The sequence below is a fragment of the Corythoichthys intestinalis genome, chromosome 7, assembly GCF_030265065.1.
Source record: "Corythoichthys intestinalis isolate RoL2023-P3 chromosome 7, ASM3026506v1, whole genome shotgun sequence".
NCBI classification, from domain to species: Eukaryota; Metazoa; Chordata; class Actinopteri; order Syngnathiformes; family Syngnathidae; genus Corythoichthys; species Corythoichthys intestinalis.
The window spans coordinates 35,553,552-35,614,499 of NC_080401.1; the positions used below are offsets into that span (position 1 = coordinate 35,553,552).

Genomic DNA, 60,948 nt, shown 5'->3' on the forward strand with positions numbered 1-60,948 from the left:
TTAAAAATAGAAATCTCCTCAAGAATGATAAGAAACAAAAAACGCTCATTGGCAACTTATTAATTTTATTGCTGACACTACGTTTCGGGTTCATCGACATGCTGTGCCCCCCCCTGCCCCAAAAGTCAAACTCCGCCTATGAGGTCAAAATGACTTGAAAGAGAAGTTCACACCAACAATATCTTCAATTTGAGTCTGGTGGGTGTGAAAAAGACCACACGGGGGCAGCAGGTGACTCCTCACTGACAGGCTAAGGCAGTGGTTCTTTAACCTGGGTTAACTTGGGTTCGATCGAAACCCAGGGGTTCGGTAAGTCTAAGGGGTTCAGCAAAGGTAAAGAAATGCAGAGTTCTATATTGTATGCTGATTAAATCTAGGCAAAGTCGCTTTTCAGGCCCCGTTTTTGGACTGATTTGCTCCCAATTCACAGGCATAATCCATTTTTTTACTGCTAGTCCTCGAGCTGATGGAAGGAGGAACTGGTTTGCTCAGTGGAAGGTTGACTCGCACCTGGTATGAGGGAATACAACAGACCAATGGGCAGCACAGTCTCAAATTTTGACCTTTTTTAAAAACATGCTGTCAAAATGAGAAGAATTTTGAGCAGGAACTTGCCAAATTAGTGGCTCGCTAGCTTAGACAGAGGCGTCGCGTCCCATTAGGCAAACCGGGCAATTGCCTAGGGCCCCCAGCCAGCAGGGGCCCACAGAGGGCCAACAGATTTAGCACACACAACTTTACTGCACTGTCGCAGCGACATGTGTAGGGAGTGTTTCAATACCATAGAATCACTTGGCAGATTATCTAACGATTCTGTTATCAATCCCAATCAGCACTAACCACATCACGCAGATTATACATGTTTATAAAGTCCAATCAGCTATTAATACCACATGATTCTTTAAAGAGTGACTCACCAAGTACTCTCTGGAAAGTCCTTGCCAAGTTGTTATATGTCAATTTTCACAGGCCACCTCATTATTTATGTGACTACTTAAAGAAATTGTGATTTTTCCCAAAAAGTCTATTTATGGGTCTATCGTATTCCTCTTCGAATGCTCTATAAGAAAAATATAACATATGCATCTAAAATAATCCTAAACGACTTTATTAGCAATTTTAATACTCCTTTTAGCAAGGTTCCTTGGGTATGCGTACGTTCCCATAGCAACCAGTCCTGTTATTGTCCTACGTCACAAGTGCTGCGTATTTTTGGAGTGAGAATAGGCGTGAGGTGCCCATTTCGAGCAGAGGACGGCCACCTGTTAAAATGTGTGCGTCCATGAACGAATGTAAGTACATCCTTATGAGTCAGTGTAAAGTGCTTAGTTTTCATCACTTTTATGGCCAAGATGACCGCACGTGCACGCAGCGCGCACTCACCCCCCCCCCCACCTTTGTGTTCATTATACCTCGCGAGTATGGACTGTATGTGTGTCACGTGACTCAGAGTGAGAGTGTGCGGTGATCTGGCCTTTTTTTAATTGGCAAAATGAAGAGAAGTTATTCTTCTGGAAGCGAAAAAAGAAAGGAAAAAAAAAGAGAAAAGGAAGCAAGACAGCGGTGAGTGTTCTATGTTACTGTAGTTTTATGTCCTAATGTAGTAGAAGAACTGCAGACTTGTAGTAGTAGTAGTAGTAGTAGTAGTAGTATTTTATGTCCTAAACCAATTAACTGCGTTGAGTTGTTGTAACTAGCTTGTTAGCGTTTGCTAACAGCATTGCAGCATGCTAGCGTTTCTTCATACATAAAGATGTTACCTACAACATAAAATCAGTGTTTAGAATCAACATACACACACATTTGCTTGTTGCCTAGGGCCCCCGGGGACCCTTGCTACGCCTCTGAGCTTAGCTATATTGGTTTTGAATTAGAAAAAAACAATTGCTTGATTTTCAAATTCCGTAGGTTTCGATGAATCCACGTGTGAAACTTGTGGGGTTCGGTACCTTTAGCAAGGTTAAGAACCACTGGGCTAATGTCTCGGTCTATGTGATTTCAAGGTTGAATGATCAGGTTTCACTGCCATTGGCGGACATAGACGTCCAATCCAATGGCGTACCGCAAGCAACTGATCACTTTTGCTCATTAATATTCATGACGTTAGCAATTGTGGCCAGGCGGATCAACTCCCGTTTGTCCCCAATAGTAAATGAATGGAAATGGTGTACGAACGAGATGTTTACTGAGCTAAACCTACCAATTCTGTCCGAAAATGGTGTCCCTGGTGCCAAATTCACTGCTAAAGATGTGGAAGAACATACAAATGTTCAGTTAATGAGAAGGCTTGAGTGTCGAGGGCTGAATAAGACGGGGAAAAAGCCAACCTGATCAAGTGGTAGCTTTTTTATCGACACCTTTTTCTTTTGTGCATTGCCTTACGCCACTGACAATGACATTCTCCTGTTTCAACAAGCTATCCTTTACCACCATATGCCCTGTCTTTCTTATACATTATATCCTCTGGTTGTCTTACGTCTCTGACTGTCCTAGGGGGTAATTTACATTGCCATTTTTGTGTAGCGATCGCTCATGCTACTGAGTGACAGCCAACGAACACAATTTTTTTCATTATTAACAAATCTTCCAGGAGTCTATCAAATCTACCAGGTACTATTTGGTATTTTTCTAGTCATTTTCTTTTGTTTTTCAGTTACCATAAAACAGCATTCTGAGAAATGAACTTTGAGTTCAGATGATGAATCCAACTGTGATTGCACAATTTAAAGACAATTCTTTGCTTGTGATAAAGCAATAGGCACACACACACACACACACACACACACACACACACACACACACACACACACACACACACACACACACACACACACACACACACACACACAAAGAAACTTCAAAAATTTGGTTCTACAGTATAATCCGATTTACTTGAAGCTGCCATATCTGATGTTGTGAAAAGTGAGGAAATCTATGTTAAATTGTTTTTTTTTCACAAGGCATTCAACAGGCTCATTGTAAGCAACATGTACATTACAAATACAACACAGGAACATACATTCATGTTAAGGCAAAAGACAGATATACAAGTCTTTGTAATAAAACTACAAAATGACCTTAGTTGCAAAGTGGACTATCTGCAATTAAAATTCACTTCCAAAATTATGCATATGACAGAATTCTTCACATTTGAATGTAAAGGCAGTTTACTTTTGATATTGCCGTGCAATAACAAAACTGAACAACATGCAATAACAACTGTGCAATCACAGTACATATACAGTATACAGAATATTATATTAATAAATAATGAACAACAACAACTGCAAACAACTGCAGTCCCCATAAACCCACAGATGTCCTGTATTGTAAAACTTTATTTGAAAAATAAATAAATAAATAGAACAACATAAAAAGCAGCAAATTGATGGCTTTAGTCTTTAAATTAGGCTCTCTATTCTATTCTCATCTGAGCCACTAAAGTGGCATCCAAGTTAGTCTAGACTAGAGGCAGAACTATGTGTGTGTTTGTGTGTTGGCTCATCTAGAAGGGTGTGTCCATCATGCTGCCCTTTGCCGCAGGGGAAACCATCCCACAGCTCCTCTCCTGCCACCTCAGCCACTGCAAGTGTATTTCTTTCTGCACCTGGAGCACACACACAGACATGCATGCGAGTATACAAGATGTTGTAATTGTTACGTGATTTGTGGATCGTGTGCACTCACCTCTTGATTGAGGAAGCAGTAGAGGATTGAGACTAGCAGTCCCTGGAAGAGAAGAAATAGAACGGTCGATCGTTGCAGATGTAAACACCCTGCAGTCTTCTTCAAAAGCAATCTATGGCGCCACAAACAAATAAATTCAAACACTATTCATGTTCCTCCAGGAAGAGGAAGCTTACACAGAAATGATTCCCTGAATTTAAATCTTCTGATGAACATTGCATTGACATCACTAACCAAATGGATCCGCATGGTTTATTTCATGTTTATTTTCTCCTCAAATGTCTATTTACATCAATAAAGGGACAGATAACACCTTCATAATTTGCATCCCAGAAGAAAGAAACTTATTTAATAAATTGAAGAAAAAAAAACACTGAATTTTCAGTGCATTTCCAGTAGCATTTATTTTACCCTAAACCAGGGGTCCCCAAACTTTTTCCTGTGAGGGCCACATAACTTTTCCCTTCTCTGATGAGGGGCCGGGGTCAGTTTGTAACAGAAAAAGTGTGACGATTGTAGGAATGCCTAAATGTAAAAATTTATTGTTTTTAGAAAGCCACAATCAAATAACCCTTTCTGGATTTTTTTTCACGGAACAAAAATAATGTAATGTAATGTAACGTAATGTATTGTATTGTATTAGATTGTATTGTATTGTATTATTATATTGTACAGTGCTTCCTTGTTGTTCTTTTTTTGTTTTTTGTTTTTTTCTTTCAAGTCACTTTATTATTATGTCTCCCTATGTACGGTATTCTTTTTTTTTTTCTTCTTCTCTTTGTTGGTGTGTGTGTGCTATGGACCCACTGTGAGATTCCGGAATAAAGATCATATATGTATATATATTATTATATTATAATAAGAAGTTTTTGAGTCCGTGCTGCTCGCGAGTAGAGCCCGCAGAGACTAAAAAAAAAAAAAAAAAATCATGTTTATGAGACAGACGGCAATAAGGGAAAAGTTTAACTGGCTGTCGCGCCCAGGACAGCGCCATCTTTGAGTTAGTGTCAATAAATTGTTACTTTGCTATCAAAAGCTCTATTTGTCTTGTTGTTTATCTTATTTTGTAAAAGGAAAACATTATTCAGATGTTTGGGATGTAACTAAAGCAAAAAAAATAGCTGTGTATATGTCAAAGTTATGTTTGAAATGTATACTTCCACAAAAAGCTCAATTTCTCCGTTTTTTCATCAGAAATTGGAAAATTGCTCAAACTAAGCTATTTTCTAATGCTGATTTGTAAAGAATTTCTGCCGAAAGAAGAGTCTAATCTTTCTTTTGGTGGGTTCCATGTTTATATAGCAATTGAACAGAATTTTCCGTGGGCTTTGCAAAATCAGTCAAAATCCAGTAAAACTGCCGGGAGCCAAGGGCCTTGCTCCGGTGAAAATGGCTGGGAGTGAATGAGTTAATGATGGAGATACACTGCCCTCTGGTGGCAGTGTTGAGTTTGACTGGACTCTTGCCTTGGCTTCTATGACTGAGTAGGACACTCGTCTGACATGGATATAGGACAGCTGCCCTCTCATTTGGCCCATATTAGGCTGTAAGTTTTTTCAGATAATATATGTATGTTTTTGTATGTATTTGTAATTAAGTTTAGAGCTACAGTTTATGGAGTTAGGTGTGAGCGATTTGCTATAAAATTGTAAATACGGTAGCATTCATAGCATTTCAGCTAGCGGACTTTTGCAAGGCAAATTAGGCTAATTTAATCTATTAAATTTACATTTTGATCAGACGAGATGGACGTTTGAACACCAATTGTTTTGTGTCAGGTGTTTCATTGTTAAAATGTGTGTCATTTTAAACAAAAATTGTCAACAGTGAAGGAAGGAAAAAGCTTAAAAAAACACAATTGCCTTGTTTGCTAACTGTCAAGCTGAACAACTTCAATGTTTAGTGAGGAGAGAACACGTCAAGTTAATAAAGTTAAAATAAGATACTGTGTGGTACAATAAGGTACTGTTTACGCAAACAAAAAAACAACTGACTGGAGACAATGGCGGACGAGACTCCGGTGTCATAAAGTCGAAATCGCGTAAACCGAGACCGTCGTAACCCGTAACCTGTCATGATATCGCCCAGCACTAGGTTCCATTGTATTGAGAGCTGGCACTAGTTTTCGAAAATCTATTCATGAAAACAAATAAGAACAAAAATCTTTCATTATTGCTGAACGGGGCAAAAGGTTGCAGTTACCTGGAAAGATCCGATGCAGAGCTCCAGACAGAGGCGCAGGTTAACATTAAAGTAGTCAGGCAGGAAATTGAAGAACATGTAGTGGGTGCCAAACAGAGGGATAAGCAGCAGGGTTGACTTGGTCAGTCGTCTGGCGATAAGAGAGTAATTTAACACTTGGCTCACAGGAACTGTGATTGCAATTTCTGACAACAAACATTGCAGTGTAATCCCAAATAGTTGAAATAGTCATAGTTATAACTATTAAGGTCATAACAGTCAAATGTCGTTATGTAGTTGACTGGGCTAGTTTTGAGCGATTCATGCCACTTTAATTGAATAGGGCTTAACTCCTTGATGCCTGAATTTACATTGAAGAAATACTATATGAATATTGAAGAAATACATAAGTATATAAAAACAGTAGTGCTGCAACGATTACCGTATTGGCCCGAATATAAGACGGCCCTGATTATAAGACGACACCCTCTTTTTCAAGACTCAAGTTTGAAAAAAGACTTTTTGAACATCAAATTAATTTTTATACAGAAAATAATTACAGTACATCCGAAACAAATAATTATAACAATATATTTGAGAGAAAAAGCATGTTATTTTGCCTCATTCAAATGTTAATATCTGAACATTTAAATATGTAAACTAAAGTGCAATCACATTCGTAAATTAAGGGATTCTGGTTTTTGAAACTTAAATAAACCAATCTATTTTAATAAAACAACAAAAATGCAATAACTGCATTAACCATCAAAGTGAAGTCTAACTGTAACTGTAGTGTTGAAACAAATCTGAATAAGGAAAAACATTGCAATAAAATAATGCAAACTGGTCAAACTAAAAAGAGTAGCTGAGATCTGTCAAGACAGAACATCACTTCAATGATATCTGGCGCCATCTAGCGTCGTCAATGGTGAGAGTAGCTGAGATCTATCATGACAGAACATCGCTTCAATGATATCTGGCGCCATCTAGCGTCGTGACTGGGTATAATGTTTAGACTGCGAATATAAGACGACCCCCTCTTTTTCAGTGTTATTTCAATGCAAAAAACACTGTCTTATATTCGGCCCAATACGGTAATTGATTAATTCAATTAATTCGATTTAAAAAAGCTTTGAATCAAATTTTGCTGCTTCGAGTATTTGTTTAATTAAGGTGGCATTGTAATGGTTTGTTTTGAAAGTGTTTGCATTTAGTTTTATTAATTTGGGTGGATACACTGCCCTGTAGTGGCAACAGTGAATATGACAGAATTCATTTAACATGGCTGAATACAGCTGCTCCCTGTTAAGGCAGACATAAGGTTTTGTTTAAGCTAATATGTTTTTTAATGCGTTTGTAATTTAGTTTAGGGGTCTATTTAGCTGCTTTTTGTGGGGATATGTGTTTGAATGATTTGTTAAAAGCATTGTAAAAAAGAAACGTTTGCATTTTATAGCATTTAACCTAGCGGACTTTTGTTTCGCAAGCTAGCTAATTGTTCTTTTGTTGTACCTCGATCCTCATTTATTAATTTTTTTATATCATTTGAGACTAAGCTCAGGAATTTTATTCCTAAATGAAAGTGCAATTCTGCATAATTTAAAGAAACCCTTGGGAATTTCATTTTGTATTTGCATTTAATGCTCTTTTGAAAGTGCAATCTTAACAACACTTTGTTTTACATTTCCTAAAATTTATTCTGCAACACATTAAATGTTCCTAGTCCGACGACTCGATTACTCAAACTAACTAGTTGATTTATCGACTACTAAAATAATCGATAGCTGCAGCCCTAAAAACAGTTATGATTAAAAGAAAATATAGAAAATTAAACCGTAAAATACAGAAAAAAATTTCAAATCAAAATGATTTTAAGTATTAAATGTAAGTATAGATAATATGGTTCTACATTTTGCTAAATTGTGTGGTATGCTTAAAAAATTAAGTAACCATACAGTACGTAACTAAAATACAGTGTAATCTCGATACAATGTTTTTTTTTTTTTTTTGTTTGTTTTTTTGTTCTTTGAATTTATGTATATCAGTGTCTGATATGCATTTATACAACCATCAAAATGACAACAAAAGCAGCATGTCAAAGACAAACAAGGGGAGGAATCACCTGTACTGTGAGGAGTTGTTGAACTGGATCAGGCGAGGGCTCAGCTTCTGGATCAGGATTCGGACGATGTTGACAAAGAGCATAAAATTGACCTATGGAAAGATGATGAAATAACAATAAAGGGAGGTGGTAGAGAATTGTGCCATTATTCCACACAACAGCAACAATTTGTGCACCAGCGCATTCAACTGAATGAAATGGACGTGTCAGGCACAAAAGACATTCATTGAAATTTTTGGCTGTTTATCAGCAGACGGAAAGCATCTCAACAAAGATGACGGTAAACAAGTCATCTGCATGACAATTCGGAAGATGTGTTGTGCAGCAAAATGGGCGTCATTTACCACAATAGACACCACAATCGGGCCCTTTATGATCCACCAATAGAGCGAATCCTCATTGATGTCCCAGCATCTGCACGTAGGAACAGGAGACATTTACTGACATAACCTTTAGATAGTATGTTTTAAACCAGAGGAGTAATCTTGTTTGAGATGAGGATGCACTTATTTGAAAGGTCAATTAAATTTCTATATAGCACTTAACATTTAGATTTCTTGTTAATCAGATTGTAAGGAACATGCTCGACATGTGCAAAAGGGAAAAAATACAAACGCAGTGTCTTCAAAATACACCCTGGACCCGATCCACAATACAATGAAGAACACAGGAACACCTGTGGAGTAAATATAAATGTGGTGAGGCATAAAATAGAGCAGTGGGTCTCCAACTTTTACACCAACTACCACAACCTAAATACCTAAAGTCTAAAAAATCTAAACTCTTTCACAGTACACATACATATACAGTGGGGCAAATAAGTATTTAGTCAACCACCAATTGTGCAAGTTCTCCTACTTGAAAAGATTAGAGAGGCCTGTAATTATCAACATGGGTAAACCTTAACCATGAGAGACAGAATGTGGAGAAAAAAAACAGAAAATCACATTGTTTGATTTTTGAAGAATTTATTTCCAAATTAGAGTGGAAAATAGGTATTTGGTCACCTACAAACAAGCAAGATTTCTGGCTGTCAAAGAGGTCTAACTTCTTCTAACAAAGTCTAACGAGGTTCCACTCGTTACCCGTATTAATGGCACCTGTTGTAACTCATTATCGGTAGAAAAGACACCTGTCCATAACCTCAGTCAGTCACACTCCAAACTCCACTATGGCCAAGACGAAAGAGCTGTCGAAGGACACCAGAGACAAAATTGTAGACCTGCAGCAGGCTGGGAAGACTGAATCTGCAAAAGGTAAAACGCTTGGTGTAAAGAAATCAACTGTGGGAGCAATTATTAGAAAATGGAAGACATACAAGACCTCTGATAATCTCCCTCGATCTGGGGCTCCGTGCAAGATCTCACCCCATGGCGTCAAAATGACAACAAGAACGGTGAGTAAAAATCCCAGAACCACACGGGGGGACCTAGTGAATGACCTATAGAGAGCTGGGAACACAGTAACAAAGGCTACTATCAGTAACACAATGCGCCACCAGGGACTCAAATCCTGCACTGCCAGACATGTACCCCTGCTGAAGCCAGTACACATCTAGGCCTGTCTGCGGTTCGCTAGAGAGCATTTGGATGATCCAGAAAAGGACTGGGAGAATGTGTTATGGTCAGATGAAACCAAAATAGAACTTTTTGGTAGAAACACAGGTTCTCGTGTTTGGAGGAGAAAGAATACTGAATTGCATCCGAAGAACACCATATCCACTGTGAAGCATGGGGGTGGAAACATCATGCTTTGGGGCCGTTTTTCTGCAAAGGGACCAGGACGACTGATCTGTGTAAAGGAAAGAATGAATGGGGCCATGTTTCGAGAGAGCTTTCAGCATGACAATGATCCCAGACACACAGCCAGGGCAACAAAGGAGTGGCTTCGTAAGAAGCATTTCAAGGTCCTGGAGTGGCCTAGCTAGTCTCCAGATCTCAACCCCCACAGAAAATGTTTCCCAACGACAGCCCCAAAACATCACTGCTCTAGAGGAGATCTGCATGGAAGAATGGGCCAAAATACCAGCAACAGTGTGTGAAAAGCTTGTGAAGAGTTACAAAAAACGTTTGGCCTCCATTATTGCCAACAAAGGGCACATAACAAAGTATTGAGATGAACTTTTGCTATTGAACAAATACTTATTTTCCACCATAATTTGCAAATAAATTCTTTAAATATTAAACAATGTGATTTTCAGTTTTTTTCCCCCACTGTCTCTCATGGTTGAGGTTAACCCATGTTGACAATTACAGGCCTCTCTAATATTTTCAAGTGGGAGAACTTGCACAATTACTGGTTGACTAAATACTTATTTGCCCCACTGTATAACAGACATAAAATACATTAGCATGCTAGGCCCAAATTTCCATCAAAAATGAGAAATAATATTACATCTACAGCAATACAATAGGAAAAAAGTAGTCATTTTGGAAAACTAATGAAAAAAACAAAAAAAGCCTATACATGACATAGCCTATACTAGGGGTGTGACAATATATCGAAAAGGTGATGTATAGCGATAGTTTGTAGCCCAAAAGGTTATCGATATGCTCCCACCAAGAATCAATATGTCGTTTTAAAAAGGTGTCACTGTTTAAAAAGAAATTAATAAATAAATGAAACCAACACATTGCCAAAAAAAAAAAAAATCTTCCATTAGAATAGTGTCCCTGTTAACTCAATGGCACGGAAAACCGAGCATTAACAGTCAGTTTTGTATGCATTTACAGGTCACTTCCTATTCATTGTTTCCCTGTTGACTTTAACCCCTTTCACATATACATGAACACCGTTAAAATCCCGGGATTTAAACGGGTAGCCCTTGCATGTGAAAGCAATTTCCCGGGTCGACTGACACGGAGATTACGCGGACATTTAACGGGTCGCGTTTTAGTATTATGTCCGGGATTTTCCCGGGACGAGGCGTGTTTGAAAGCACGCTTTTGATTCCCGGGTCACAGCACAATGGCTGATGTCGTTTAAGGGTTTATCAAATGCCAACAAAAATATACGCGATCGCGGAAAAGGTGGAATAACACAATGGGTCCTTGACAGTAGCTCGACAGGGATCAATAACACTAACCTAAGCAGTAGGCAGCGAGCCGATAAGACAACAAAACAAATACACTCAAATACTAGCACAACATAGGGGATTTCAACACAAGGGCGGCAGACGAACAAGCTAGCAAATGTATGAAATTCAAGAGTACAAGGTGTCGAATGGCATCCAGTTAGTTAAAATCCTGGCACCCTTCTCTTGGATTGCCTGGGCTTAAATATTTGATGAGCTTGAATTGGCTGCAGGTACGACGCTGGGTACGCTTCCACAACCGGCTCTTTAACAAAACACGATCTGACCAACAGCGTTTGACAGCAGATGCTTACCAAATATGACGTAATGTGCGGGTTATAAAATCGTGAGAGAGCGCGAGTCTAAAACACGGGACAAGTCTGTGAAAGTGTCCAACCTGCGTCATTCCCTGGATATCTCTCCATGTGTGAAATCAATGACGTGGGTAAATCCCGTGTCACCTTACACAGGAATTTCCCGGGATATGTGTGTGAAAGGGGCTTTAGAGTCACTTCCTATTCATTTGGGGAAATTCTTGAGTCACTTCTTTTTCAGTGAAGGAATTCGGCTTCCCAGCCAAGCCGTCGGAACAGCGACAGCCGAACCAGTAGGTGTCCCGCTGGCGCAGCCCCAGCAAGTCGGCCGGAAAGCCAAACTCCGCGCGTTCACTCCAGCGTTAACCTTTTGTACTGACTCCATTTTAAACTGTTTAAAGAAGGCTCACCGAAAACAGGTTGACAATTTATTTGTGGACAGTGATCAAAAAGCAAGGCAAAACAGACGACTGAGAGGCAATGCTGGATCCAGGGTCCGCAAACCAACGGATACATTGGAATGTTCCCGAGAAGCGACAGTTGTTAGCTAAATGTTCAATCTTTTGAAAGTTGCGTTGGAGTGGGCCGGGCGGAAGGCGTGCCTGGGTGTTGTATTGGGATAATCCTTCTGTGGCAGGTTTAACCCTTTGATGCCTGCAATATGAAGCAATTGTCACAAAATTTGAAAAGTAAGGTCTTAATGAAACCTTTTTTTTCAAATTTGTAAAAATGAAAACATTAATATGTGTAATAAGCGCTCTAATATCTATAAGCCTTGCTAAATCCTGTTTTTTTTTTTCTCATGGAACCTACAGATGCATGAGTTGACGTGCATCCATTAGTTTTTTTTTTTTGAGGAAAGATATTTCAAAATTCTGAATTTGTCTCAAAATCATGAAATTCTAAGTGTATCAAATGTGATACATTTGGCAAGAAGGGGTTAAGCAGTCAAGTTCGAGTGTCATCTTTCGTGGCTGGGTCGTGGTTGCCACGGCAACTGAGGTGGGGGTTCGGCATGCCTCGACGTCTAAGGCGCCGAGCTATCAACTTGTTGCCTTGGTAGGGCGGGGGTGCCCTGACCCCACCGAAGAGATGCTGACGTCTTTTCCTTTGCTTATCAGGCGAGGGCTGATAAACTGCTCCAGTTTAATGTGTCAAAGGGCATGGAGCTTGTTTCTTTAAACTATGGTTAAATGCTTTACTATAATGAATGTGTTAGACTGATGTTATACGGTGTCTGCGAGAAAAGTAACTATCCCCTTCATCAGTAATCCAAAATCAACAGGAAGTGACCTGTAAATGCCTCAAAATCAACAGGAAATGGCATGAACTGTCCCAAAATGAACTCCTTGCCTGGGATTGACTGCCACTGACGGCCATAGACGTCCAATCCGTTTGAAGTGGGAGGGACCCTCCTAGTTCAAGCGGATTGGACGTTTACTAGTGATAAACTCAGCAAAAGGATGAAAATAGCTTGTTTTCTGTTTATTAGTCGTATTGTAGAATATCCTGATTTCCGGATCCATGTATCGATAATTGTTGTATCACCTTATCGTGAGATAATTATCGTGAGCCTGGTATTGCAAATCATATCGTATCGTTAGCTATTCAGAGGGGCCAACCCCTACCCTAAACGTGTAAGGTTTTATTCCAAAAATAAAGAAAAAAATAAAATAAAGATATATAAAATATAAGGAAATTGTAAGAATAAAGTCAAAGTTCATGTTTAAGTTCAAAATAGTATAAGCAATAAAAATGACATAAATTCCATCAAAATGTTTCGAACGTTAAAGTTGACTAAAAATTCGACCTAAAATATTAAATTGAGCATAAAAGTTAAAACTGTACTTGGGCGTGATTCATTCTAATAAAACAAACGAAAGCCCGAGCACCTTGAGTTCTAACACCACACTTTGAAAATCACTTATCTACAAGAACAAATATTGACAATAAATTAGTTAATATTATGAAATATGATTTCTAAGCGCATTAATGTTGCAATTGACCCTTGTGTCCAGGAAAAAAAAAAAAAAGACATTTAACTCGTTTGCTCCCAAAAACGTATAGATAGGTTCTATTTTTAATTGTTTCAGTGTCCCAAAGACGTATTTACACGTCTTTTACGTTGTTTTTTTTTCACAAGAGACATCTGTAGTTTCTGATTCAACTTAGCTCCAAAGCACAATGCTGAAAATTAATTTTAAAGCAATAAAACTGGCCACTGGAGGGCAGTAGCGCATTTGGTAAGACCCGCAACCCGATTCAACGGAACAAATGGACGGGGCGCCAGCGGAAGACGACTGAATGCACGTCCAGGATACCAGGCAGTGGACGACCGAGCAGAACAACCGGGAGGATGCCCGGGATGCCAGGCGCTGGACGACTGAGCAGAACGTCCGGGACCACCAGTGCAGCGGACGATGCCGTTGAGTCCGTGCTGCTCGCCGAGCAGAGCCCGCGCCGCCGTGCTCGGCCGCTTGCGTCCCCCGCACCTTCCAGTGTCCCGTGACTCAGCCGGAAACGCACACAGCCAAACCAGTTCCCCCCCAGGAACACAAGTTCCCCAGGCAAACTCCACCAGGGGCAGAGGCAGTGGTCACCACAAAAGAAAAAAAAAAGAAGACTAAAAAAAATCCATCTTTATGAGACAGGCGGCGATCAGGGAAAAGTTTACCCCGGCTGTCGCAGCCACAACGGCGTCATTTCTCAGTTAATTATGTGTAAATAAATTGTTACTTTGCGATCAAAAGCTCTATTTGTCTTGTTGTTTATGTTACTTTGTAAAAGGAAAACATTATTCAGATGTTTGGGATGTAACTAAAGTTATGTTTGAAATGTATGCGTTTACAAAAAGCTCAATTTCTCTGTTTTTTCATCAGAAATTGGAAAATTGCTCAAACTAAGCTTCTAAAGAATGGAAAAAGATATGAACTAACTTTTTTATCTGCTGAAAGAAGAGAGTCTAATCTTTCTTTTGGCGGGTTCCATGTACAGTGCTGCTCAAAAGTTTGTGAACCCCCTCAACATTTTGGAATTTTCTATTATTTCAACCTGATTTCCTAATCAATCAATTCAGTAGTTTTTTTGTTTGTTTTTTTAACAGTTGTGTTGTCGAGACTAAATTAAAAAGAGTTTTCATCAACTGATGTAGGTGCAAAGTTGAACTGTTTGGTCACAACCAAAACCGCCATGTCTGGCGAAAAGTCAACACTGCATACCACCAAAAGAACCTTCTCCCAACAGTGAAGCATGGAGGTGGGAATGTCAAGATCTGGGCTTGCTTTTCATCCTCAGGACCTGGACAACTCCACATAGTCCAGGGAATCATGAATTCTGAGGAATATTGTCAAATCCTAGAACATAACCTGACGCCATCTGTTTTGAAGTTAAAGCTTGGCAGAAGGTGGATCATGCAACATGATAATGATCCAAAGCATTCCAGCAATACAACCAAGGAATGGCTGAAAAAGAAGAAGATTCGTGTTCTGGACTGGCCCAGTCAAAGTCCTGACCTAAATCCCATTGAAATGCTGTGGCGGGACCTGAAGCGAGCAGTTCATGCCAGACGCCCATCAAACCTCTCTCAACTGACTGCGTTCTGCAAGGAAGAATGGGCAAAAATACCCCAAAGTAGATGTGAGAGGCTGATTAGTCACTACAGAAACCGTTTGGTTGAGGTAATCTCTGCAAAAGGAGGCGCAATATCCTATTAACTGAAGGGGTTCACATACTTTTGCACACATGTTATCTGAGTTTTTCTTAAATCAACCACTTTTGTTAAATAAAGAATGACAATATAACTATTTCTTTTGTTTCAGTCCATTATTTGGAATGTCAGTATTGTGGATTTGGGTATAACTTAACATTTAATAAGGTTATTTTAGTTTTTTTTACAAAAAATCTGACCATCGCTGTGGGGTTCACAAACTTTCGAGCAGCACTGTATATATAGCAATAGAACAGAATTTTCTGTGGGCCTTGCAAAATCAGTCAAAATCCAGTAAAACAGTCGGGGGCGAAGGGGGTTGCACCAGTTAAAACGGCTGGGAGTCAATGAGTTAAAATGTCAAAGACTTGGCAAGAACTGACAATGGAAATATCGCTTTTGTCCATCCTAACTGGGCTCATTTCAACACCAATATGAGATTTTTACCATCTTTTATGCCATTTAAATTCACACAGAGAAATCCTTCACATTTTATCCCAGCCTAATCCTAATTAAATCATCAACTGCTTCCTTTGCCCTGCTCTGGTTCCCACTGGAGGTATCGTAATCTCCTCTCTTGATCACATTGAGATAAAGTTACTAAAGTGAATATGAAGCAACCAAAACTTTACAAGAAGTGATCCATGAAAGAGCAACATATCCCCATCCAAATTGCATTTTCTAGTTATAAGTGACGTTTGTTTTTCTTGAAAATGATGATTGTCTCACCCCATCCGAGCAGACTAAACCCCCACAAGCACCGGCGGCTACGGTAGAAGGAGGAGAGCAGCAGGGAAGTGAGGTACAGTGCCTCTACCAAGAGCCAGAAGAAATTGGCCATGACGCAATAGTGGCAAAAGACCACGGCGGCCTTACAGGCAAACTAGGAAGAGCACAAGATGAGGAATTAATAGGAGCTCTGTTTAATGATTATTATTGTGGATGACCCCTTCTTGCCTTACGGTGGAAAGAGTGCAGTGGTTAGTGTCATCGCTGGAGAACAGAGTGGCGTCCTTGATAAACACTGCCGCAGCTTTCAAGATGAACGTCATGAAGAGTTGGATGTGGATGAAGTTCCTTGCGCAACGGAGTCTCCTAATGAATAAGTAAGAAAAAATATTTAATATTTTCTTGTGTATTCACTTGCTATGATTATTTATGTTAGGGCTTAAACTAATGATTATTTTAATCATCGATCCATCTGTGGATTTAAAAAAAAAATTTAGCAAGAAGCTGACATTTGGGACATTTTCAAACAAGTACCACCTCAAAGAATACTTGGTTTTCTTACCAAGATTGCCATGGTTACCACCGTCAGGGCTCTCATCCACAGACATGGACAAAATTATTGGAACCCCTGGAATATTTCCCCCAAAAAATCTCACAGAAATTAATGCAATTACAAATGTTTTCAGTATGAATGTGTTTATTTCTTTGATGTGCATTGGAAAAACACAAAAAGTTGAAGAAAGCCAAATTGTACACAATTTTACACAGAATGCAAAAAATGAGCTGGACAAAATTGTTGGCACACTCAACTCAATATGTGGTTGGGCATCCTTTAGAACAGAGGTCCTCAAATACAAATCTTGAAGGTCCACAATTATTATTATTTTTTTTTTCATACAAGCATGGGTCCATTTGTTTAAGTCAGTCAAGTACAAAGCAGGTCGAAGGTGGTAAAGGTGGTTTTCTTTAGACCAAACAAAAATACAATGGACATTCTCATTAAATAAAAATAAATTAACAAAACATTTTTTTGACTTAAAATAAAAATTAAAAAAAATAAAAAATGCAAGAACAATCTTTACACATGTACACTAAATTATGAACTCGATCTGTCATTAAGGTGCAAACATAACAATTATTGACAGTAATTTTAACTGTAAAACATTGCTCAGTGAGAGAAAATGCATTTGGGGGTCACAAAGCCGTTTACCCACATCATCAGCCAGTACTTCAGTGCGTCTTGTGATTGATAAATCTGAGAGTGAGATTTGATTATTGTTGCCATTTCCTCCTTTTCTTTCCCTTTCAACATTGCTGTCATCACTTCATACACTCTTTTATTATTTCTCCATCAGAGAACGGCTTCTTTTGTTTGTCATTCCATTCTTCGTTGAAACGGCAATTTTTGTTGTCCACTTTTCTTCTCTTGGTCAAAAGATTCGTTCTATTGGTGGCACGTGTGGTGTTAGTGAACGTTGCTTAACGTTGTGATCTTCTACTGGTGGCATGTGTGGTGTTAGTGAACATTGCTTAACATTGTGATCTTGAACGTTGCCCGCATGCAGCGAGAGTGCCAGGGTAACACGGGGAAATATATAAATAAATAAATCACGTTTGCTCACAGTATGACTCATGTTCTTGAATGAAAGATAAAGTACACGACAGCATGTACAAACAGATTGCAAAGTGCCGGGTGCGACTCGTGTTTGAGGTTGCTGACGCTGTAGCGGTCCGTCCACACTAACTAGTAGCATGCAGGCTCTCTCAGCCAATCAGCGGATCCATGCACGCTCTCTCAGCCAATCAGCGCATCCACACAGGCTCTCTCAGCAAATCAGCGCACCGTTGTCATAGCGATAACAACAGAAGTCCTATATATATATATATATATATATATAAAGTTGTAAAGCAATAAAACTGCAACAAAGATTGAATGAAATGAACAAACAAATATGTTGTTTTTTTTATAATGGGTCAAAATTATTTTTCAAACAGATTATGTGACTAGCACCTTAGACTAACATTTGCTTTGCATATAATTTTCAAAAAAAAAAAAAAAAAAACTAGGGGAGGGCAGTTTTATTTTTCAAATGATTTTTTTTGTCTTTGAAAATATTTTTGTGTTCAAATGCAAATTTTTCAATCTCAAATATTTTTCGCATTCAAAAACATTTTCTATGATTGAAATTTTTCTTTTTTTTTTGATTAAAGTGATTTTTCTTTTTGAAAATATATAAATATAAATATATACACAAATCAACATTACTTCAATCAAAAAAGTTGCTTAAAAAAAACAACAACAACTTGACTCCAATCAAAAAAAAATCAAAGAAAAATAGCTTTCATATGCATTTTTTTTTTGTTTCAATTTTTGCATTCAAACACATTCTTTTTTAATTGAAGCAACTTTTTTTGATTGAAAATATACTGTATATTTTGATTGAAGCAACTTTTTTTTTGATTGAATAATAAAGGCACAAATCAACCTCCATATGGCTCCGCCCAGGGGATACAATTTTCGACAGGTGTAACTACATTGGCACGACACCAGCGGGCGTACCATATTCAATGGTTGACGATCTTGGCGAAAAGTATTGCCAAAGCAGCCTGATTTAGAATTCCGATCGAGAAGGATGGGAATCAAAAAACGCTTATTTTCAACTTATTATTATAAAAATTCTTGTAATTTTATTGCTGACACTGCATTTTGGGGTCATCATCATGTTGCGCCCCCCTGCCCTAAAAGTCAAACTCCGCCTATGACTAAAAATCAAACAGAATTTAGCGATAGAATAGTAGCGCATAGCGATAGATCGTCAATTCATACAAACGATGTATGTTGAAAAAAAGTTGTTGTTTTTTCGTACGTCCGTGGGTCCGCAGAGAGGTGTGGCATGGTCCGGTCGTGGACCGCGGTCCGCTAATTCAGGACCACGGCTTTAGAAGAAATAAATTAAAGCAATCACTTCACATAACCTTGAACAAGTTTCGTGCACCTCTCAGATGGAATTTTGAACCACTTTTCTTTTGCGAACTGTTCCAGGTCTGTCAAATTTGAAGGGTGCCTTCTTGCAACAACAATTTTGAGATCTCTCCATAGTGTTCAAGATGATTTAGATCCAGACTCATCGGTGGCCACCTTAGAATTCTGCAGCGCTTTGTCTCCAACCATTTCCTGGTGCTTTTTAAGGTATGTTTTGGGTCATTGTCATGTTGGAACACCTCTGACGCAGACCCAGTTTTCTGACACTATATTTCATCACTCCTTTCACACTGTCAAGGCACCCAGTGGCAGCAAAATAACCCCAAAACATCATTGGACCTCCACCATGTTTGACTATAGGCACTGTTTTCTTTTCTTTGTAGGCCTCATTCTTTTTCTGGCACTGGGCACTGGTCTCCAACCATTTGTTGATGCTATTTGATGTAGGTTTTGGGTCAATGTTGGAACACCCATGACCGGCCCAAAACATTTTGATAGTCTCCATATTTCACGAGTCCCTGCACACTGTCAAGGGACACAGTGTTCATTATATTTATTCAGATTTAGCGTTGTTTTACATTCTATTTTTAATTGTTTCAGTGTCCCAAAGAGGTATTTATACGTCTTTTACGTTTTTTTTTCCATCTCTGGGTTCTGATTCAACTGAGCTCCAAAGCACAAAGCTGAAAATCCATTTTAAAGCAATAAAACTGGCCACTGGAGGGCAGTAGCGCATTTGGTAAGACCCGCAACCCGATTCAACAGCAACGAACGGGGCCAGGCCGCACGGTCGGAGCGCCGGCGGAAGGATGCCAGGCGGCGGATGACAGAGCAGAACGACCGGAACCACCAGTGCAGCGGAAGATGCCGTTAAGTCCGTGCTACTTGCCGAGTAGACCCCGCAGAGACTCAAAAAAATCCATCTTTACGAGACAGGCGGGGAAAGGTTTACTCGGCTGTCACAGAGACAACAGCGTCGTCTCAGCGACAACAGCGTCATCTCTCAGTTAGTTATGTGTAAATAAATTGTTACTTTGCAATCAAAAACTTTATTTGTCTTGTTGTTTATGTTATTTTGTAAAAGGAAAACATTATTCAGATGTTTGGGATGTAACTAAAGCAAAAAATAGCTATTAAAGTCAAAGTTGTTTGAAATGTATGCTTTTACAAAAGCTCAATTTCTGTTTTTTCATCTGAAATTGGAAAATTGCTCAAACTAAGCTATTTTCTAATGCTGATTTCTAAAGAATGGAAAAAGATATTAACTTACTTTTTTTCCTGCTGAAAGAAGAGAGTCTAATCTTTCTTTTGGTGGGTTCCATGTTTATATAGCAATAGAACAGAATTTTCTGTGGGCCTTGCAAACTCAGTCAAAATCCAGTAAAACGGCCAGGAATGAAGGGCCTTGCTCCGGTGAAAATGGCTGGGAGAGAATGAGTTAAATGCTTCATTGAGTGCGACCACTCAAATCCGCTCAAGCTGCTCACTTACGCACAATGAGTTCCTACAGCAACAGTTTAAAAAGTTAAGCGATGATTGATGCATGCGGCACTTTGAAGCTTGACTTCCAAGTGATAAGATCAAACATTAAACGTCTGTCAATCATCAATAACTATAATAAGCAACTCCAGGGCACCGCCTGAACAACAAAGCACAGCAGGAGGGAGAGTGAGACTACGTGATTGGCCCGGGATGGCTCATTTGTATTTGTATTTTTTTTTTAATTGGAAAAAAAAAATCCGCGATGGACAGAGGGCGGAAAGTTTGAAGCGCAAAGTCGTGAGGGCAAACCAGTCAAAAACCTGGTCTAAAACATCACTTTGCCTTCATTTAATCAGTTTACAAAATGGGGCTTTGCGTTTCTAAGCATTCACCGAACCCCTGGGGTTCAATCAGAACCACTACACTAGAGGAAGCCTCAGTACAACTGCTAGCACACGTACCACACTCTAAGAACCACTGCTTCAAACAATTAATCAAAATAGATGAGGATTAATCGACTATTTGTTGCATTGTAATTAGAATCTGATTATATCTAGACATGTGCTCAGGTAAATTTACATGATGCACGACGTAAATACAAATCAGGCACCTTTTACAACGAATTAAATGAAAACCACGCTTGGCGTCATCTTAAAATTAATAAACAGGTGGAAGTGAGAAAGTTTTAACATTCCCTGGTGCTTCCCTCAATGTTTACACACACCTCACGCATTTCATTTCCACCTAGCTCAAACTCAACACCTAAGCTGATGTTTTCATCAGTAGTGACAGCGTGTGACTTCTTCCACCTGGGGAGGGTGTACGGACATCCTGGAGAAATGACAAACTAACACATTTTCAAGGTGATTCCTGGGAGGACCATCCCAAACTTCCAAACATATCACCTGCTGCACTTTTGTAGCGCAAACTTCAATTGATCACAGTAACTGCTGTTACTACCAGGGAAACTTTTTGTTGCAGTGCAACGGTCACTTCATGCTTTAGTCATTATTTGGCAAATGCATCCCTTATTAAGTCAACTTTTTCTCAAGGCTTTAGCAAAAATAAAGATGTTTATACACTGGCTTGGACAGAATTTCAATTGAGTACCTTCCAGATGTTTTTGACTTTTTCTCAAGTCCCTCTGGCAAAAAGGGCAACAGCCAGCCTTGCTGTAGCAGATGGTTGTATTGACTGTCTTATCTCCTGTGTCTCAAACAACAATTGACTTCCAAAGTGGGATGCCGGTTTGGATTCATTTACTGTACTTACTTACACAAAAGAGCATTTACCATGCCATGTTTGCCATGGCGTAAGAGGATGAGGGCTAAGGCACAGGGCAAGAAAGAGGTTTTCTTACAAAGTAAGGCTGCAGCTATCGATTATTTTAGTAGTCAATTAAGCTATCAACTAGTCAGCTCGAATAATCGAGTAATCAGATTAGGAACATTTAATGCGTTGCAGAATAAATTTTAGGTGATGTGAAACAAAGGCTTGCAAAGATTGTACAGTGGTACCTCTACATACGATCGCTTTGACACACGAACTTTTCGACATCCGACGTAAAATTTGACTCGCCATTTGTTTCTACATCCGACGACATGCTCGAAATACGACGACAATGGCAGCACCGCAGACGAATGCACGGCGGATTTTCTTGTGTGACAAATCAACACAGGTTTCAGAAAAGGTTGGTACAGGTGGTGAAACAAGGAAAAAGTTGATGCTTACCTTCGAAATGAAGATGCAAATGACAGAAAAATATGAGCGTGGGGTGGGCATCCGTGAAATGGCTCAACAATACATCTCCACGGTCCTCCTCCGACCATCGTTCGCCAGTCTTTATAAATTAAGCTGACAATTCTTATTGTCTCCAAAGAAATCGCCAGCTTCGCCACGTTTTCATCATTTCTTTTACAACTTATTCAACACAAAACGCCTGCTGTCTGCCGCAATTGATGGTGTTCTCAAGAGAACATTCAAAGTGAAAGTGAAACTCAAGCTCACCGGTCTGTCTCTGGCACGTGAGCCCCGCGGTGCGTTCAGGTACACAAAAAAACGTCCGCCTTATTAAAACCGGATTCGTTACACTATTACAGGAATTATTATTATTCTTTTTATTACATTATTCCAATTTTGATTTATAATTTATTTGTTTTGCTACGTGTAATTGCCATTTGTAATAGCACCAGCAGTATTTTTTTAAGGATTTAGTGCAGGTTTTTGGGCTGTGGAACGAATTAATGGAATTATAATGTATTCCTATGGGAAAATCCTGCTCGACATACGACCATTTCGACTTACAAACAAGGTCCTGGAACGGATTAACTTCGTATGTAGAGGTACCACTGTACTTTTAAAAGAGCATTATATGTGAGTACAATATAAAATTTGTGTTTCTTCAACCTATTCAGAATTTCACTTTCATTTAGAAATAAATCAAAATAACTGAGCTTAGCTTTAAACGGTATTTAAAAAAATTTTTTTTTTTAAAAGGGCGGATCTAAGTAAAACAAAAGAACAATTGGCTAACTTGCATTTGTCTGCGGATCTAAGTAAAACAAAAGAACAATTGGCTAACTTGCATTTGTCTGCTAGCTTAAATGCTATAAAATGCTTTTCTTTTTGTACAATACTCTTAACAAATCGTTCAAACACACATTCACACAAAAAAACAGCTAAATATACAGTACCTATAAAATACGAATGCATAAAAAACATTAGCTTATGTTGGTCTTCAGCTTGATTCAGCCATATTAAATGAGTTACAGTATGAATGAAATGTTTATTGTCATCATCATCGGTATCATTGACAGTTGCAAAATGTGATATGATTAGCCCGAAGAAAGAAAGAATCGAAGAAAGACAAGGGCAGATGGGAGAAGCATATGCTTATCAATACCCGTCCCCTTGCAGCCAAGGACGCACAATCAAACATGGTAGAGTTGCATACATCATATTACATGAGCTTTTTTTTTCCACATGAATTTTCTTACCAAAAGTTATTGATTTGTCATAGCACTTAGCGATATTGTCGATTAGGGTGAGTTCATTGATTAGGGTGATTGTTAGATTTGTGTATTGAAGTATAGCCGAGGGAATCATGGAGGCCCACATCTGCTGCATATGGGCCTCCACTTCCCCCAGGCATCCTCCGAATATCCAGACGTCTAACGCTCATGTCCGGGCGTTGGTTTGGTGTAGGTCGCATTGTTGAGAAAATTCTGTCCAGTGAACTCAGCATCCAGTCATGCATCTCCATCGTGTACTGTTGTTACAGTTCAAGCAGCAGGCCCATACACAAGCAGTTAATGATACTGTATGTGTTTGCTACAGGGCATATTTTCAGGGCATGCAATGTTATGGTTATTTACGAACAATTCCCTCGCTTATCGACACTCCTCTCACACTCCCATAACTTTGTCTCGTCCCTGACATTCCATCATCCATTTGTTGTGGGAACATTATGTTATGGCTGTGTGTGTGGCAGTAGTGCTATGTATATTCACTGTTGCTTCTAGAGGGCAGTGTATCCACCCAAACCAATAAAACTAAATGCTAACACTTTCAAAGCAAACCATTACAATGCCGCGCCAATGAAACGAATACTCGAAGAAGCAAAATCCGATTTGAAGCTTTTTTTGTAATCGAATTAATCGATTAATCGTTGCGGTACTATGACAAAGCACTAGAGTTATATTCTTTTTTAATAGAATTAACTGAAAATACATTCAAAACTGTTTGTGAGTAGCAGTAGGAAGGAAGGAGTAGGTAGAAGGTTTCGGACATGTGCAGATGAGCGAGTTATTGCTCGTGTTGCGTTCAAGAACTGCTCGGATTTCTAGCCATCAACCACATTGCTGTCCGCGACAATGTGGACCCCAGCACGTCTACTGTACATCATTTTACTAGACTCGTCAAGTGTCGATATACACAAAAATGTCCTTTACATCTTATCCATATGTGAGGACTGTCAATCCTCCCCGTGTTTTATTCCAAGACATTGTCGAGGACAGCAAGGTGGCCGATGGCAAGAAATCCGAGCAGTTCTTGAAAGCGCTACAAAGGTAAATGAGAAAGCCCTCAAAGCCAGTTACCTTGTTGCTGAACTTGTTGCTAAATCCAAAAAGTCCCACACTGCGACAGAGACATTCATACTACGTTGCTCCACATAAATACTCATTGGCTGCCATTGACAGTCAACATCAAATACCGTATTGGCCAAATATAAAATCGCCCTGATTATAAGACGACACCCTCTTTTTCAAAACTCAAGTTTGAAAAAAAGACTTTTTGAATACCAAATTAATTTTTATACAGAAAATAATTACAGTACATCTGAAACAAATGATTATAACAATGTATTTGAGAGAAAAATCATGTTATTTTGCCTCATTCAAATCTTAATATCTGAACATTTAAATATGTAAACTAAAGTGCAATCACATTCGTAAATGAATGGCTTCTGGTTTTTCAAATGTAAACCGATCTATTGTGATAAAACAACAAAATTGCAATAACTGCATTAACCATCAAAGTGAAGTCTAACTGTAACTGTAGTCTTGAAACAAATCTGAATAAGGAAAAACATTGTAATAGAATCATGCAAACTGGTAAAACTTGAGAGTAGCTCAGATCTGTCATGACAGAACATCGCTTCAATGATATCTGGCGCCATCTAGCGTCGTGAATGGGTATAATGTGTAGACCACGAATATAAGACGACCCCCTCTTTTTCAATCTTATTTCAATGCAAAAAAACACCGTGTTATATTCGGGCCAATATGGTATATTTAAACTAGGGGCACTGGCTGTGAATGTGCATCCTTTAGTGCCATTGACGGCACGATACGTCCAATCAATTTTGACTGGGAGCGGCTGTCAACGGTCAAAATGGATTGGACATCTCGCAGCGTCAACAGCAGCCAGTGAGATAAGCGGTAAGACATGGTGTACAAAATGAACACTGTGTGCACGCTCACCTAAAGAGCAGCAAAATGAGCACAGCAGCAGTCAGCACCAGCAGTGAAACGCTGTAGCCGATGGTGTAGATCAATTTCACTGTGGCAAAGTAGGTCTGCTCTTTCTGCACACATTAGGAAAAGAAGGTTTTTAGTTTCAAGGTCGATTATATCGGACAGCTGTGGCGAGACTAAAAAAAGTCTTGCATATTTTAATTTTAAAGTGATATCGAAAAGGCAGCGTGACAAATTGACTCAGGTGAAACAGCTTCTTAAGTCCTGTGAAATTAGACCTCGCAATCATTCCGATATCAAGTATGTTTTCATTACCTTTTCAAGATGCCGTGTGTGGCACCTAAAGTAGTTTGCTTGTAATTATCGCCCAGTAGCCACTTTTATATCTTTTAATGATTACACCTTATTCCCTGTGAAACAAGATAATTTCAAGTCATACCTAATGGATAAAAAAAGATTCACTGCCTGACTCAAGTATTCGCACATTAGGCCAGTGTTTCCCAACCTTTACCGAACCAACGCATATACCAGTCCCCGCAAAAATATGACCGGTATCAGTTTCACATGATAATTAACATGTTATTACATCGTAATTATCACATATTTAATATTAATAACTTTTTCCATGAGATTTTTATATTAATTATCATATTTTCATGTGATAATTACCTTGTACATGATGATTATCATGTTTTTGCTTGATATTTATCATGTATTACAGTTTTTACTTGATAGTTATAACATTTTTACATAGTACAGTAGTTATGTTTTCACATGAAAATTAATTTTGCACATGATAGTAAGAACTTTTCCACATCATTATGTTTTTACAAGATAATCATCACATTTTTTACAAGATTATTAAAGTTTTTCAAGTTCATTACAGCATTTAAAAACGATAGTTCTAACAATTTTGCATAATTATGTTTTCACATGATTGGTTTTCACGTTTTTAAAATGATTATTATTTACTTATTTATTAGTTCATGTTTATACATGATAGTTATAATGTTTTTACATGATCATTATCACACTTTTACGTGATAGTTACCTTTCTACAAGATAATTATCACGTTTTTGCTCGATATCTATCATGTTTTACATAGTTTAATTACAATTATTACATTTATTATTATTTTAATGTTTATAGTTCATAAATTGCAATTATAAGGTTTTCCCATGATAACTATCAAGTTTTTACATGATAGTTTTTCACATTTTTACATGATACGGTCTTCTTCTTTTCTGCAAAAAAATTGATCCTGGACTCTTCATTACATCGTGACACAAATACAACTTCTCACCTCTGGGATGTCGTCATCCACGCTGCAGGCGATGTGGTATGGCGGAAAGGGTTTGGACCAACCCCCATCAGTGCAATTTCGACTCACTAGCCCTTATGTAAAAGACGAGGAGATTAATTAGATTAGTTCTTACTAAGGGATATGCATAATCATGAAAAAAGGTGACAAAATCAAGATGGAAATGTGGCTTCATGGCCAGTCTACTGATTAACTGCTTTAATTTCAGATGAAATGGGAATGTGTCAAGAATTTGCTAACATAATTTATAGGCATGCAATGGACTAATAGGATGAGAATTATGTAAAAAAAATCAATAAATAAAAAACATTTAAAGCAATAGACAACACCTAGTATAAATGACCATGGGAAAGATGGTTGCTCAAAGTATTTAAGTATGCAAATCGAGCATTTCTCAAGAGTTCTGACAATGTAGAAAATAATGTTTAAACAAAACAAATACAGTAGTATGAAAAAGTATCTGAACCTTTTGGAATTTCTCACATTTCTGCATAAAATCACGATCAAATGTGATCTGATCTTTGTCAAAATCACAAAAACACACAAAAACAGTGTCTGCTTTAACCAAAACCACCCAAACATTTATAGGTTTTCATATTTTAATGAGGATAGCATGCAAACAATGACAGAAGGGGGAAAAATAAGTAAGTGAACCCTCTGCCTAAGGAGACTTAAAGAGCAATTGAAACCAATTTTACCAAATAATTTAAATCATGTGTGTGCCCAATCACTGATGAGTACTTTCAAGCTGCCCTGCCCACTATAAAACACACACCAGGTAAGAATTGTCTTGATGAGAAGCATTGTCTGATATGAATCATGGCTTGGTCAAAAGAGCCATTCTGAAGACCTACGATCAAGGATTTTTTATTTGTATAAAGCTGGGAAAGGATAAAAAACCATCTCTAAAAGTCTGGATATTCATCAGTCGACAGTCAGAGAAGATGTCTACAAATGGAGAGAGTTTGGCACTGTTGCTTCTCTGGCCATCCACCAAAAATGACGTCAAAAGTTCAGCGTAGAATACTCAGAGAGGTAAAAAAACAATCCTAGAGTGTCTGCTAAAGACTTACAGAAATCACTGGCACAGTCCAATATATCTGTGCACACATCAATTATATGTAAAACTATGGCCAAGAATGGTGTTCATGAGAGGACTCCACGGAGGAAGCCACTGCTGCCAAAAAAAAAAAAAAAACGTTGTTACTCGAACTTGAACACTCCACAGACGTTTTGGCAAAATATTTTGTGGACTGATGAAACCAAAGTTGAATTGTTTGGGAGTCACACACAACAGCATGTGTGGAGGAAAAATGGAACAGCTCACCAACATCAACACCTCATCCCCACCATGAAGCACGGTGGAGGGAGCATCATGATTTGGGACTGTTTTGCTACCTCAGGGCCTGGACAACTTGCCATCATTAAAGGAAGATTGAATTCAAAAGTTTTGCAGGAAAAGCCGAGGCCGTCTGTCAGACAGTTGAAGCTAAAAAGAGGATGGATGCTTCGACAAGACAATGATCCAAAACACAGAAGTTAAAATCAGAATGGTTTCAGAAGAACAAAATACACGTTCTGGAGTGGCCAAGTCAAAGTCCAGACCTGAACCCCATTCAGATGCTGTGGCATCACCTAAAGACAACGATTCATGCCAGACATCACAGGAATCTGACTGAACTACAGCAGTTTTGTAGAGATGAATGGGCCAAGATTAGTCCTGATCGATGTGCCTGACTGATTTGCAGCTACAGGAAGCGTCTGGTTGAAGTTATTGCTGCCAAAGGGGGGGCACAGTATAATAAATGTGATGGTTCACTTACTTATTTTTCCCCCTTCTGTCATTGTTTGTATATTCTCATTAAAATATGAAAACCTATAAATATTTGGGTGGTTTTAGTTAAAGCAGACTGTTTTTTCATCAGTGGGATTTTGACAAAGATCAGATGACATCTGATGGTGGCTTTATGCAGAAATGTGAGAAATTCAAAAATGTTCAGATACTTTTTCTTACCACTGTACCTACGAGCACAGCTGTTGTGTGACCAGCGACTGCATGCGCATACAGCACATAAACGCTGAAACACTCGAAACGGGTAAAAAGTGGCTCAGACAATAGGCGCACACTCAGACAAAGCTCAGACAAAGCTTCACTTCCTGTGTCCATTAAAGCGATTATAGCCCATTAACGGCGCATAACCGTGGGTACAGTTTGAGATTCTGTATTTGCATTTGATTGGCTAAATAGAACCGGCATTTAAAACGTCTGACAATGGCTATTTTGCCTACTTCCAGGAATTAGTGGCCCTTATTTACGTTTTTCCACTATAACACATCAGAAAAATGAAAATTAAGTGTCTTTTCATGATTCTTTCTCCTTGAATGAACATGATCAGATTGTTGTCTATACCTTTAACGGGCAAGTGACTGTATTTGGTCTTTTTTTTTTTTTTTTTTAATTGATAAAATGTGTATATTATTTTTGAATAAATAATTACATGTAAACATTTAAAAAATCTAAAATCAAATTTATTAAAAAAAAAAAAAAAAAACTAATAAAATCTTGTTATGGCTACTGTAAAGTAAATTTTATTATTTGTTTTAATTCATTGTAATAAAATGAATGCCCTTTTGATTAATGTCAATAAAAAATATTTTTATCTTATGGACTAGTTAAGTTTTTCATTCATCGCCATCAATGGCATGCAATGAGTTAAATACTAGGGCCGGGTGAGGGTGGTGGTGGAATAAACTGCAACCAGAGTGTATTTCTGTTTTTATTCATTTTAATTTCATTCGCAGTGAGAAAATGGATTGGACGCCTATATTTGCCAATGGCAGTCAATTAGTTAAACAAACATCTGATTTTCTCACTGCTATTCTGATAGAGAATAATCGACAAAGTGACTTTACTAATTATTCAAAAACAAATATATCCTATTCGTTCTCTCTATTTCGCGGGATCATGAATCTGTATGCAAAACGAGTCGAATATGCAGATGATTTTGATATGATTTGTCCTAATGACTCATTCAGGCTTTTTGATTACTGCTCTAACAAGCAAACGGGATGCAAATTGTCATCATCAACATAATTAGCGTCGTACCCGCCGAACATCAGTCGATGATCAGGTGACATAAACGCCCTACTTTGGGTGCCTTGTGTGACACAACATTACATTGTTCAGTCACTGTGATTGGATTTTTTTTTAAGGCAATTTAGATGACTGACTTTTCTACATCTACACTGCTGATAACCCTCCCATTGCGGATAATTAGCTGAGACCCCCGAGCATCCTATCTATATGAGTCATTCATTCTGTATAAAGACCAAATTACATGAATAAATGAATAGATTCTCAGCAACTCTGTGCCGAGCTAAAGACAAACTATTTTTCAAACAAGATATTGCACTCAAAAAGTCACCTGTGCTGTTTCTGAAAAGGGAAAACACAGCAGGGCACGCACTGCCAACCGTTTCCCCAACCGCAGCGTGGGGCCAACACACCACTGCGTCCCAGAATGCATGACAACCTGAGCGGAAAACAATTGCATGTTATTGTGAACATTTTCAACAAACTACAGCAGTGTTTTTCGTACATTTCACAGCAAGTAGCAACTTAAGTACTTGGCTTTTGTGGTACCACGATTATGGCTAACATTAACCCTTTAACACCGAACGTGTCGGCAACGACGCGTTTACGCATATCGTCTTTGAAGCTTCGTCACGCTGTAATTACGTCACCCACGTGCTGCTGGTTGGTCTCGTTTGAAAGTGCGGAAGTTGATGTCCACACCAGTTTTTATTTGAAGTCAATCGGCCCAGAAAAACGGGAGATAATGTCATTTGAGTTTTATAGTTTTATTGCACTCATAAATATGTATTAAAACGCTGCATGGACCATGTATTCATCTCCATATTTCCATCATTTGTTGTCCTTTTTCAAAACCGAAAGCAGCACAAAAGACTACATATCCCAAGAGCCGTTGTGATGTCAAGAAGGACGAACCAAATGTGATCATTTTTAATAAAATTTCCGAGGGAGGCGCCAACTATTGAAAGGGAGGCATGCGAAGCAAGCAACGGCCGATAGGTTTGAGCGAGCGACTTTGAAATGTGCAGAATAAATCTAAAACTACATTTAGCGCAAGCTAATGCATTATTTCATTAACTCAAGGAAGAAGATGAGCCGTATTTGTCGTTGTTTTCTTGGGATGAGTCAGCGTCTCGGCGAGTAGAAGTGACAGCAGCGCATAAACGGCGAAAGAGTAGGCTGTGTGACATTGTGTGTGACGCAGCTCCGTGACCTGTTCAAGAAGAAGCTTTATTGAGTGCGCAAAAAAAAAAAAAAAAACTTTATTGGGTCGCATGCCTGAAAGTATTGAATTGAACTGAACTACTTGTCAATATTTTTTAAAATACTTTTTTTCAATGTTATATATATTTTTTTCTTCACTATAATCTTTTCAATTTTTATGAAGATGTGTGTTCGAGAAGCTTGATTGCATGTATGTATATACTTTTGATAAGGTGATGGGTACAACACCTAACTTCACAAAGAGATATCCTCCAAACCCTTTTTGTGTTAGATGATATATATAACTTTTTTCTCTGACTATTTTGCACAGTATATAACCTGTTTTGACCATAGTATGTGTAAAGGCCAAAAACGCCTATGACCATTCCTACTGTTTGTGTTGAATTGTCAAACATAAAACTATTCAATCTTATTTTTTTCTATTGAATGTTTATCCTAACAAGTTGAATAAATATTATCAAGCTTCAAAACAGTTGGTCGAGCATGTTTGGTTGTCAATGGGACATCAACATTACAAATTTTGAAAAAAGATTTTGGGATTTGTTTTGTCTTTTTGGGTCCAAAATATGGATTATAATTGGTCAGTAAAGAAAACAACAGTTTAGACATGAAGTTCAAGGTGTCCTGAAAAAAGGGACCCAACTTGGCCATTGTAAACATTGTTTTCTTTGAAATATAAAGGCAACATCAAATGCATGCAAATTCGGCCAAAATAGGCTTAGGTGTTAAAGGGTTAAAGTAGTGTTTAGTAGTGTAGTAGACCAAAATGTTCACTAAAAAAGGCATTGGTTTGATTTGTTTTAATTAACAAGTGCTTGAACATTAAAAAACAGTGACAAAACATTAAACGTGAATGTTATGGTTTAAGTTGAATACCATTGAACGTTACTTGATATACACTGCTGGCCAAAAGTATTGGCACTTCTGCAATTCTGTCAGATAATGCTCAATTTCTCCCAGAAAATGATTGAAATTAAAAATGCTTTGGTAGTAATATCTTCATTTATTTTGGTTGCAATGAAAAAAAGACAAAAGACAATGGGAGAAAAAAAAATCTTTATCATTTTACACAAAATTGCCGGACAAAAGCATTGGCACCCTTTGAAAAATCACTTGATGTTTCTCTAATTTGTGCAATTAACAGCACCTGTTACTTACCTGTGACACATAACAGGTGGTGGCAATACTAATAATAATAATAAATAATAATTAATAATAACTAAATCACACTTGCAGCTAGTTAAAATGGATTAAAGTTGACTCAACCTCTGTCCTGTGTCATTGTGTGTACCACATTGAGCATGGAGAAAAGAAAGAAGACCAAAGAACTGTCTGAGGACTTGAGAAGCAAAACTGTGAGGACGCATGAGCATTCTCAAGGCTACAAGTCCATCTCCAAAGACCTGAATGTTCCTGTGACTACTGTGCGCAGTGTCATCGATAAGTGTAAAGCCCACGGCACTGTGGCTAACCTCCCTAGATGTGGAAGGAAAAGAAAAATTGATGAGAAATTTCAGCAAAAGATTTTGCTGATGGTGGATAAAGAACCTCAACTAACAACCAAACAAGTTCAAGCTACCCTGCAGTCCGAGGGTATAACAGTGTCAACCCGTACTATCTGTCGGCGTCTGAATGAAAAGGGACTCTATGGTAGGATACCCAGGAAGACCCCACTTCTGATCCAGAGACATAAAAAAGCCAGGCTGGATTTTGCCAAAACCTACCTGGAAAAAGTCAAAAACATTTTGGAAGAAGGTTCTCTGGTCAGATGAGACAAAAGTAGAGCTTTTTGGGAAAAGGCATCAACATAGAATTTACAGGAAAAAAACGAGGCATTCAAAGAAACGAATACGGCCCCCAGAGTCAAACATTGCGGAGGTTCCCTGATGTTATGGGGTTGCTTTGCTACCTCTGGCACTGGACTGCTTGACCGTGTGCATAGCATTATGAAGTCTGAAGACTACCAACAAATTTTGCAGCATAATGTAGGGCCCAGTGTGAGAAAGCTGGGTCTCCCTCACAGGTCTTTTTTTTCCATTCTCTTTTGTATTTTTTCATTGCAAGCAAAATAAATGAAGATATTACTACCAAAGCATTTGTAATTGCAATCATTTCCTGGGTGAAATTGAGCATTATCTGACAGAATTGCTGGGGTGCCAATACCTTTGGCCAGCAGTGTATGCATTGTAGTGGTTTAAAAAAAGATAAGTACTTAATTCAGGTAGGTCTTTTTATGCGTACAACTAGACATTGTCTGCGCGCCACAATTTGAGAGTCACTGTTCTAAAAGAAAAAGACACAAAGTCTATTGCATTAGGTTTCCCTATAAAATGAACTGTGTTGAGTTGAAGGCTGATGAGTTCATTTACCTACAAAAGTTGGTTATGCAGTTGGTCCATATGTCTATATCGTTGTGTTCAAGAAAACTCGAACAAAGGGATTATCAAACTTGCAGATTATATTTGTAATATGAAACCGAACAAGTGATTAAATATTGGGGTAATGAGGTCAAAGGTCACAGAGGTCAGAAAAGGGATTTCGCAGCAACTCAAGAACGAATAAATGCATTATAATCAAACTTACAGGATATGTTTGTAATATGAGTCAGATGAGGTAAATTTTTGGGTGATGAGGTCAAAGGTCACAGGGGTCAGAAAATGATTGTCCCGATAACTTGTATTATACTTAAAAGGAGTGCCAACACAATCAAATATGGTGATGCTTTGAAATTGGCTGCTTAATCAGAAGTCTGCTGTAATCTAGCAGATACTGTATATTACATTTTGTTTGCTAAAATACTTGAAAATGTGAACCAACTTTGTTTTTTTAAGTACAGGTTCTTTAAAACTAACTACAATGAGTAGAAAGCTCACTTATTGAATTTCTTGGCAAGTTAATGTAGGGTTTTTACCAATAATGTTTTCACAACAAAATTAAGTTTATCCTTGCCAAAGCTGAATGTTGTGAACTAAATTATAGAAGATAGTATATAGGCATCAGATGACGTAAATGCGTCGGCTGACACAACATACCGTCGATGGGTAATGACAGGTTAAAAAAATAAAAGAAATATATGAGGATAAAGTTGAGAATGGCGAACGCTCAGGATGTAAGCGGGGAAAGCGGCATGAAGCCATAAAACGGAACAGAGTGGCCAAAGCCTGGAATTATTTTAACAAAAATAAGGAGGGTGCCACTCTGTGTGGTCTTTACAATGATGCGCTCGCATACAACGATAGCACGTCGGCCATGAACGAACACTTGAAGAGCCATCACCCAGGTGTAATTTTGGAAGACGACTTGAAAGAACAAGCTGGCGGATCATAAGTTCATATAACTAAGTAACGACTTTTTTAAAAAATTGAAGTTGTCTTTATGTGCGTCGTATCAACGTGCATCATTAAGTTTTTATCACATATTTCACGCTGTATCTACTCTGCTGCTGCCCCCGAAAGCTGTAGGTCTCGAGTCTCTTGACATGTCTGTGCACGGCATGCAGATTGTATTAATTAGGCTCATGGAAGCACCCGCTTGGGGAAAAGAACAAAACAAAAACAAATATAGACATATTATATAATTAAAATATATATGGAAACACTGGTCTGCTTACTATAGTCCATGACTGTACTAATCTTACTTAAAGTGGGGCAAATAAATATTTAGTCAACCACCAATTGTGCAGGTTCTCCGACTTGAAAAGATTAGAGAGGCCTGTAATTGTCAACATGGGGTAAACCTCAGCCATGAGAGACAGAATGTGGAATAAAAAAAACAGAAAATCACATTGTTTGATTTATAAAGAATTTATTTCCAAATTAGGGTTGAAAATAAGTATATGGTCACCTACAAACAAGTAAGATTTCTGGCTGTCAAAGAGGTCTAACTTCTAACGAGATCTAACGAGGCTCCACTCATTACCTGTATTAATGGAGCCTGTTTTAACTCATTATCGGTATAAAAGACACCTGTCTGAAGGACACCAGAGACAAAATTGTAGACCTGCACCAGGCTGGGAAGACTGAATCTGCAATAGGTAAAACGCTTGGTGTAAAGATATCAACTGTGGGAGCAATCATTAGAAAATGGAAGACATACAAGACCACTGATAATCTCCCTCGATCTGGGGCTCCATGCAAGATCTCACCCCGTGGCGTCAAAATAATAACAAGAACAGTGAGAAAAAATCCCAGAACCACACAGGGGGACCTAGTGAATGCCCTACAGAGAGCTGGGAGCACAGTAACAAAGGCTACTATCAGTAACACAATGCGCCGCCAGGGACTCTAATCCTGCACTGCCAGATGTGTGCCCCTGCTGAAGCCAGTACACGTCCAGGCCCGTCTGCGGTTCGCTAGAGAGCATTTGGATGTTCCAGAAGAAGACTGGGAGAATGTGTTATGGTCAGATGAAACCAAAATAGAACTTTTTGGTAGAAACACAGGTTCTCATGTTTGGCTGAGAAAGGATACTGAATTGCATCTGAAGAACACCATACCTACTGTGAAGCATGGCGGTGGAAACATCATGCTTTGGGGCTGTTTTTCTGCAAACGGACCAGGACAACTGATCTGTGTAAAGGAAAGAATGAATGGGGCCATGTATCGAGAGATTTTGAGTGAAAATCTCCTTCCATCAGCAAGGGCATTGAAGATGAGACGTGGCTGGGTCTTTCAGCATGACAATGATCCAAAACACACAGCCAGGGCAACAAAGGAGTGGCTTCATAAGAAGCATTCCAAGGTCCTGGACTTGCCTAGCCAGTCTCCAGATCTCAACCCCATAGAAAATCTGTGGAGGGAGTTGAAAGTCAATGTTGCCCAACGACAGCCCCAAAACATCACTGCTCTAGAGGAGATCTGCATGGAGGAATGGGCCAAAATACCAGCAACAGTGTGTGAAAAGCTTGTGAAGAGTTGCAGAAAGCGTTTGGCCTCCATTATTGCCAACAAAGGGTACATAACAAAGTATTGAGATGAACTTTTGGTATTGACCAAATACTTATTTTCCACCAAAAAAAATCAAACAATGTGATTTTCTGTTTTTTTTTCTCCACATTCTGTCTCACATGGTTGAGGTTTACCCATGTTGACAATTACAGGCCTCCCTAATATTTTAAAGTGGGAGAACTTGCACAATTAGTGGTTTACTAAATACTTTTTTGCCCCACTGTATATTTCTAATTTTACCAAACTATTAGGTACTGTCTGGTTATGCATTAACTAATGCATTAACTAATGCATTAACTCATTAATTAAAATATTAATAAATGTTAGATAAACAATTATATTAATTAATGTAACGTTGCTTAAACATTAGTTATTGTCTTAAAATGCATTAACTAATGCATTAACGCATGGTAATGAATATATTAATAAATGTTAGATAAGGGATTAAATGAATTATTGTCATGTTACTTAGACTTGAGTTATTGTCTAAAAATGCATTAACTAATGTTATTTAAGGGACCCTTATTGTAAAGTGGTACCAAAAAATTGACCCATTTTACTCCTGGAAAATAAAGCTTTTAGAGATGCGAGGACTCAAAATTATGTTTATTACTCGGGGAAAAAAAGAGGTCTTATTTATGTTCGTCAGCCTGACTCATAACAACAGTTGCAATAGAAAATTGGAGAGCACTTAAAACTACTTTCCTACTAAATTGTTTGGTACGCTACCGATATAATTATTTTAACAGAAAACATCACTGCAATTTCACCATGATTTTGAGAAAGAGTACGGGGGGTTAATTATTGACATAAGGAGATTGCATTGTCAAACAGGTTGTAGCGCGGCAGTCTCCAAATTTCCTATTATATCATTCAGTGAAATTGACGACGATAGACGTCCCAAATGGGTTGGACGTCTACCACCGTCAATAGCAGCCAATGATCAACCTTTGGGTTGTTGTTTGAAGAGACAACACCTTGAGCACTCGTGTTTTCCTGCTCGGCGATGGAGCGCAGGCAGTGTCGTTCGTCCTTCTCCAGCTGGAAGATGAACTCGCATTCAGGATGAAGGCTTGTTAGCGCCTAAAGTCATCACAGAAAGAATAAATAGCCTTTTAAGGCAAGGCAAATTTATTTGTATAGCACAATCCAACACAAGGCAATTCAAAGTGCTTTACATCATCACATGATGATCCACAGAGATAAAACAATTAAAAAAAAAAAAAATCACATTAAATCGAAAAGAACGTTAAAAACAAAGAAAACTGAAAATGATACCTAAAAAAAAACACATTAAATCATTAAGAGGTTTTTAAAAAAAAAATGAAATCGGAAATGAAATTAAAACCAAAAAATGAATTAAAAGAAAATAACTTGACCTTTGAAATATATAGACACTGGGCACTGGTCTCCAACCATTTCTTGATGCTATTTGAGGTATGTTTTGGGTCTGTGTCCTGTTAGAACACTTATGACAGAACCCAAACATTTTGATAGTTTCCATATTTCATGACTCCTTGCACACTGTCAAGACATGCAGTTCCAGAAAAAAGAATGAGGCCTACAAACAAAAATACCATAGTGCTTAGAGTCAAACATGGTGGAGGTCCAATGATGTTTTGGGGTAGTTTTGCTGCCTCGGGCACTGGGTGCCTTGACAGTGTGCAAGCAAACATGAAATATGGAGACTATCAAAATGTTTTGGGCCGCAATGTCGGATGTAATGTCAGAAAACTGGGTCCGCTTCAGAGGTGATCCAACAGGACAATGACCCAAAAAATACCTCAAATAGCACCAAGAAATTGTTGGAGACAAAGCGTTTGAAAATTCTGAGGTGGCCATCCATGAGTCCAGATCAAAATCATATTGAACACTGTGAAGAGAGCTCAAAATTGCTGTTGCAAGATGGCACCCTGCAAATATGAGAGACTTGGAACAGTTCTCAAAAGAAGAGTGATCCAAAATTCCATCTGAGAGGTGTACGAAACTTGTTGATGGTTAAAGAAAGCGATTGCTTTCTAATATTTCTTCGAAAGGATGTGCAACCAAATATTGAGTTGAGAGTGCCAACAATTTTGTCCAGCCCATTTTTTGCATTCTGTGTATAGTTGTGTACATTTTGGCTTTTCTCTTCAGCTTTTTTGTGTTTCTTCAATGCACATCCAAGAAATAAACACATTCATACTGAACATATTGATAATTGCATTATTTTTGTGAGAAATGTTGTATTTTCAGGAAAAAAATCCAGGGGTTGCCAATAATTTTGTCCATGACTGTATATAGCTATATTCTAGCTGCAGCTTCCTAACTGATTTTTATTAAGACCTGTAAATATACTGCTGCAATAGTCCAATCTACTTAAAAAAAAAATTCCATGCCTTGTTTAGACACAAGCCCTATAATTCTGGCTATACTATTTAATGTGGTAATAGGCAGTGACGAACTGTCAAATTTTAGGTTTGAGTCAATAATTACGCCCAGATTTCTGACTGTTCGTAGCTGTGACATTTTGCCAAGGTAACAGGATTTGAACAAAACATTTTGAGTAGTTTCATTTATTTTGTTGACATTTGCATTTTATGGGTTAGAGTGCCTTTTGTTCCGTTTTTGTAACCCCCCCCCCCCCCCCCCCCAAATAAATAAATAAATCAACATCCTTGATTTCTAAGCACAGTCACTTCCGACATGATTAAACTTGGTGGTAGAGACTTATTTATGACTTGCAGCTAGCTTAATTCATTAACGGTGTTTGTCCCTGATGAGGGCCAAGATTGCTTTGGCATCCAGCAAGTTTGCACTTGATCAAAGTCACAGCCACCAGAGATTCCCTTTGGCACTGCTCATACTACCACAGCGCCAAATAAACACTCAACGTCACTTATCTACGCTATCTGATTCCGGCATTTAATTGTCTAACAGACGGGTGTTCAACCTTTTTTTTTTCCCACTCAGAAAAAAAGAAGGATCCAAGAGGCTACTTGAAGACCTACCACTTTTATTTATTGAACATGGGTTTGGGTTACGGTGCATCATCATATCAAACAGAAATAATATGTAAGAATGTATGTTTCTCATAGGTGGGTCGAGTAGTCAAAACTTTTACTCACGTAAGAGGAGCGTCACTTCTAGATAATATTACTCAAGTACCATATTTTTCAGACCACAAGTTGCAGTTTTTTTTATAGTTTGGCAGAGTCTTATATGTCTTATACTCTGGAGTAGGGCTACAGCTATCGAATATTTTAGTAATCGACTGAAAATTCTATCGATTAATCGAGTAATCGGACAAAACATTTTTTTTAGGTAAAGAGCAATTATAAATTTACATGAGAAAAAAAGACATTTAATCCAATATTGAACCATTTTCAGTCAATCAATGTCTTTATTTTCGATGTACATTGTTGAAAACAGCCAACAATTGCATCTCAGATGTGACTAGAAAAAAAAATTCAGTTTTCACTCAAAAAAAACCTCTAGATCTTTTAAAAAATATATATATATTTATATAAATTATATATTTCTTACCTAAAAATGTAATTACGCTTGATAACACATATCACTTGAAAGCTACGTGTTTTTCCCACGTGTTTCAATTGAATTTCAATTTATGTCAAGCTATTTTTAAGTTCTAGTTAAGTTTTAAGTTAGTCTAAACTGTAAGTACTGATAGGATTTTGAGTTTTTGCAGTGTCCAAAATAAATGTATGATACCTGCTGTATTGGAGCACATTAGGGACCAGTGCTACTTGGTGTTTTATTCAGCAATGACTACTGAGCTAAAACTGACAGTTAGCTTTATTATGTTTTCATTTTATACCCTCATCACTCTACAGCGCTGTGTTTTTACAGATTATATAAAGCCTGTATGTAAGACACGTTAGCCACGCATCGACAGTGGTCATAATCAATAGAAACCTAGCCCTCCGAAGGGCTAATGTTATGTGAGCGAGTGACAGTAACTTTATATTTATTAGCGCTGAGTACTGCTTAAAGATGGCGGCTATTTACTTACGCTGGCCAGACGCGGCCGAGTCTGTCATTTCGCATCTAGTCCTAAAGGCATGCGATATCTATGAGACGCATCGGACACTACCTGTTACCACACTAGCATCATGCGGGCGTAGTTTTTAGCAACGTCGGCGTAGTTTGTAGCGGCTGTCGGGTGCAGTATTTTTTTTTTTTTAATTGCTTCTTCCTCTACACACGTGACGTCAGCGCGTTGTCCCGCATTAAAAGTAGTCCGGGCAAAACGTGATGCTTAGAGCTGGCAAAATTAAACGATTCCTCGAGGTGAATAAAATTACTCGGATCAGTTTTTAAACTCGAGTTACTCGAGTATTCGTTTCAGCTCTACTCTGGAGCGACCTAAGTGTGAAATTAATAGCACATATATCATTGTTGCTTGTTAACATGTTCCATATGCTATAGTTATCTCTTTAACTCTATTTTACATTAACATACCAGGCAGGTTCTCAGTTCAGTGGTTATGCGTCATGTAATGTTAGCATACCGTACACTTATTCAACCTGTTGTTCTGTATTGTATTTTTATTTTAAATTGCCTTTCATAATGACATGCCTGTTCTTGGTGCTGGATTCTATCAAATAAATTTGCCCCAAAAATGCATCTAATACTCCGGTGCGACTTATATACAGTGGGGCAAATAAGTATTTAGTCATCCACTTATTGTGCGAGTTCACCCACTTGAAAATATTAGAGAGGCCTGTAATTGTCAACATGGGTAAACCTCAACCATGAGAGACAGAATGTGGGGAAAAAAAACAGAAAATCACATTTTTTGATTTGTAAAGATTTAAATTGCAAATCATGGTGGAAAATACGTATTTGGTCAATACCAAAAGCTCATCTCAATACTTTGTTATGTACCCTTTGTTGGCAATAACGGAGGCCAAACGTTTTTTTTAACCTCTTCACAAGCTTTTCACACACTGTTGCTAGTATTTTGGCCCATTCCTCCATGCAGATCTCCTCTAGAGTAGTGATGTTTTGGGGCTGTCGTTGGGCAACACAGACTTTCAACTCCCTCCACAGATTTTCTATGGGGTTGAGATCTGGAGACTGGCTAGGCCACTCCAGGACCTTGAAATGCTACTTATGAAGCCACTCCTTTGTTGCCCTGACTGTGTGTTTGGGATCATTGTCATGCTGAAAGACCCAGCAACGTCTCATCTTAAATGCCCTTGCTGATGGAAGGAGATTTTCACTCAAAATCTCTCGATACATGGCCCCATTCCTTCTTTCCTTTACACAGATCAGTCGTCCTGGTCCCTTTGCAGAAAAACAGCCCCAAAAACGTTTTCACCTCCATGCTTCACAGTGGGTATGGTGTTCTTCGTATGCAATTCAGAATTCTTTCTCCTCCAAACACGAGAACCTGTGTTTCTACCAAAAAGTTCTATTTTGGTTTCATCTGACCATAACACATTCTCCCAGTCCTCTTCTGGATCATCCAAATGCTCTCTAGCAAACCGCAGACGGGCCTGGACGTGTACTTTCTTCAGCAGGGGGACACGTCTGGCAGTGCAGGATTTGAGTCCATGGCGGCGCATTGTGTTACTGATAGTGTTTGCCTTTGTTACTGTGGTCCCAGCTCTCTGTAGGTCATTCACTAGGTCCCCCCGTGTGGTTCTGGGATTTTTGCTCACCGTTCTTGGTATCATTTTGACGCCACAGGGTGAGATCTTGCATGCTCGAGGGAGATTATCAGTGGTCTTGTATGTCTTCCATTCTCTAATAATTGCTCCCACAGTTGATTTCTTCACACCAAGCGTTTATAATTCAGTTATTGTTATATGTTATACTGGAAAGCCAAGATTATCCAATAATTCAGATTGATTTTTAAAGAATATATATTTATTTATGTCAAACAAAATACTGAATTTTAGTTTCCAACATTAATTGCAAGACGTCAGGTTTTGACCCCTGAGCTAATGGAGAGGCATTGTTTAACTCGCTCTATCAAGTGTTGAAGCTGAGAAATGCGACAGAGCGCAGGCTGAACGCAAGCTTCTTTTGTTGTATTCTTTCTATTTTCATAATTTGCTGCGGTGTAATAAAAAACTGAGGAGCGGGTTTGGAGTTGGCCCACGAGCTGTTGATTGAACCCCCCCTGTGGTCGAACAGGAGGGCAAATGAGAAAGTCATGTGAGCGAGCTAAGGAGAAGACCAATGGTGTGAAATTAGTGACAAAATTAAAGCAAGCAGTCTGACTTCTGAGTTGTTCAAAGAGTTCATATTAGGCGTTTTATCATGTCCATTAAAGTGGAAAATGAAAAGCTTTGCCGCCTATCTACTAACTACTTTTTGGGACAAAATCCCCAAATTCTCCTCAGAATAATCTTTTGATGACTTCATTTCTTGATTGTCTAAAGAGTGTTTTGTGTTGGCCTTTTGCACAAAGTCAGCTGGGATTGGCACTGGAGAAGATGAAATAATGGGAGATTTAAAGTAGGTTTGACACAGATATATACTACAAGCTATTGCATGATGATTATTCAGTTCAGATTTACAGCCGTTTTATTTTCCCCAGTTATTATTTTCTCCACTGAGGAGATTGTGAATACATTTGTTCTGATACAGAAAGAGAATGAATACCATTTTAATATTTTCTACCATAGACTTCACTATCAGTAGTCAAGTCGAGATGCTTTAAAAGGTGTGGAAGATCCCAAAAAAGAAAATCTCGTAATCATGGCGACCTTCCATTTAGAAGATTACTTTTTGAAATTTTGGAAATGATTTGCATTTTGTTTTTGTCAATTGTTTGGCAGCTTATGAGGAGCTGCCTCACACGGCACATGATTTAATATGATATACAGTATATTCAAAGACTCATATATCATCCTCTTTGAAGTGTTTTCTTACGTTTGGATAAACAAAAGCAATGGTTTTTTTTTAGATTAGCATGTTTTAAGGGCCAAAGGGAAGAGCAATTATTTTCCATTGGGAGCAAAGCCTCAAGGCATAAAACACACAAATAATCCTGATCTTGATTTTTTTAGGCAGCGTGTTCCACTCATCGGGACAGACGATCCTTTTTCATGTGCACCCCAGTGAAAAGAGTTAATATAATATATGTAAAAAATAATTTAAAAAAAAAACAATCATGAATTTCACATTTTTCATGTGTGATAGTGGAGAAAAACATAAATAAAAGATAGCATTTCTGCGAATATTTTACCCACTCAAATACTCGTGACGTCATTAAAACCTTTCATCACAACCACCTGTGTTCGAGTCTACCAGTGTGCATGTGTATAACTGACATCATAAAATGGCTGCAATGTAAAGCATTGTAATTTTTCGTGCTTATGTATCAGTTTCTCCATTATCAGAGGTCTAAGAAATTCTCCATTTGTATACTTGAATACTTATGCAACTGCCTTTCAAAAGAATATCATTTATACAAGGTCTGTCCTGTTACATCAGGGGTGTTCAAACGATGGCCGGTGGGCCAACTGCAGCCCGGCGCCCAGTTTTTATTGGCCCGCAGAAAATTCTAAAAATACAGTGATCCCTTGTTTTTCATGGTTAATGGGGACCAGAACCCGCCGCGATAAGTGAAAACATATAAGTTTTTGTCAGTGTTGTCCCATGAAAAGATATACTTAAATATCTGCAGAAATGCGAGGGATGTATTCACTTTTGTGATACACTGTACATGCCAGATATGAAAAAGATTGAACCTTATGTCAGGAAGTTATTAGTCATTTACTGAATTTTGGGTGTTGCCCAAAAAAATGGCAATCTTTGGCAACCCGCCCAGGTCAGGCCCGTGAATGAAAACACCATTTTGATAACTTGATCATATATGTATCATGAACAGTCTCACCAATTTTGAGGAGGATCCAACAAACTCCCTAGGCGCCAAGGTCTCAAATGTGCACCCTGTAAATCGCTAAAATTTTTTTACATTTGATCCAAAATACCAGATTTCCTGCTGGGTTTGGAATATGGGTGCAAGAGAATTTTTGAAGCAGTTTTGCACAACTTATCGATACCTCAAATTTAATCGCTCTACGTTTAAAAAACCTAAAAGTAATAATAATAATAATTTTAAAAATTCAAGGGGATGCCACTGATTTTGCTACATTTTTTCGCAACGTTGGAAAATTATCAAAATTTACGCAGTCGCATGTATGTGCAAATTTTGGTGGGTTTTCGAGCATGTTCAGGCCTCCAAATTGGCCATTTTCCTTTGCCATGAAAAAAAAAAAAAAACTAATAATAATTCTTTGCATTCCAATAGGGCTCTCATGCCAGTTGATGCTCGGGCCCTAATAATTATGAAAAACATGTTACTGTCCCACAAATTATTTAAAAAAAATAATAAAGTAGAAAAATGCTTGTCTTTATTAGGGCTGTCAAAATTATCACGTTAACGAGCAGTAATTATTTTTTAAAATTAATCCCGTTAAAATATTTGACGCAATTAACGCACAAATGCCCCGCTCAAACAGATTAAAATGACAGCACAGTAAAAGGTGTACTTGTTTTGTTTTTCGGAGTTTTGCCGCACTCTGCTGGCGCTTGGGTGCGACTGATTTTACAGGCTTCAGCACCCATGAGCATTGTGTAAGTAATTATTGACATCAACAATGGCGGGCTCCTAGTTTATTTTTTGATTGAAAATTTTACAAATTTTATTTAAACGAAAACATGAAGAGGGGTTTTAATATAAAATTTCTATAACTTGTACTAACATTTATCTTTTATGAACTACAAGTCTTTCTATCCATGGATCGCCTTAACAGAATGTTAATAATGGTAATGCCATCTTGTTGATTTATTGTTATAATAAACAAATACAGTACTTATGTACCATATGTTGAATGTATATATCCATCTTGTGTCTTATCTTTCCATTCCAACAATAATTTACAGAAAAATATGGCATATTTTATAGATGGTTTGAATTGCGATTAATTAATTTTTAAACTGTAATTAATTCGATTTAAAATTTTAATCGTTTGGCACCCCTAGTCTTTATTAAATGCTTCATTGAGTTCACTGAGCTTTGCTCAAGCTGCTAATTTAAACATAATGAGTTGCCACAGCAACGGTTTAACAAGTTAAACGATGATTGATGCACGCGGCGCTTTGAAGTTTCGGCTTCCAAGCGTCTCTGGCAAGATCAAACGTTAAGGTCTGTCAATCATCGTTAACTGACCAAGAAAAGCGGCAGGAGCGAGAGTGAGAGACTGATCAGATCGGGACATCTCTATAAAATACTGCATTTATTTACAGTATTTCTCTTTTAATTGGGGGGAAAAAATCTGTCATGGACTAGGGGTGCGAAGTTTGATGCGCGAAGTAGCGAGGGATCACTGTATCTTAGATTATGGCACACACAAGAAGCTTAAATTCAGCCAACACTACGTTGCACTTCTCAGTTTTAACACTAGATGGAGCTAGTCACTTAAACAGTGCCTCTCCATCATTTCCAATCAATGTAGGAAACCACAAATTTCAATATTTTGTTTTACACAAATAAACATAATCCAATCTGATAAATTGAGCTCTCTTTGTTGGGATTATCTTTACTTTACTTTTCGGGCCCTTGCATCCTTTTGATTTTCTGAAAGGGGCCCCGGGAGAAAAAAGTTTGGACACCCCAGCTTTAAGGCATTGGTTGCCAGTAGAAGTGACAGGTAGCCAGTGAGTGAATGAGTGGAAGCACAACATCAAAAATTCATGCAAATCCCATTAGCTTTTGTGTCACGTACACACATTTGCAACATGCAGATACGATAACCGAAGGCTCCAATTTCAAGTGAGTAGACACAATTTATGTATTAAATTAACACCAAAAAGAAAAGTGCAAACGCAGAATGTGTGTTTTAAAAAAGCTGAAGCGTCTCATTTCTCTATTTTTCCTTAGCAATTTCCACCCGTGTTGTTATTTTGGGCCGTAAAAAGTGACAAAGAAAAAGGACACGCACAGGAGGGAAGATTAAAGTTGCGCACACAATCCTCTTGGCACGAGGAAGCAAGAAAATGATGTGAGCCAAATGGCAGAGTGCGGCAAAACATCCGTTTCCATCAATGAGAAATGAAGGCATGGAAAGCATCCTAAGCAAATTGCCGCTCCTAATGTCAAGCTAACGATTTAATGAGAGGTGTTAGCTTGAGAAATGACGCACAATTATCATCTGTTTCTCTTCAAAGTCAAAGAATGGATGGATGGGGAAAAAAAAGCATATTGGTAGGAATGAACTTTTACTCTATTTGAATAGATCTATCTACTTGAGTAGAATAACAGATTAGAATAACAAAGAGTACGGTACAGAGGAGATAGAAATCAAAAATATAAAACTAAAGACATCTACATATGAATTCGGTGATTTAGTTAATTGGTGGCGCGACCCCCTCATCCCTTCCCTGAGGGCCAGTTAATCGGTTCACATGGGACCATCCTGGGTCCCAGGGTGGATGGCGGTGGCCCCTTTACCGGAGCTACGGGAGGAGGGGTGGCATGATTGGCTGGGGTGGTGGGATGGCCCCTGTGCAGCATTTCCACTTTTTTCAGCAGGACTATATCACATGTCTGAGCGGGTTCAGGCATGACTGGGTCCAATTAGGCACACTCAGGTTGTCGGTGCCAGGATGAGCGATCAGGTAGCATAGAATAGGATGTCAACATATCCATACTTACATGTGATTCACATAATATTGGGCTCCACACCTCACATTGCTGATTTGTGTACGCTCCACCCAGTCTAATAACTTCTCCTTTTGACTCACCCCCACTCCTTTTTCTCATCGGTTAACAGGCCCCCCACATGGTTTCCATGGGTAAATATCAGGCATGCAAACTTGCCTCCTTTCGGCGAAATTTCGCCGTTTTAAAATCAAAATGGGTCATTCTTTTGAATCACGTAGATCCGAGGAGAAAAAAATGGGGCGGGGGCTGTCAACGAGCGAGTGAAACCGTTAACTTCAAAACCGTAGTCCATGCTCAAAACTTCACTCTAGTCCGATGACCTAGACCTATCACCGCCACTCTCTTCTCCTGAAAACAAATGACTGACAATAGTGAGAGACGGCAGCACAGTTATCACCAATCAGCAATGAGGAGGCGGAACCCCTCTCCATCCCAGCTTCTCGCCCGGACCCGTTGGAAATTTCGGCAAGGTAAGGGATTAATGTCAAAAATTGTTATCTTCTTAAAGCTAAAAGTTTGAGTGATGGCCTATAATAGTCTTCATAAATCATTCAATCGTGTCATTCGATCAATTCCTGTGCTTGTAATGGTGTCTTTAACACAAGTATTGGCTTAATTTCTTGATAACTGACTTCAGATAGTCCTCGATATTTCACCGCCTAGTAGAACGCAGTTACTCAAGGTAGCTCTAACTGCGGAGGGGCTAACTAGTGCCTTTCACACAGGGCTTTGCTAGTAAAGTTAGCCAACGTCAGTTGGGATCTGAATTGTCGGCAGTTGGCGTTGGGACGAGTTATTTAAGGCCCCTTTGTAAAGCACTTGTTAACGATAAAAAAAAAAATAAAAAAAATGTTAAAAAGAGCAATGAGGTAACGAGAGTGATTAACTAGTGCGTTCCATACAAGTCATGTTCAGGGCTTTGTTAGTAAAGTTCTGAATGGTCACCAGTTATTTTTGACAACGAGTTATTTAAGGCCCCTCTATACTCTCCAATAATTACAGAAAGGAAAGAGTTTTGCCTTGTTGTGGAGGTCGTTTCATTTGTTTAGCCATCGAGAGTTTATCAAACTGGAGAGCTCCGCTACAGGTCGCATTTGAAAGTACCCCCATTCCCGCGCTGTTCGTACACACCCCCGTTCATAAAACAGCCTACAGGTATACTTCTGTTTATCCAGTATGATGCCCTATCAATCGCAGTTAAGGACGATGGGACTAATTGCTTTGGCTGAATGTAATTAAAGTTATGATCACTACAGTTAATGCTTTTGAAGACTTGTATTTTTTTATTCTATCTATCTATCTATCTATCTATCTAGATAGATATCTAGAGATTTAACACATAACAGTTAAGTGAATGGAATTTATACTGTACCTGTAAATTCATATTTTATGCTGTACAGCTGTTCTCTGCTTAATGCAAATTGGACATACTGTATATTTTATCATTTAGATTTTGTATAATTTGCTACTTAATGTGTCTTATATGTTCTGATTTCAGGATGAGAGATTTAGACTTGTATATGTTAAATTATTATGTACTGTGTTTAATTTGAGATGTCTCTGGTTGCACTATAAAATGCATTTTTCCGCGCATGCCGTGTGTCCATGTTACTTTGTCACCTTTTTCACCCCTAACCAGTTTGCATGCCTGAAATATAATCAGCTAACAATGGCACCACTATGTTCATAGGTAGCATAGGCGTGTAACAAATGTTTTTTTTTTGCTGTTGTTTGTTCTTCTCATCTTCTGTCTTCTTCCTTCCTTTCTGCCCCCCCCCAACCCCTGACTGCTCACTGCTTTCACCTAATCCGCATCAGACATCTATAGAGTAAGATAAATTACTGTACTTATACTGTACTTATGCTTAAAAACAGTGTGACAGAAGCCTATTAACTTTGAATTATTTAATCTAGGTTAGATTTTAGCTTTAGTAGTTTAGCATTCTTTTTACAATGTAGAGAACAATAAATGCACTCATCTTTGGTATAGTGTGAAGCAGAATTTCTCATTGTGGAGGGATGACTAATAATGTGAGGGCTGATAAGTAAACATTTTTAGTACAAGTATCCACTCACATTGCTAGGTCCGCATGCATTTTGCTCATATAATGGTGCTTCATCGGTTAAGTACATTATAGACTAAGTAAGGGGTCATCTGATTGGGGTCACTTTCCTGCATCTATTTTTGACAACGTGTAATGGTATCACCATATATATGTAGGGTCAGGGTTATGTAGGGTCACATAACATGACACAGAACGCTATGTATATTTACTTACACACTAGCTGCTTATTTGAATTGCAACACCCAAGAGTGAATTTGAAACTGGATATTTTTATTTATTTATTTTTTAATACATTTTACATACGTTTCTAAGGTTTACTTGTCATATCCAGGTAAAATGTACAGAGATAAGAAACATTTTTCTTCTTACCCCTTCTTTGATTCATCATGTATGAATTATGATTTTCTTTTCTCATTTAACTCATTGGTTACCATTGACGATGGTAGACGTCCAATCCATTTTGACTGGTAGGGGGCAAATGAACGTCTGCCGCCATCAACGGCATACAATGAGGTAAATACTACGGAGAAAAAAAAAATCAACTTCTGAGTATTGTTTGGGGCAGTAACCAGTATTGTGTATTTCAATTTTTATTCATTGTAATTTCATTAACTGAGTTTTTTTTTTTTTAATTGTATTCATTTAATAATTTTATTTACAACTACAGTGATATGAAAAAGTATCTGAACTAGAGATGCACGATAATATTGGTCACCGATAATTATCGGCCGATAATGGCAATTATGACGTCACACAGATAATCCAGATAAAACGAAATTCAACCGATAATGCAATCCGATAATTATATACTTGATTTAGCCTCCAAATGTGCGCAATCAACAGTTTTGTCCAATTCTGCTAGTTTTAAGGAGATGTTTTTGCAGTGTAGTAATGTGATATATGTTAGGAATGGCTTACTTTTAAATGCATTTTTGTGCAACTTGGGTGTTTACTCTCGAAGTAATTGTTGCCAAAAGCTTACCATTACACAATGTCAGTGCCATTGTTTAGATGTTGGAATTTACTACTTGTTCACATTTGATGTGGAAAAAAAAAAAAATAGCACTAAATTACATTTTTGCACAGTAACATTTGATCTTAGTATACTTTAAATTTTTACATACATATTTGAATAGAATTATCGGCGTGACATTATCGGTTATCGGGTGGAAGGGGCAGGAAATTATCGGTTATCGATATCGGTTGAAAAATGTATTATCGTGCATCACTAATCTGAACCTTTTGGAATTTATCACATTTCTGCATAAAATCACCATCAAATGTAATTTGATCTTCGTCAAAATAACACAGACGAAAAAAACAGTGTCTGCTTTAACTAAAACCACTCAAAAATTCATAGGTTTTCATATTTTGATGAGGATCGCATGCACACAAAGACAGAAGGGGGGAAAATCAGTAAGTGAACGACCTGCCTCAGGAGACTTAAAGAGCAATTGAAACCAATTTTTATCAAACAATTTAAGTCAGGTGTGTGCCCAATCACTGATGAGTGCTTTCAAGCTGCCCTGCCCACTATAAAACACACACCTGGTAAGAATTGTCTTGATGAGAAGCATTGTCTGATGTGCATCATGGCTGGGTCAAAAGAGCTGTCTAAAGACCGGCGATCAAGGATTGTGGATTTGTATAAAGCTGGGAAAGGATACAAAAACATCTCTAAAAGTCTGGATGTTCATCAATCGAGAGTCAGAGAAGTTGTCTACAAATGGAGAGAGTTTGGCACTGTTGCTTCTCTCCCAAGGAGTGGCCATCCACCAAGAGTTCAGCGCAGAATACGCAGAGAGGTAAAAAAAAAGAACCCTAGAGTGTCTGCTAAATACTAATAGAAATCACTGGCACAGTTCAATATCTCTTTGCACTCATCAACTATATGTACAACTATGGCCAAGAATGGTGTTCATGGGAGGACTCAACATCCAGACTTGAACCCTATTGAGGTGCTGTGGCATGCCCTAAAGACAGCGATTCATGCCAGACATCCCAGGAATATGACTGAACTACAGCAATTTTTTGAGAGAAGAATGGGCCAAGATTAGTCCTGATCGAGGTACCAGACTGATCTGCAGCTACAGGAAGTGTCTGGTTGAAGTCATTGATGCCAAAGGGAGGGCCACAAAGTATTAAATGTGATGGTCCACTTACTTATTTCCCCCCCTTCTGTCATTGTTTGCATACTATCCTCATTAAAATATGAAAACCTATAAATGTTTGTGTGGCTTTAGTTAAAGCAGACACTTTTTTTCATCTGTGCGATTTTGCCAAAGATCAGATCACATTTGATGCTGTTTTTGTGCAGAAATGTGAGAAAAGTTCAGATACTTTTTCCTCCCGCTGTATAAAAAAAATGAAATAAAAATACAATATTAATAATACAATAATAATTGCTGGTATTCAAGATTTTTAAATTGGCTAAAAGTCAATTGCAATAGTCACTTGTTCTATAAAGGGTTAAAGTTTGAAGTTCAAACTTTTGAATTGCCTTCCACTGAAGTGACCACAGTCCATGAAAGGGTTAAAAGCAGGTACCAAGTTAAATAAATTATACTTAGGAAATTCACAAAAAACAAAAACAACAACAAAAAAAAGGATACAAGGTGCAAAAGTGCAAACTGGCATTTCTATTCATTTCTGTGTGGAGGGCTGACTGACTTGGGATGCAAATAATTTGAGTTAGTGTGGTCATGGTATTAACTCATAAATTCAGGCACTATTATTTTGCGGGCTTGTTATACAGTACCTGTTTTGTTGTCACAAATAGGTGTTTCGTTGCTAAGCCAAACAAGATTACTGTTTTTTCTCCCCATGCAATCTAAATGGAAATCATGACACTTTGGTTTATACTCTGACCCATGGTGGATAAATGAGTTTTAGAGAGTTAAATTGGCTCACTTTTAACTTATTGGCAGCCACTGACGTCGATGGAAGTCCAACTGGGAACTTTTCCTTGTTCAAATAGATTGGATGTTTATCACCATCCATGACAGTGGAAGAGTTCAACAATTCGTAGCCAAAAACTCGTCATTATCATTCCACCCATTTGAGCACCTGTCTATGTACAATATTTCAATTGAATGAACAAAACGAATAGTAATTATTCGCAGTGGTGGTTTGTTTGCAGTAAAGTGTTTTGCAGATGATTAGAATTCGCCACAGTCCCTTGCAGTGAATGGGAATAGATTGAAGCGGAACATTGTGGTGTGGGGATGCCCTGTTCCCATTCTCCCTGCATCTCACAATTCTATTTGGTTATGGAATTAAGCGAGGGGCAGAGGTACAGAGGTAGATTTCAAGTCCTGCGCTGCACATGCACGCTGAGTGTACAGGTCATGTTTGCGTGATTGATTTATGAAATTAAAAACAAATGAATGGAATTCAGATGTATTTTCCTCATTAATCAGTGTCGAATGGAGGTCATTCCCATTTCAAACGATGGAATCATATTCTTTGCTGATTTGGAGTTACAGTGCCTTGCCAAAGTATTCGGCCCCCTTGAATCTTGCAACCTTTCGCCACATTTCAGGCTCCAAACATAAAGATATGAAATTAAATTTTTTTGTCAAGAATCAACAACAAGTGGGACACAATCGTGAAGTGGAACAACATTTATTGGATAATTTAAACTTTATTAACAAATAAAAAACTGAAAAGTGGGGCGTGCAATATTATTCGGCCCCTTTACTTTCAGTGCAGCAAACTCACTCCAGAAGTTCAGTGAGGATCTCTGAATGATCCAACGTTGTCCTAAATGACCGATGATGATAAATAGAATCCACCTATGTGTAATCAAGTCTCCGTATAAATGCACCTGCTCTGTGATAGTCTCAGGGTTCTGTTTAAAGTGCAGAGAGCATTATGAAAACCAAGGAACACACCAAGCAGGTCCGAGATACTGTTGTGGAGAAGTTTAAAGCCGGATTTGGATACAAAAAGATTTCCCAAGCTTTAAACATCTCAAGGAGCACTGTACAAGCCATCATATTGAAATGGAATGAGCATCAGACCACTGCAAATCTACCAAGACCCGGCCGTCCTTCCAAACTTTCTTCTCAAACAAGGAGAAAACTGATCAGAGATGCAGCCAAGAGGCCCATGATCACTCTGGATGAACTGCAGAGATCTACAGCTGAGGTGGGAGAGTCTGTCCATAGGACAACAATCAGTCGTACACTGCACAAATCTGGCCTTTATGGAAGAGTGGCAAGAAGAAAGCCAATTCTCAAAGATATCCATAAAAAGTCTCGTTTAAAGTTTGCCACAAGCCACCTGGGAGACACACCAAACATGTGGAAGAAGGTGCTCTGGTCAGATGAAACCAAAATTGAACTTTTTGGCCACAATGCAAAACGATATGTTTGGCGTAAAAGCAACACAGCTCATCACCCTGAACACACCATCCCCACTGTCAAACATGGTGGTGGCAGCATCATGGTTTGGGCCTGCTTTTCTTCAGCAGGGACAGGGAAGATGGTTAAAATTGACGGGAAGATGGATGCAGCCAAATACAGGAACATTCTGGAAGAAAACCTGTTGGTATCTGCACAAGACCTGAGACTGGGATGGAGATTTATCTTTCAACAGGACAATGATCCAAAACATAAAGCCAAATCTACAATGGAATGGTTCAAAAATAAACGTATCCAGGTGTTAGAATGGCCAAGTCAAAGTCCAGACCTGAATCCAATCGAGAATCTGTGGAAAGAGCTGAAGACTGCTGTTCACAAACACTCTCCATCCAACCTTACTGAGCTCGAGCTGTTTTGCAAGGAAGAATGGGCAAGAATGTCAGTCTCTCGATGTGCAAAACTGATAAAAACATACCCCAAGCGACTTGCAGCTGTAATTGGAGCAAAAGGTGGCGGTACAAAGTATTAACGCAAGGGGGCCGAATAATATTGCACGCCCCACTTTTCAGTTTTTTATTTGTTAAAAAAGTTTAAATTATCCAATAAATTTTGTTCCACTTCACGATTGTGTCCCACTTGTTGTTGATTCTTGACAAAAAATTAAAATTTTATATCTTTATGTTTGAAGCCTGAAATGTGGCGAAAGGTTGCAAGGTTCAAGGGGGCTGAATACTTTTGCAAGGCACTGTACAGCCTTTTTCTAAATACAGTGATCCCTCACTACTTCGCGCTTCAAACTTCGTGTCCTTAGTCCATCACAGATTTTTTTTCTTCAATTAAAAAATTAAATAAATAAATGCAGTATTTTATAGAGCTGTCCCGATCCGATCAAGTAGTCTCTCACTCTGGCTCCTGCCGCTTTTCTCTGTCAGACAGTGCATTGTAGTTGCTTATTAAAGTTAACAATAATTGATAGATGTTAAGGTTTGAGCTTGCCAGAGACGCTCGGAAGGCGAAACTTTAAAGCACCGCATGCGTCAATCATTGTTCAACTTGTTAAACAGTTGCTGTGGCAACTCACTGTGTGTAAGTGAGCAGCTTGAGCAGATTTGAAGACTCACTAAATAAAGCATTTAATAAAGACAAGCATTTTTGTACTTTATTCTTGTTTAAAAATAATATAGGTGGGACAGTAACATGTTTAAAAGTTATCATAATTAATACATTTGAGGTGCTTGAAAACCATTTATTAAAACACAGTGGTACCTCTACATATGAAGTTAATTTGTTCCAGGACCTGGGTTGTAAGTCGAAATGGTTGTACTAGTCCTTCTAAAAAAATTAGCATATTAACATATTAACATTAACATACAAACATTAGACTTTCACATATTTTAGATTCATGACACACAACTGAAGTAGTTCAAGCCTTTTATCGTTTTAATATTGGTTATTTTGGCAAAAAAGTCCAGAAAAAACGAAAATCCCTATCTCAAAAAATTAGCATATTTAATTCAGCCAATACAAAAAAGTGTTTTTTAATACAAATAAAGTCAACCTTCAATTAATTAAATCAGCTATGCACTCAATACTTGATCGGGAATCCTTTTGCAGAAATGACTGCCTCAATGCGGCGTGGCATAGAGGCAATCAGCCTGTAGCACCGCTGAGGTTTTATGGAGGCCGAGGATGCTTCAATAGCGGCCTTAAGCTCATCCACAGTGTTGGGTCTGGTGTCTCTCAACTTCCTCTTCACAATATCACACAGATTCTCTATGGGGTTCAGGTCAGGACAGTTGGCAGGCCAATTGAGCACAGTAACGCCATGGTCAGTAAACCATTTACCAGTGGTTTTGGCACTGTGAGCAGGTGCCAGGTCGTGCTGAAAAATGAAATCTTCATCTCCATAAACCTTTTCAGCAGATGGAAGCATGAAGTGCTCCAAAATCTCCTGATAGCTTGCTGCATTTACCCTGTCTTTGATAAAACACAGTACACCAACACCAGCAGCTGACATGGCACCCCACACCATCACTGACTATGGGTACTTGACACTGGACTTCAGGCCTTTTGGCATTTCCTTCTCCCCAGTCTTCCTCCAAACTCTGGCACCTTGATTTCCGAATGACATGCAAAATTTGCTTTCATCTGAAAAAAGTACTTTGGACCACTGAGCAACAGTCCAGTGCTGTTTCTCTGTAGCCTAGGTCAGGCGCTTCTGCCGCTGTTGCAGGTTCAAAAGTGGCTTGACTTAGGGAATGCGGCACCTGTAGCCCATTTCCAGGTTTCTGCAGGTCCCCCAAGGTCTGGAATCGGCCCTTCTCCACAATCTTTCTCAGGGTGCGGTCACCTCTTCTGGTTGTGCTGCGTTTCCTGCCACACTTTTTCCTTCCCACTGAGGTGCCTTGATACAGCACTCTGGGAACAGCCTATTCGCTCAGAAATTTCTTTCTGCGTCTTAACCTCTTGCTGGTGGGTGTCAATGATGTCCTTCTGGACAGCAGTCAGGTTGGCAGTCTTGCCCATGAATGCGGTTTTGAGTAATGAACCAGGCTGGGAGTTTTTAAAAGCCTCAGGAATCTTTCGCATGGATTTTGAGTTAATTCATTCATTCAGATGATTAGGTTAGTAGCTTCTTTAGATTACCTTTTCATGATATGCTATTTTTTTAGATAGGGATTTTGGTATTTCTTGACTTTTTTTTTTTTTTTTTTCCCAAAATCATCAATATTAAAAGAATAAAAGGCTTAAACTACTTCAGTTGTGTGTAATGAATCTAAAATAATGAACTTTGTCAAAGTATGCTAATTTTTTGAGAATGACCAGTATGTCAAGCAGGATTTTACCATAAGAATACATTATAATTCCATTAATTTGTTCCAGAGCCCGAAAACTTACACTAAATCCTTAATAAAACTTCTGTTGCTATTGCAAATAGCAATTACAATGAGTAAAACAAATAAATTATGAATAAAAATTGTAACATTAATAATACCTGTAATAATGTAAAAAATTGGGTTCTAATTTGGCGGATATTTTTGCGTGGTGTACTTGAACGTACCGCATGGCTGACGACAGACTGAGAGAGTGCAGTTGATGTTTTATTTTCTCTTTTAACTCCTGTTGTTGCTGGCGTCAACTTCGGCGGACAGTTGGCGTGTTGTGTTGCACAAGTATTGGAATAAATGATTAAAAACCTGTGTGATCTCTTTGGCGATGGTACTACAATAATGTCACCTTAACTTCTAAAGAGTGGCGAACGGAGGTCAGAGAAGTAATTGTTAAGCACTTCACGGCACCGCACCCTAGGCTCATATTTTTTCTTTTTTCACCACCTGCTTTAACATTCTTGGAACCCATTTTGTTTTGTCTCACAAGAAAATCTGCCGTGCGTCCATCTTGAGCGAAAACAATGAAATTGCGACGCTTTCATAAATCGTTGTATTTCGACCATTTCGTCGGATGTAGAAACATATGGGGAGTCAAATTTTACATCGGATATCAAAAACATCACATGTCGAGGTACCACTGTGTATGTATACAAAAAGTTTTTTTTGGTGTGTTTAGTTATACTTTGGGGGGAAAAAAGTGAAAAAACATGTCTTATATGTATCTCTTTTCAATGCTCAGTCTGAATAAATACATTGAACACAAACATTCTTTTTTTTTTTTAATTAAAAAATTGTGGGTGGGGCTCTACTTCGCAGTTTTTAACTTACCGTTGCGGTTTCTGGCCCCTATTAACCGTGAAAAATGAGGGATCACTGTATTGTTTTTTTTCTTTCTAGAAGAAGTCTTACAATTTTGTACTCAGACTGAATTTACTGAGGCCCAATTTCCAGACCGAAGATGCTTCAATGTAGATAAGGTACACAATTGGTTTGGTAATGAGATTTAAAAAAAAAAAAAAATTTTTTATGGATATAGACAAGAAGTTCAGTCTTGGATTTGAATTTGAGTAATAACACTTAACATTTCCTGAAATTTCAGGGAGAAATGTGCTATAATTTATTCCAAAAGGTTTGTAATGACTTTGAGTGCATCAGCTATATCACAACATACAGTAATAATGATTGAAGTAACAGCCTTTTGAAGCTTCAAATATTTTTTTCGTTTAAGTCTAAAAACAGGTTAACTAGACAATATCAATTGTATTTTCATTTAAGCAACTAATTCAATAATCACGACACCTCCAGACCACATTACCCTCAGGTGCATCCTTACTGTTGAATATTTATGTTATCGTTTCAAAAGAAATTACTATTCAGCTCACCATCCAAGTGAAAATGTTCTGTTTACTGCATTTAACTTCCACTTGCAAACCTAAAATGCCCACCATATCATATTTGATAGGTGGGTTTTTCAGCCCAGTAAATGGAAAAAATCTGTTTAAAATCAAATACACAAATGCACCGATATTTTCACAAAAAATAAGAATCTTTGGATAATCTGAATACTGAATCTCCCATTTCTCAATGATACACTTTTATGGAGATGAAGTAAAATGAATTTTAATTTTTAGGGCTATTCAGTTAAAAAATAGATCAAGAGCTCAGACAGCTGAGTTTTGTTATTCTAAGTTCATACCATAAATATATTTCTTTTTACACAGAGAACAGAGGACTCAACTTGTGTCCCAGTTTCAGCAAAGCGCATTAAAAAAAAAAGAGAAACTTGGACTATACTTACAGCAGGAGCCAAGCACAGTGTGAGGAAAGCCCCTCTGAAGCATATCTGCTGCATGTTGCCGTCCACCTGGTGTGAAGCCTGTAGAGTGAAGCCCACACTGGATGCAGCTTAGGGATGCGGAGCCCCACTCCCTCTCTCTCCTTCTTCTTTCTCACCGGGTTCATTTGTGTTCCAGCTGTCAAGCTCACAGATGTGGGAAATGTAGACGTCCACAGTGTGTTTTCAGAATAAAGGTTTTTATCGTAAATCGGCAAAGCAACTGGTAACAAAGGAAATTTCGACAACATATGCATTATATTATATATACTGTGTTTACCTACCAATCACTTAAATTAGGAAGCCTTCAAAATAAAGAGAATTAATACCGGATTGGCCCATATATAAGACGGCCCTGATTATTAGACGACCCTCTCTTTTTCAAAACTCAAGTTTGAAAAAAGACTTTTTGAACACCAAATTAATTTTTTACAGAAAATAATTACAGTACGTCCGAAGCAAATGATTATAAAAATATATTTGAGAGAAAAAGCATGTTATTTTGCCTCATTCAAATCTTAATATCTGAACATTTAAATATATAAACCAAAGTGCAATCACATTCGTAAATTAATTACTTGTTTTTTAAATGTAAATAAACCAATCTATTGTGATAAAACAACAAAATTGCAATAACTGCATTAACCATCAAAGTGAAGTCTAACTGTAACTGTAGTCTTGAAACAAATCTGAATAAGGAAAAACATTGCAATAAAAAATTCCAAACTGGTTAAACTTGAGAGAAGCTGAGATCAGTCATGACAGAACATCGCTTCAATGATATATGGCGCCATCTAGCGTAATGAACGGGGAGAGTAGCCGAGATCTGTCATGACAGAACATCGCTTCAATGTTATCTGGCGCCATCTAGCGTCGTGAATGCTTGTAATGTCTAGACCGCGAATATAAGCAGACCCCCCTCTTTTTCAATCTTATTTCAATGCAAAAAAAAAAAAACACCGTCTTATAGTCGGGCCAATATGGTAGTATGAATTCCAAATACAGAAAAGTAACTAGGAGTGGGAACCTCTTGGTACGTCATGATACGATTTGCGATACAAAGCTCACGATAACGATGATCTGACGATATGGTGAAACAACGATTATCGATACATTGGTCAGGAAATCATTCTAGGATATTCTACAAACAACTAACAGAAAAACAAGCTTCTGGTGTGAATTGGAATTAGTTTATCACAGAAGACGTCCAATCCATTTGAAATGAGAGGGATGGCAGCGAATGAACATTTGTTCATTCGCTGCCATCCCTCCCACTTCAAATGGATTGAATGTCTATAGCTGTCAGTGGCAGTCAATTGGGTAATTTTGGGCCATTTAAGGTCTCACTGGAACAGCACCAAACAAAAGTTCCAGCATCATCACCTTGCCCAATGCAGATTCTTGACTCTTGACAAGGTGATGTTGCTGAAGGTTTTGTTTGGTACCATCCCAGTGAGATTTACAAAGATGATTGCCTGAAGAAGACATCAAAATACCCTCAGTCCTTGATGATATGGGGCTGCATGTCAGGCAAAGGCATTGGGGAGATGGCTGTGGTTAAATCTTCAAAAAATTTACAAGTTTACATTGAAATTTTAGACCGCTTTGTTATCCCTTCAATTGAAAACATGTTTGTCATTTTCCAAGATGACAATGCATTATGCCACAGAGCTAAAACTGTTAAAGCATTCCTTGGAGAAAGACTCATCCGGTCAATGTCATGGCCTGCAAATAGCCCAGATCCCAACCCTATTAGATAACCTGTGGTGGAAATTGAAAAAAATGGTCCAAAGCAAGGCTCCGTCCTGCATGGATGAGCTGGCAACTGAAACCAAAGAGGGTTGGCACCAAATTGATGAAGAATACTCAAGTCCATGCCTCAGAGACTGCAAGCTGTCATAAAAGCCAGAGATTGTGCTACTAAATACTAGAGATGTGTTTTGATTGTTATTTCTTTGTTTCTCGCGATTCCATTTCCCCCCCTCAGAATAGGGATTCCATGTATATTTCCCTACACTTGCTCTATAAAATTAACATTTACTGACCACCACAATGTTTTTTATTCATTTCTTTTAGTGTTTCTGAATGCTAAAGAGTTGCACTTTTGAACTGCCGTATTGGCCTGAATATAAGACTGTTTTTTGCATTGAAATAAGACTGAAAAAGTGTGGGCCGTCTTATATTCGCCGTCTAGATGTTATACCTATTCACGACGCTATATGGCGCCAGATATCATCGAAGCGATGTTCTGCCATGACAGATCTCAGCTACTCTTAGGTTTAACCAGTTTGCATTATTTTATTGCAATGTTCTTCCTTATTCAGATTTGTTTCAGTTAGACTTCAGTTGTACAGTTAGACTTCACTTTGATGGTTAATAGTTATTGCAATTTTGTTGTTTTATCACAATAGATTGGTTAATTTATATTTCAAAAACCAGAAGCCATTTATTTACGAATGTGATTGCACTTTAGTTTACATATTTAAATGTTGATATTAAGATTTGAATGAGGCAATATAACATGCTTTTTCTCTCAAATATATTGTTATCATCATTTGTTTCAGATGTACTGTAATTATTTTCTGTATAAAAATTAATTTGGTGTTCAAAAAGTCTTTTTTCAAACTTGAGTCTTGAAAAAGAGGGGGTCGTCTTATAATTAGGACCATCTTATATTCGGGCCAATACGGTAATTCATTATTTTTTCAAGCTTTTTATCTGAGTTTGTTCTACATGATAAAATGTCTGTGTGAGTGCTTGTCCGAGACTGGTGATTGCATACTTTTTGCTGGGGGTTGTATTATGGTGGAAGATTTTGATAACAACTTTTTTTTAAAACATTGACACCTTTTTAAAACGATATCTCGATTCTCGGCAGGATTATATCGATAACCTTTTGGGATACAACGTATCACGATATATCACCATTTCGATATTTTGTCACACCCCTAAAAATAACCTTTAATTATTTCATTGCCTGCCATTGATGGCGATAGGCATTCAATCCAAAAGCATCCAGCAATTGGTCGCTGCCAGCCCCTCCCAGTCAAAATGGATTAAACGCCAATCGCTGTGAACGGCAGCCCTTGTGTTATCAATGTCCCCACAAACTGTTAAAAGCTGCATTTGTTAACAGTTGCATTTTTAAATGTATTACAGTACTACATTTAAAAGGAGAGAAAACACCTATATCATGTTCATTCCAGTGGAAAGAATCTTGTTAAATTAACTGAAAAACTCAGAATTGAATTCTTTTTTAAATGTGTAATA

At 38.2% G+C, this 60,948-nt stretch overlaps 1 protein-coding gene across 2 annotated transcripts; it reads right to left on the minus strand.

The window, feature by feature from the left end:
• Positions 1-2,864: 2,864 nt before the first annotated feature.
• On the minus strand, positions 2,865-57,969 carry ghrhrl (growth hormone releasing hormone receptor, like). Of its 2 annotated transcripts, none has more exons than XM_057840580.1 (13): positions 57,643-57,969; positions 36,817-36,922; positions 30,001-30,108; positions 26,558-26,649; positions 25,260-25,363; positions 16,046-16,178; positions 15,813-15,966; positions 8,606-8,666; positions 8,335-8,404; positions 7,991-8,082; positions 5,890-6,019; positions 3,688-3,729; positions 2,865-3,607 (listed from the first exon to the last, which is right to left on the minus strand). In XM_057840580.1, the coding sequence occupies exons 1-13, from the start codon at positions 57,694-57,696 to the stop codon at positions 3,506-3,508; spliced, it is 1,248 nt and encodes a 415-aa protein (XP_057696563.1). In that variant the 5' UTR covers positions 57,697-57,969; the 3' UTR covers positions 2,865-3,505. The 2 variants fall into 2 exon arrangements, with proteins under 2 accessions (XP_057696563.1, XP_057696562.1); XM_057840579.1 differs by having other exon boundaries at positions 3,688-3,799.
• Positions 57,970-60,948: the final 2,979 nt, after the last annotated feature.

Coding starts and splice junctions, on each gene's coding strand:
- ghrhrl (XM_057840579.1), bottom strand. CDS start 57,696: ATGCAGCAGATATGCTTCAGAGGGGCTTTCCTCACACTGTGCTTGGCT. Junction 30,109..36,816: donor GGAAAACACGAGTGCTCAAG/GTGTTGTCTCTT, acceptor TTTTCCGCTCAG/GTTGTCATGCATTCTGGGAC. Junction 3,800..5,889: donor TCTGCATCGGATCTTTCCAG/GTAACTGCAACC, acceptor GTGGCGCCATAG/ATTGCTTTTGAAGAAGACTG.